This window comes from Idiotropiscis lumnitzeri, chromosome 4, assembly GCF_059441095.1.
Source record: "Idiotropiscis lumnitzeri isolate Australia: NSW breed Sydney's pygmy pipehorse chromosome 4, RoL_Ilum_1.0, whole genome shotgun sequence".
Lineage (NCBI taxonomy): Eukaryota > Metazoa > Chordata > Actinopteri > Syngnathiformes > Syngnathidae > Idiotropiscis > Idiotropiscis lumnitzeri.
Genome location: NC_142394.1, coordinates 8,283,804 through 8,353,623, shown reverse-complemented (window position 1 = coordinate 8,353,623; position 69,820 = coordinate 8,283,804). Strand labels below are relative to the sequence as shown.

The 69,820-nt window shown below is 42.0% G+C and overlaps 6 protein-coding genes across 14 annotated transcripts in view; 2 read left to right on the top strand and 4 right to left on the bottom strand.

The window, feature by feature from the left end:
• The window catches only part of fam13b (family with sequence similarity 13 member B), a 48,555-nt gene extending 35,042 nt beyond the window's left edge, over positions 1-13,513 (top strand). For 2 of the 5 annotated variants that reach the window (XM_088293060.1, XM_088293058.1), the window contains 16 exons: positions 2,740-2,838; positions 2,925-2,991; positions 3,073-3,155; positions 5,133-5,166; positions 5,725-5,818; positions 7,957-8,046; positions 8,269-8,542; positions 8,922-9,063; positions 9,281-9,362; positions 9,748-9,888; positions 10,491-10,696; positions 10,777-10,860; positions 10,939-11,034; positions 11,515-11,873; positions 11,950-12,051; positions 13,244-13,513. In XM_088293060.1, coding sequence (XP_088149186.1) covers positions 2,740-2,838; positions 2,925-2,991; positions 3,073-3,155; positions 5,133-5,166; positions 5,725-5,818; positions 7,957-8,046; positions 8,269-8,542; positions 8,922-9,063; positions 9,281-9,362; positions 9,748-9,888; positions 10,491-10,696; positions 10,777-10,860; positions 10,939-11,034; positions 11,515-11,873; positions 11,950-12,051; positions 13,244-13,367 — 2,077 coding nt within the window. In that variant the 3' untranslated portion in view covers positions 13,368-13,513. The remainder of the gene's footprint in view (positions 1-2,739; positions 2,839-2,924; positions 2,992-3,072; positions 3,156-5,132; positions 5,167-5,724; positions 5,819-7,956; positions 8,047-8,268; positions 8,543-8,921; positions 9,064-9,280; positions 9,363-9,747; positions 9,889-10,490; positions 10,697-10,776; positions 10,861-10,938; positions 11,035-11,514; positions 11,874-11,949; positions 12,052-13,243) is intronic. The other 3 variants (XM_088293059.1, XM_088293061.1, XM_088293062.1) reach the window with 3 other exon arrangements.
• A 2,416-nt stretch (positions 13,514-15,929) lies between these two features.
• Positions 15,930-29,976, bottom strand: klhl3 (kelch-like family member 3). 2 transcript variants are annotated; one of them, XM_088294469.1, is made up of 15 exons: positions 29,891-29,976; positions 26,752-26,889; positions 25,590-25,696; positions 25,382-25,503; positions 23,542-23,704; positions 23,065-23,174; positions 21,910-22,026; positions 21,541-21,690; positions 21,314-21,431; positions 18,999-19,196; positions 18,729-18,830; positions 18,505-18,633; positions 17,509-17,649; positions 17,275-17,418; positions 15,930-16,597 (listed from the first exon to the last, which is right to left on the bottom strand). In XM_088294469.1, exons 1-15 carry the CDS (start codon positions 29,908-29,910, stop codon positions 16,569-16,571), a joined length of 1,788 nt encoding a protein of 595 aa, XP_088150595.1. In that variant the 5' UTR covers positions 29,911-29,976; the 3' UTR covers positions 15,930-16,568. The 2 variants fall into 2 exon arrangements, with proteins under 2 accessions (XP_088150595.1, XP_088150596.1); XM_088294470.1 differs by having other exon boundaries at positions 26,752-26,940; positions 29,891-29,932.
• A 1,135-nt stretch (positions 29,977-31,111) lies between these two features.
• LOC148338010 (heterogeneous nuclear ribonucleoprotein A0-like) lies at positions 31,112-32,674 on the bottom strand. The gene has a single exon (XM_088294474.1). It carries the CDS (start codon positions 32,596-32,598, stop codon positions 31,663-31,665), a length of 936 nt encoding a protein of 311 aa, XP_088150600.1. The 5' UTR covers positions 32,599-32,674; the 3' UTR covers positions 31,112-31,662.
• Positions 32,675-34,980: 2,306 nt separating this feature from the next.
• LOC148338009 (heterogeneous nuclear ribonucleoprotein A0-like) lies at positions 34,981-36,128 on the bottom strand. Its single transcript, XM_088294476.1, has one exon. It carries the CDS (start codon positions 36,042-36,044, stop codon positions 35,139-35,141), a length of 906 nt encoding a protein of 301 aa, XP_088150602.1. The 5' UTR covers positions 36,045-36,128; the 3' UTR covers positions 34,981-35,138.
• Positions 36,129-37,086: 958 nt separating this feature from the next.
• On the bottom strand, positions 37,087-48,328 carry maea (macrophage erythroblast attacher, E3 ubiquitin ligase). Of its 3 annotated transcripts, none has more exons than XM_088294472.1 (9): positions 48,181-48,328; positions 43,597-43,779; positions 41,297-41,500; positions 41,103-41,225; positions 40,174-40,250; positions 39,992-40,100; positions 39,783-39,916; positions 39,020-39,215; positions 37,087-38,232 (listed from the first exon to the last, which is right to left on the bottom strand). In XM_088294472.1, the coding sequence occupies exons 1-9, from the start codon at positions 48,247-48,249 to the stop codon at positions 38,137-38,139; spliced, it is 1,191 nt and encodes a 396-aa protein (XP_088150598.1). In that variant the 5' UTR covers positions 48,250-48,328; the 3' UTR covers positions 37,087-38,136. The 3 variants fall into 3 exon arrangements, with proteins under 3 accessions (XP_088150598.1, XP_088150597.1, XP_088150599.1); XM_088294471.1 differs by lacking the exon at positions 48,181-48,328 and adding an exon at positions 47,499-48,089; XM_088294473.1 differs by lacking the exon at positions 48,181-48,328 and adding an exon at positions 47,051-47,071.
• Positions 48,329-51,394: 3,066 nt separating this feature from the next.
• LOC148338007 (C-terminal-binding protein 1) lies at positions 51,395-69,431 on the top strand. Of its 2 annotated transcripts, XM_088292921.1 has the most exons (12): positions 51,395-51,544; positions 55,916-56,070; positions 60,187-60,331; positions 60,704-60,807; positions 60,884-60,986; positions 61,675-61,799; positions 62,648-62,737; positions 62,814-62,944; positions 63,248-63,375; positions 63,447-63,561; positions 63,711-63,807; positions 65,316-65,448. In XM_088292921.1, exons 1-11 carry the CDS (start codon positions 51,505-51,507, stop codon positions 63,772-63,774), a joined length of 1,200 nt encoding a protein of 399 aa, XP_088149047.1. In that variant the 5' UTR covers positions 51,395-51,504; the 3' UTR covers positions 63,775-63,807; positions 65,316-65,448. The 2 variants fall into 2 exon arrangements, with proteins under 2 accessions (XP_088149047.1, XP_088149046.1); XM_088292920.1 differs by lacking the exon at positions 63,711-63,807 and having other exon boundaries at positions 65,316-69,431.
• The last annotated feature ends 389 nt before the right edge of the window (positions 69,432-69,820 follow it).

Here is a 69,820-nt window from a genome sequence, read left to right as displayed (position 1 = left end):
TTGATGTAGTCCAGTACACAGTGCGTGTAGACATCAAGGTCCTGATGATCAAAGAGGTCCCAGTTTGTGTCATGAAAGCAGTCCTGTAATTCACTCATGGCGTCGTCACGCCAGGTTTTTCACAGTCTTTGTGGTAGGCCTGAATCTGCGCCTGAGAGGGGTGTACGCAGGTGCGAGCTGCAAGGACAGGTGGTCTGACTGGCCGAGAGGGGCGAGTGGGAGGGCTCTGTATGCGTGCTTGATGTTCGAGTACACATGGTCGAGAGTGTTGTCTCCCCTCGTTGGGCACTTGACATGCTGGTGAAACTCTGGGAGTACAGTCTTTAAATTGGCCTTATTAAAGTCTCCCGCTACTACGTGAACGCCATCAGGGTGGGCCCGCTGATGTTTATTGATGACGCACGCGAGTAGCGAGAGCGCCGTGCTAGTGCTAGCGTCGGGAGGGATGTAAACAGCTGTGACAATCACTACCGTTAGCTCCCTCGGGAGAAAATAAGGCCGGCATTTAACGGACATGAACTCGATGTCGGGGGAAGAGTGCTTCTCGACGATCGTGCTATCGCCGCACCAGTTCTCATGCACGTAAACACAGAGCCCCCCGCCCCTCCTCTTACCGGTGTCCCTCGTCCGATCCGCGCGATGTAGCGAGCGCCCGGCCAGCTGGATGCTAGCGTCGGGGACGTCTGCGTGCAGCCAGGTTTCCGTGACGACGATCACACTGCTATCGCGCACATAGCGGTTTCCCAGGATTTGTAATCCCAGGTCGTCGATTTTGTGGACCACGGATCTGGCGTTGGTGAGGTGCAGACTCGGTAGTGGTTGCCTATGGGGCTGCCGTCGCAGCCGTTGCAAGACACCGGACCTGCAGCCTCGCTTCTGCTTCCTCTCTCTGCGTCGCCTGCGCCGCCTCCCGGCCCCGATGACCAGCCATGGTGAGCCGGGCAGCCTCGCCAGTTCGTTCGGAATTTTGCGATCATAGCAAAATTCCTCTGTGATGGTTATTTCGCATCGATATCCAATGTTCACGATGTCTTGGCGGGTATATCGATGTTGTGCCTCAGTTGATGCCAATAAGAGCAAGCAAACACTAATAAAAAGTATAGACATTATCTACGATGCGTTTTTGATGAGAATCATGTTTGAAGTTCCTATTACACTGCTTACAAGTTTTACTAGTCAAGTGACACTTGTAAATGCATCACAAGTAACAACGGTAGAAGATAACACAGCACAAGATGTCATATGGAGTGTTGAAGTAGAATCTCTCAAGCCCTTCCACTTTTTGCAGCAAAACTCTGACAGGAAAAAAAAAAGTTTCATGATGACATGTACGATGCGAAATAAATTGTCTAATGCTAAACATTATTGCTGCCTTGGTGCCGTTCAGTAGTAAATACACTTATAGGTGCGCTTTGCCAACTTCCTTGCTCACCATTCAGTTCTAGTATTGATAGCTGGCCATGTTGTAGCACTCCACATGACTACTGACCGTGAGAATAATCTTTTCCTCCATTGCTGCAGAAGCTCAACTCAAAAACCACTCGTACATGATGCTGTGTGTGACGTGGCATGTCCTGAAGCTGTTTGGCAGTCATGAAATGATATGTGACAAAAGTTACATTTTTCAGACTTGGCCAAATGTGGCCCCACTGCTCCAAACGTATCATGCGCTCCGCCCCACACGCATCTGTGCCTGACCGTGCAAACTACAAGGACTAATTATGGAATCGCACCGCCAGGAAAGCTCAGTCTTAGTCTGAATGTTGCATTAGGCCACTGGTGACATCATCGCTGGCTCAGCCCGGGCCGTCGTTGTTATGAAAGGCTTAGGATAAACACTATGGACAATCACGTTCCCCCATAAGCGGCCCTTATGTCAATCTTTATATAACATTTTATAAAATTACAAACACAAGCATGGAACGTAACAAACTGTAGTATAATAAATCTATGCACTTTTTTAGCCATTTAAGTAAGACATTTTATTAACAATGCACATTCCACTAAAAACAATTTTTATATCAAAAAAGTATTGAACCGTGACACTTAAATGTCAAACTTAACCGTGAATTGTTGTTGCAAACCTAGTAACAATCGCGTAATGTAAAACGTTACGACATGTAGCACACGTAATGTAACACTACAAATGTAACTGTAAAACATGTATCATGTAAGACATGTAACATGACTTGCGAAGGAGCACACATTCCACAACGCGTGTAAAACAACACATGCATCTAAAGGCCTCTACATGCCAATCCGAAAATGACGAAAGCGCACACCGCAAAAGCCGACGGAGTCGCAAACCGGACCTTTTGCACAGGCGTGAGAAGTAGTACGCCTCCATGACATCTGTGGCGACAGTCAATGCGTAGCCTTTGGCGGTGATGTTGAATAGCGGCGGTCTTTTGTGAATGAGAGTGATTACTTGGCCTTGGCATTCTTCTGTCCAGCCAGCCGTTATGGCCGTAATGAAAATTAGCAAAGTTTGTCTAGTTCTTGAGAAATGGCTTGAATTTTTGTCATTTTCCACTTTTGTCACTATCGGTTCTTGTCCAGTGCACTGATTTGCTAGCTGACAGCCGATCACAGTAATCATTTGTCCCGACAGCCCGTCCCGATTCTACTTGTTGGCCTCCGTCAGATTGGAGTGTCGAGACCCATAACATCGCTCTGTTGTTCTAAAACGCGTGTTGAGTGTCAATGGACTGGCATTGACCATGTGTTGTGTGTCTTCAGGATCATCGAACGAACCATCAGGGCAGCGGTAGAGCAGCATTTCTTTGATCTCAAGTCCTCCATTGACCAGGACCTTGGCAACTTTGACAGCCAACAAGAGTGAGAGACCAACATGACTTGACACAGCAAGCTTTGTATGACACATGTTCTCCTGATGCTCTTTACCCTCTTTCACCTTCTTTTAGTGACACAGTGCAGCCTGCTGGTTGCCGTGATGAGCGCCAGACAAATGCAGACCAGAAAGACACACAGGTGTGAATAGAAGAAGTCTTCGAAGGTTTGATTTGCAGTGAAGACATACTATTAATGGCTTCCGGTACTTGTTCCTCCCAGGATGCACTGGGGCCCCTGGAAGAGGGTTCGGGAATGGAGCTGGATGCTGTCCGAGATGCCGAGAACAACATTGGCGCCGACAGGTAGAGCGGTGCATTGTTGCATTTGGTTAAGTTTGTAAAGTGGCTCTCGCATGATGGAGGCAATAAAGGCTTCCTCCACCGGTTAACATCGACTACAACCTGACCTGGTCACCAGCCAGTCACAGGACGCACATAGGCACCATCACTGAGTGGGAACCGATCCCACAATTGTCTTTAATATGCCCCGACCCTCATGAGGATAAGCAGCTCTGAAAATGGATGGATGAATTTGATGTCAGCTTGAATCAACACCCCCCCCCCCCAAAAAAAAAAAAGAAAACATGCTGAAAATGAGCACAAATCACTATAAGCTGTTTTTGGGACTCACAAATCATTACCAGGGCAAATTCCTCTCTTCCCTTCACTGTGCAAATAAGAGGACCACATTTGGCATTGGTGCTCATCATTTTTAAACATAGTTGGTCAGAGAAGTCACTGAATACAGCGACAATATATTAAAGTTGGTAACACTGCTCTTGGTCGCTTGCACCCCTGACACACATGTACCTCAAAATGAAAGTGCATAGTTCAGACTTTAGTTAGATTTCCTAAAAGCTGCCGAGACTCTGAACTAGGCCTGTCACAAAAGACTATTTTGCCAGTCGATTAATCATCAACAGTAATTGCGATTAGTCGACTGCGCACCAGCAAGCAGCTGCTCTTATAACCATCCTTATCTTACAGCTTGAATCCTTTTAAGGTGTGTCCAAATTCAAAATAGACACCTTCAACTTTTATTAAAGTGTGCAGCTTGTACCAGCATTTCTGAGTTTATAAATGATGGCTCAACTTAAATTGAAGTGCATACTCAGGCCTTGACATTGGTACCTGTAATTGTTTAATGGATTTTGAAATTGATCCAAAATTTTACACTATGCAGAGTTGCAGTAATTCTATGAAACCATCTCTCAATACAAAAGAATTCCTTTAAACATATTGCATTACTATAGGGCACCAAGCCTTTTTTTTTTACATAAAAGGTAGTTAAATTAAAGGACTAAAATTTGTAAAATGCACTGTGCTAAAGAAAACTAAAATAAACACTTGTATTGGTTTTTAGTTTTGTTTTCATTCAACCTTTATCCAAAGCTTTTTGTTTAGTTTCACTAATATGCATAATTGAAAAGTATTAAACTGAACTACAAAATTAAAGTGTGGTATTCACCTGAAACAAACCATAATCCTTAAATATTAGGAGGAACTTTTTTTTTTTTAATCACTATAATGTAGTATATTGCAACAAACTAAATTGCGTTTATTGTTATGCGATGTAGATGGCACTTAAGGCAAATAAGTCATGTGTTACTTTGAGTGCTGGTATTTCCCCAGTTCATGCTCTCCATTCATGAGAGCGGGTGACGGGCGTAATACACACGTCCTTTTTAAATGATCGAACACCCCCGTTGTGCTGCCATGAAAGGCAGGTTTGCATCTTATGTATTTGTGGTTGAAATGTGCCCTAACTGTCGGCCTCTGTTGCTAAAACGGGTTAGCCATGACACAGCACTAAATACAATGTTTCCGTTTACATCACGGATGACCCGGATTACCACGATCGCGCATGTGCATATCAGACAGGCATACAGGCAGCGATAGAAGCAGGAGATGAGGCAGTTTGGAGACAAAACGGTGCACCAAATAAATAACTGTAAATAAACTACTCGTTGACCATTAAATTAATTGTTGATGATTTTGGTTGACATCGCCGTTATCATTATCAGTCGGCTAATCGTGTCAGCTGTATTGCAGACATGCGGGATATGGCCCACAGGTCCTACTTTGTTTGCTCAGTGCTGTGCGTGTGTGCTGTGAGTCTATGTTGCTTCATGAGGACGTGGGGGAAAAAATCAGAGAACCACACTATAATGTTCATGTATATCCCTGATTATGTATCATCCAATAATACTTTGTTCCCACAGATACAAAAGACATTTTAAAAAATATTTTGCTGTGACAATGTTTGTGTTGTGCTTTCAGTGCGGACGATCAGCCTGATGACGCCATCAATTGTGTAAGTTGACTCAATTGTGTTTCCACACAGAGTACGACTCTTAACATGTAATAAATGCGTTATAGTGTGACATAGGGCTGCCCGATTATGGGGAAAAAAATTAATCTAGATTTTTTTCGTATTAATTGAAATCATGATTATTCAAAGAATTATTTTTTGGGGTAACAAAACAAATGTATAAATGGAAACAATATTAAGACAAATCAAATGTATATTAAAATAACCTAGTGTAGCAATGAAATACCGCACATAATGCAGCACACGTAGCAAAGTGTATCACAGGTAAATGTAATGTATATCTTGCCAACCGCAACCCTGTGACCCTGCCTGTTTTAATGCATACGGGCAGGGTTCAAAGGTTGTAATATAAATGTCATAAAAATATAAAAATCAAGTCATTGCACACCTAATGTAAAGTAACTGTAATCCAGTGTAACACATGTAGCACTGTTTGAGGGAACAGAAAAAATTGTTAGACGCATAATGTATCATAAGTAACTTTATTTAACAGCATAAAACGTAAAGTAACGCCCATCCTCTCTTGTTCTCACCTTCCAGGACTCTTCATGTGACCAGAATGCCAACACCAGTCAAATGTCAAGCAGTGGCCACGCGCCCCAAATCCAGCTCTTCCCCGACCACCAATGGGATGGTGTGTGATACAAACAAACACACCACATGACTCATCTCAGCATCTCAGTGAACCCCTGCTTATCCAGCATTTGCAGTTTTTTTACTGTGTAACATAAAAACTCTTAGGTTGATGGCAAATGGCAGTGTGATGGAAGAATTCCAATAAAGTGCACACAGGGCAGCAGTAAAAAGCAGGGTGCTAAATATTCAAAATAATGCAGTGAAAGGGCCCTAATGCGAACAAACGGCAGTGGTCTAAGTTAAGAGCTGAACAGCTGATGATACATTCAGTACCCAACAAAAGACACAGTGGTGCTTTGAGATATGGGTGACCCGACGTACATGTTTTTGGACATACAAACCTTTTTTCAGCCAATTGATTTGACTTGCAAGCAAAAATTGAGATGCAAGCACTTTATGGCGGTGGTGAACTCAACTCACTTCACAAGTTGAGGTTATGCAGTTCTTGTTATGATGTTTTGATAAATTAGAATTAGAAATTAGAATTAGAAATCCCTTTATTGTCATTGTACTCAAGTGTGCAACGAGATTAGAGGGCTCCCCCCTCCAGTGCAATACAACAATAATACAGACAAATATATAAATTAGATAAATAAATTAAAAAAAAAAAAAAAAGTATAAAGTTCTAAAATGATAGCTATTTATTTAAGTTTAATTCTTATTTTTCTGTTGTCTCGTGATCAGCACTAGAACATAGGTTTCACTTTGCCCAAAATCTGGAGAATAATATATTTTTTTTTTTGGTGTAAACAATTATTAAGCACAATAGTGACTGATGCTTATATTTTTGCTTTCATGACACATCTGAACACTGGTTTCATTCGTTGGTATAAAGCAGCTAAAACAACATTTAGGAATGACTTGATTGCAAAATAATCTTTTTAGTGGCGGACACAAGCGCTGAGAGTGACGCCAACTCACCAGGGCGGCTCCATCAGCCGTTAGTGGCTGTCGTAACAACTTTGTTATAGTTCCAAGATCGTTGTTGTACTTTTTTCATTTCTGAAAACATATTTCTGCTATCTATCATAACACATACTCTAATAGAGGTGCTTATGCCTTCCCTGTTCGATTGTCTTGGTACTAGTCTGCAGCCGCCATGACTTTGGAGTGCCCCACTCGCAACTGTACACTGAGGGGATTCTGAATCTAAAACGGTGCACCGCTGCCCTCTGCTGGTGGTGTGGCTCATTACCACTGCTGAAGCATTTTTAATTTAAAAAGAACTCTGACTGCAATGACGTATTTGCTCTGATTTATTTGGTTGTTAGTAAGTTCAAATTTTCGGAAATAATTTTCAGTTGAATTTTGTTGTGTTTAAATTTATTAGTTTGTCCAATTAATTTTGGTCCATGAAAATGATGGTGCCACGTATAAAATGTGTTGAGATTCCTTTGCCGTTCACCTGGTTTGGATGAAAATATCATCAAATTAAAGCTCACTAAAAGCACCTCTTGATTGTTTCATTTCAAATCCAATGTAGGAACTCGAATTCTCAAAATGATTTCAATTTCCAACTATTTATGGACCTGACTGTAGAGCAAACGTCATTGGTCTAGAGTTTTTTAAAGGGGAGGAGCATCAGACCCAGATCAACACATTCCTCTCAAAAAATATATCAAACATAACTCCCCCTTGGCACAGAGTGTTTATAATTGACGACATAACACATTCTAGACATGTTAAGAGTTCAGAAAATATTCCATTTTTCTTTTAGGGGGAGCGCCGGAGCTGGAACAGACTAGTGGTATTCCCATTCATTTTTTTCTGAGGAAAGATGATTTGAGATTGTGTTTTGAGTTACGGACCACATTTTATTCGGATCTCAAGGCACCACTGTTATTGTTGGCAATAAGCACAATTGTTCACAGGTTTGGGGTCATTTGGAAAGGACAAAACATTGTCATTGAAGATGATACTAAACCAATTTCACTTCATTTATCTGAAAATGATTTCCTCCAATTATATCTATGCTGATAACTTATAGTGTCAGGCATGTCAATTAAATGCTCTCCTACGTGAGTTCGGTGTCAGAATTGCAGAGTGTGGTTTTACATTGCCCAAATGTTGCCTACCAATGGAGCTCACCACCCGTCTTCTCCTCCTCTTCCTCTCCTCTGCCTTCCATCCAAACAGCACCACCTCTTCCTCCTCCTCCTCATCGTCATCATCTCCACCTCCCTCCCATAGATTTCTCATGTATGCACCTGCAGAAAGAAGGCCAAGGTGAGTGGTTGTACATGCGAGACTCCACTTCTCACCCACCCACCCAACCGACCAATACGACTTCACCCGCCCACCCTCTCTCCGTCCCATTCTTTTGTCCTCCGGGAACATAGCGAAGGGGCTCCTTCCTGTTTCTTCTTCCAACGGCAGATTTTCCTCCCATGTTGTCTTAACACCAACAAAACGTCTTAAGAATTGTCCTCCGCTTGTGTCCTCCTGCAGATCCGGTTCCGGCCTTCAAGTCGTGGCAGGACGACAGCGAGAGCGGCGAGGCCCAGCTGTCCCCCCTGGCGGGCCGTATGGTTCCCCTCCCTCTCCTGCCCCTGGAGGAGGACGACGAGGGCGTTGGCGAGGGCGGGCGGGAGGACGCCTCACCCTCGTCCTCCCGCTCACACCCACACCTCCTGGCGCGACGCTTCCTGGACTTCGGCGTGCACGGCGCACAGCGCTTCTTGCAGCAGGATGCCGACGCCACCTCGCCCACCAAAGCACACAGGTGAAATACATGCCAAAGAAAAAGACTTACTCAATTGCAATTCCTTAACTCATTCACTACCAACTGAGTAAAAAAAAAAAAAGACGTATTTAGCCGTCAATGGTATTGAATGAGTTAAGTAACATTTTGGATACATTATTAGAATAGTAGTTTTAATTCAACATTACTTAAGGTAAGGGAAGAAACGCTACTTACTTTGCTCTACATTCCACTCACTACGTGTATTTCGCTGGCGTTGGGCCAAAACCTCTTAAGTCACAATTTGGTCAATTTCAAAAGCAAGATGTGAAGCGTTCCACCCCTACTGAGCAACATAGCGAATGATTTATTTCCCACCATTGCTCCTGGCTTCCTCTTCACCTCCTTTGGTCTTCTTCAGGCCGAGGCGAGCGTCGTTCGGCTCCAAGGAGGCGCTGAGAGGAGGCGATTCAGTGACACACCAGCTCACCAAAAAGCTTCAACACCTCAAGAAGAAGATCAAACAGTTTGAGGAGCAGTTTGAGAAGGAGAAGAACTACAAGGTACAAGAGAAAAAAAAATACGAACAATGAGCCAATTATTACACACAGCAATATTTGAAGACATTTTATTGGTTGTGAAGAACTGAAAATGGTCATTGGTTGAATTTTTTTATTTTTTGCTGTTGAGTCCCTATCCCCTGGAAATAGTGGATGATTTGACAGGAAATTTCATTTTGTCCTTCATCATTTGCATTTTGTTGTCGCATGGTGTGTGCAGCCTTCTCACGGCGACAAGGCGGCGAACACCAAAGTCCTCAAGTGGATGACCGACCTCACCAAGATCCGGCGGCAGATAAAAGGTAGACACGCCTCGCATGGATGTGTGTGCGTGCGTGGGTCGTATGAGCTGTGAATGTTTTGTGCCATGGCCACACATGCACACACACACACACACAAATACACCCCCACTCACACACACACACAGACTCACTGCATGACTGCAGCACTAACTAGTGGCTCTCACACATCCACCATTCAGTGGGACGTCTGTGAAATTGCAAACACATCAATTTATCCCGCACGTGAATTTGTACCGTGGACGTTATCGCACCCGACACGTGGCGCCCAGTCCCGTGGTCTCCCTCGGCGAGTCGACCGCTCTCTCCCGGGCGGAGGCCGCCGCATTTGTCTTGTGAATAACCCGAGAACCCGCTTTCCTCCCTCTCTCGCCCCCGACCGACCCAGGACGCCAGCACCACCTTTTCCCCAGGAGCACGTTGAGGCACCAGGCTGTGCTCCACTCACACAGGCGCCACCCCGCGCCGCCCACCCCCACGCCCCCCTCACATTGCTCACTCGCCCCTCACTCGGGCCCGTGTCACCTCAGTAAGTAGCAGCCGTGCCTGTAAGTAGACGCGTCCACTGTCAGGTGGCACTGTGAGAGCATCCCGCTTCCTTCATGTGGACACGTGCTCTGTGTGTGTGTGTGTGCGTGTGTGTGTGTGTGTCTCTCACATATGTGTGATGTCATTTAAGCTGTATAGGTTGTTCTTGAGGTTGTTTTTCACACAGCAATGATGTAATTCAACAGAATCACACACATTTGTCATATTTTCTGATGCCAAGCATGGGTTAGGGTTTCAAGACAGAATTTAGTGAGTTAAAAATGTTAATTTGTAGCCGGGTTAGGGCTTCAAAATAGGGTTTCAAGCACAGCTTAGGGTTGAAACCTGATTTTGAGTTTTCAAAGTAGGGTTTTAAGTCTGGGTCACAGTTTCAAGCCATCACAATTTCAATATTTGGATCCACCAACTTTGAATGTAACGTAGTCACGTGTGTGCGTGTGCGTGCGTGTGTCAATGTAGCGTGCTGCATGCGTGTCTGACATCATGTCCAAGTGTTGTTGCCCTCAACTCAAGTTCAGTCGTCGTTTTGTCTTTGGAACTTCTCCTACATGGTCTTGTCCTTCTTGTCGATTTGCGGCACAGATGCCAAACAGCGCGCCGAGAGCGAGCTGGGCCCTCAGACTCGCCCTCGCAGTAACACGCTGCCCAAAAGCTTCGGCTCCACGTTGGAGCAGACGGCGGCGCAACAGACCTCAGCGCCACACCCCACTCGCGAAGAGACAATGGAGCTCATCCAGAGACGCGTGACCGGCAAGCGACAAGAGGATGGCTGGCCCGACGACATCAAGGTGAGACGCTCGTTAGCCTTAACCTTAGCGTTCGCGTAGCAGCAGATGATGTTGACGCCATTGTTTGGCGCTTGCCACAGAAGATGACAAAAGAACAACTGTCCTGCGAGAAGACCGTCCTCCAGAAGAACCTGCTACACTATGAAGGCCTGCACGGGCGACCGGTCAGTTCACATAGCAACTTGCTGGTTGAGTTCTCAGGCGTGTACACTAATATGGGTCCTCTTCATGTGTGGCGCCAGGTGACTCGCGAGGAGCGTCTGGTGGTGAAGCCTCTCTACGAGCGTTACCGTCTGATCAAACAGATGCTCACCAGAGTCACCATCACGCCGGTCACCGTGAGTACACGCGCAAAAGCGCCATGTGCATCGTTTGCGTCTGTAGCAGCAATGTCTGCATCGTTTGTCGAATTAGCTTTAGCGTCCTTAGCGTTGTCAAGGCAATTAGCATTACATCGTTTAGTAGTTTTTAGTCTTGCTTTACCATAAAAAATTGGGTTCAAATAGGCTCTCAAGAAAGTTTTGTGGTTTCTTTTTGTTCAAATTTCAGTTTGAAGGCAGCACTGGTATTTCAAGTATGTGCTATGGTTGGTTTTGATATCAAGTCTAGGTTAGGATTTCAAATGTGGGTTTCAAGGCCTGTGTTATGGTTCAAACTAAGGTTTTAAACCAAATTCCAAGCGATGGTCATAATTGTGCGCATCAGTTGCATTCTTAACCTAAACTTTATTACCATGTTAGCCTTTGCATAATAAAGGTGAGAGACATCTAGCCATAGCATAATTAACATTAGCGACAATCTCATGTTGTCCGCCCCAGGTGTCGCCCTCCAGTAAGAGGCGGAGCCAAATCCTCCAACCCATCATAGAGGGAGAGACGGCTCACTTCTGGGAGGAGATCAAAGAGGAGGAGGAAGAGGAGCGAGCGACCAGGGAGAAAGACGATGGCAAGGATGAAGAAAAGAAGGAGGAGGACGACTACAACGAGGAGGACGACGAAGATGAGGAGGAGGAGGAGGAGGAAGGAGAGAGCAGCGGGGGAGAGATGCAGAGTTCTGAGGTCATCATGGCCATGGAGACCAACACCACCGCGGGGGGCTCCATGAGGACCAAGATGGAGGAAGGCTCCGGCAAGATGGCGCTCGACTTGAGACTGTCCAGCTCTAACGCCTCGTCCATGTGAGAACACGCATGGACACGAAGGACACGTGAGCCAAATGACGGTGACGTCACTTCCTGTGTATGTGCTTGTTAGGCCAGAGCTGCTGGAACAGCTGTGGAAAGCCAGAGCAGAGAAGAAGAAACTGAGGAAGACCATCAGAGAATTTGAAGAAGAGTTCTATCAGCGGAACGGCAGGTACGTGCGCACAGGGGTAGGGTTTCAAGGCGGTTTTCTAGTTTGAATTGAACATGTGATTTTATCCATTCGTAATTGGAGCCCTAATGATATAGTAATGAATAAAGTATCGAAAGGTTTCAAGACAGTGGTAGGGTTTCCACCAAAGGTTATGGTTACAAAACAGGACTACAGTTTCAACCCAGGATTATGGTTTCAAATGAGGGTGAGCATTTAAAAGTAAGGTCTCGAGCCAGAGTTTGGGTTTTCAAGTTAAGGTTTCTAGTAGGGATGGACGAGTACCGATATGCAACATAATTTCAAGATATCGATTATCGTGACGTCAACGTGGCCGTTTTACGATCGTGTACTAAAGGCATACAAGTCTGACAAATGACTATTCAGATGCAATTTCTGCATGTATATTTATGTTTACTAGTTAATGCTTTGTAAGATTTTTACATGCAACCTCAAGTCACAGACACTTCACACTTCATTCATTAAATGTCTTGTGCCATGGATTGCAATTCTGTGAACTGAGCTCCTTCACTGTTCTCACCTTGGATATGACCTTTCCAAAGATGCCACTAGCAACGTTCAAGCTCATACGGCCAAAGTGTTGCCGCATTGCATAATAGTGAACATGACAAAACTTGGATTAACTGTTGATTTAAAAGTTTATCAACTTCTTCTGCCAAAACTCTGGTTAAATGTTTCTTGATGCAATATTGTATTCAATTTAATTCTTTACACTTTACTGCAGTTCTTCAAAAGAAGTTGTACAACCACACATTTTGATCGTGTTTTATGGCCTCTGGATTTTTTGTTTCATTTTATTTATTTAAATTAATTTTGTGTGCTACAAAAAAGATGTATTTTATGAACAAATGCAAAATATTAAATAGAAATTGGCCATTAATTTCAAACTATTTCAAGGAAAATTGCTATATTATGGGAATATGTGTCTTTAAAACCGTATATTGAATGAAACATCCCAAGTTTCAAGCCTCGTGTAGGGTTTTTAGACAAGGTTCGAGATTTATTATCTTAACTTTAATAGTGATTCAATACGCTGATCCATCATCAAACTGTACAGCCGATGGTTTCATTCACTCGTAGATGTATGTCAAAAGATGTGAACCAGCATTAATAGTGACACTTAAAAATACTTCACTTTAGTGGTTTTATTATTTTTTTCCTTTCACCTTGTTAGGAACGTGCAGAAGGAGGACCGCGAGCCCATGCTGGACGAATACAGATCCTACAAGAGACTTAAGGCCAAGCTGCGCCTTCTGGAGGTGCTCATCAGCAAACAGGACTCCTCCAAGTCCATATAGGCACATGCACACTGCAACTCTCACCATTCGATCGACAATGCCCTCGACCAATCACTGCTCCCTGCGTGGCATCCATCCAACCCAAGCAGAGCTCAGTAGTCACTGGGGCCTCAAAGAGTTGTTGCTCTTGACGCCTTGGGACTTTTTAGTCATCCTTTTAACTAAAAAGTTCAAGATCATTTCACGTTTTTTTGGGTGAACAAAAAAATATCACTCCCCACACTTTTTTTTTTTGTTTTTAAATGTGATAAGCTCCTCCAACCTCGTTTTCGCAGTGGTGGTGGTTTCCTGCCGGCAGGTCCCGTGAGGATATTGTGAAAAGCTTGTAGAAGCCAGCCAGCATTTTGGAGGCAAAGGCACGTTTGTGATGTAAAATACAAAGTGAAGCAAAACTGTTATTTGCACAGCGTTCTTCAGAATGCAGCCGTTTGTGAGTGCGTTGTAAAGATGAAGCACTACATACTACATATATATATATATATATATATACACACACATATATATATATATATATATATATACATATATATATACATATATATATATATATATATACATATATATATACATAGATATATATATATATATACATATATATATATATATATATATATATATAAGGATGAATGTAAACTGTTTAAATTATTTCACGGTCACCCACCTCTGTCCCTTTTTGGTTTCATGATATTTGTGACGACCGAGGTTTGTTTATTTTATTTTTTTTTTATTGAGTTATTGCTGTGATTTCTCATATCTGACTTGTTGGTGTTGATGACAATGATTTTTTTTTTATCTACTCAAAGTGTACAAATCAGCTTTAGAATTTGTTAGTGTGTGTGCGTGATCCTGCTCGTCCTGTAATGTTTCAAAGATTTAAAAGGAGAAAAAAAGCTTGCATGCTACAACATAGTGACAATGACACAATGTTTTATTGTTTCTATTATTTGTGCCATAAAAAAGCAGCAATAATAAAAGTGTGTGGATGATCTACACATTGCATTTTGACTTTTTTCTACATGTGCACATAAACGTCTATTTCAGGCAAGGAATAGTTGCAATTTGCGCATCATCGCCTTCTAACGGCCACCATTGCTAGCGGCACAAACAACTGCTCTGTTATGATAAGGTATTTGCTTTTTTTGTAGCGTTTGCTCCACAGACGTCAGTCAACATAACCAATACATAAATACTTAATGTTTACAAATTCAGCCTTTACAAAAGACTTAGACTAGTCACTTAGCGCTCACTTGACTGGTTCGTAGCGTCATGAATACAATTCACGTGACCAATTATTAAACGTGGAGGCTATAATTTGGAACAAAGTAAAAAGTAACCGCCTCTCTTTTCATTTACCCACCTCGCTTCTGATGAGCAGGGGAAGAGCAGGTCATGAACTAGGATGACGTCACATTCACGCGACTATGGTCCGTTTGTTCGTTTGTTCAGGGGCTTTATTTTTATTTTACCCGATAAAATGCTATGAATTGCAAGCAATAATTAAATATCTGGAATGAAACGGTCCTTTAAATAGTTTTAATCTGTGCATAATTGCGTAATAAATAATTTAAAATCTGAAGCACAATATGACAGATACGGTACAAAGACCTCACTTTTGACAGTAAATACTAGTGATGGGTCCAGCGACACTGAGGCGTCGATGCGCGCGCCGAGTTTCCAGGGCAAACCCCGTGTCGGTGCGCGTACTGCTTTGAGAAAGTCACGTGACCACTACCAGAAGACACAGCGGTCGCGCGCCAAACTGTGTTCATAAGGAAGCGCATCTGTCAGCAGGATGGACGCTCAAAACAAGCATCGAGTTATTGGCGCGTTACTTTGCGTTAAATATCCGCAAGATGGAAGACGTCACTGTTGATGCGCACTCAGAGGTGCAGCGCTTTATGTCAGCAGGACACATTGCACGTACGGAAGACTCGCTCTTATACTGGAAGTCCATGGAGGCAACGTTCCCTCACCTATTTATATTAGCCACACAGGCGTTGTGCACACCGGCCTCTTCAGTGCCTTGTGAGAGGATCTTCTCAAAGGCGGGGGAAATTGCCTCAAAAAAAGAAATACACTGAATAACAAAACGCTGGAGAAACTAATTTTTTTTGAATAAAAATCTTTAATTACAATGAGTCCATTGTCATTCACAACACTTTTACTTGGGCATCCAGACAGATGTTCTCTTAATTTATCAACTGCGTCTCGAATATCAAAGATTTTTCTTATGAAATTGCGTGTATGTAAAAATAATGTGAAAGCAAATGCCTAATCAGAATCAGAAATCCCTTTGTCATTGTACTCAAGTGTGCAACGAGATTAGAGAGCTCCCCTCTCCAGTGCAATACAACAATAATTCAGTTAAATATATAAATTTGATAAATAAGAGAATAATTAGTGCGATGGAAAATAATACTGAATAGGATATATAAAAACACATCACATCGCTAATCAATGGAATTGGATAAAATTAGTTTGACAGATCAGTGTCAGATGACCCTGTCAAATGTTTCCTGCAAGTCCACCAGGTGTCAGTATTCAGCAACACAATGTCAACACAGTGTCAATACATTGTGTCACTGTGTCGAAACGATACAGGATGCCTCATCTACCCATCACTAGTAAATACAACATAAATGCTTGCCATGTAATAAATAAGCATAGCCTTTTCCAAATCTACAGTGCATTTTGACACGTAAGTACTTCACTTATTTTGTCAGTTGTCAAAAAAAGTACAATGTGGCACATATGAAACACGATGGAACGCCATTGTGTTCGTCAGTAGTGCATGACGTCAACAGTGCTTCAATTACACCTGATTTGCATACAAACATTTGTTAACATCTTTTTGAGTATTCAAAATTCATTTTTACAAGTTTTGTAAGTGTGGTCCACATGAATATGAGTCTTAAGTGTTGTTGCTGCTGGTGGTGGTCCAATTGGCACCTTGTGTTGTGTCGTCCATTCAGAGAGCCTGAGAATAAAAGTGTACTAGACACCAAAGTGCGTTGCTTTTCTTTTCTTTTTTATCTGGAGCATCCTCCACAGTGTAAACAGCAACTCAATCCAGGTCCAACACACGTCAGGATCAAATCTCAACTGGCCTTTGAAGCGGCAATGGCGGCGGCATTTAGGGTCCGTCGCTTATTACTGGCGCTGGTCCGGTGTCAAACGTCCGGCTTTTCACACTTTTGGCACTCAGAAAGGTTTGTCGATGACGGCAACGCCTGCACATGGACCACAATGAGGATAGTGGGGGTGAGGGAGTGCACACCAGACCAATTGCCAGATGCATTGCCTGCTTGAATAAATAAACACTGCAACTCCAATTAACACACTATGAGGTGGAATCAATTCTCACGTCGAATATAAACCTCATTATTCATCTGTGTGTGGGGGGGGGGGGCGGGGGGGGATTAATGTCAAGTTTTAAGTTTAATAAATTTATTGAGTTTTCTGTTTAACAAAACATTGAGTCAAGTATCTAACATGCTTTTTTCATCTTGCAAGGTTAAAAAGAAAAAAAAGACTTACTTTGTGATTTAGTATTGGTTTAAGGAACACCACTAACGGCTGTGCCAGACATGTCTCTAATAAACAAATTCTAGGTGGTTGTATCCTTCACTTCGAGTGACTTGAAAATGGCAGTGCCGTGCAAAGCTATCAGTCGTTCAATTATTAAGAGGATACATTCTGCTGAAGGTTTCAGTAATGAAACCTAAGACTGACTAAGATAAGATGTCATTCTTCATTTAATCGATGAGGTAGGTGCTTATCCGGAATTGAAATAGAAAGAGGTTACGTTATAAAAACGTATCATCTCACTTTTCCTACACGCTAGCATCTGTGATGTTGTCTAGCATATATATATATATATATGTTAAGACAGAAAAGTACGTCTCACCGGCATAGCTGCGTCCATTACTCATGTTGGTAGGGACGAGGCTCCACTTGTCCATGGCCGGGTCGTAGAACTCCACCGAGGAAAGGTTGCATGAACCGTCGTCGCCGCCGATCACGTAGAGCAGACCGTTGATTGTGCACACGCCTGACACACACGCACATACAACAGTGCTGCAATTTTATGATTATTCTTATTTATGATGATTTTCTTGTTGTGTGACTAGTGTCCTCTAACCGGCATTGCGGCGGCACATGTTCATGTCACATACGGGCCTCCACGTGTTGCTGGGTGGGTCGTAAACCTCCACACTCTTCCTCACTAGGGGTCCGTCGTGGCCACCGGCCGCATACAGCAGCCCGCCCAAGACCCCCACACCTGCAAAGTTTCGCGCTTGTGTTCAAATGTCAAATTTTGCATTCAAATAGGAAGCCATTTGAAGGGCCTGGTGATACACATGCGCTCGGTTTGTGTTCACTCATTTGGAAGGAGTGATTGTGTGAGTGAGTGTGCGTGTCCAAATACAAGCAAGCGAGTGAGTGAGTGATAGGGCAGAACAAGTCTGAAAAATAATGGAATCGGGAATGTCCCCCCAATCTTTTCCCATACTTTTTTTTTTGCAGTGAATTATTCAGAATTAAAATAAACATTACATAAATGATTTGGTTTTACAGGTTAGACTTATGCTAAAATAAAGACGAATGAACCATGAATTATTATGAACTTCTTCAATTAGTGCAATACTACAACAATAAATGTGAATTCACTTTTTTTTTCTTCCCAATATTGAATGATTGTAAAGCCTTTAAATTGCGGTTAGCCACCAAGTATGAGGCTCTCAAGGCCCTTACATTTGTTGACAAATCAGTCTTGAAGCCTTTATCGACTCACTGGAGAGCCGCTCACTCTTTCTATTTCGCAGTGCGGGCTTCATTTGCACATGGGACTCACCTGTTGCCGTAAATCTGCATTTCAAGTCGGTTTGCTGCTATTGTCTGTGAAATGCACTTTTCTTTTCCTTCTTGGGCATAGGCATTTGTGTGTGACTTTATATTTTACATAAAACTTTTTCACATGATGGCATATATATAAAAAAATAAAGACTACCAACCACAATGAAGCAGAGGTTGTTTTTTTTTCCTTATTGCAGCCTTTGCGATTTGAAAACTGCATTCTACTACACTGTGACTTTCCTGTTCACCGCTAGTGTGTAAGCGAATGTGCGCATTTTACCTGCTCCACTGCGCCGTGTACTCATATCAGCAACGTAAGCCCACTGATCCGAGACGGGGTCATATTCTTCCACAGTGCTGAGACACTGACGGGACGCCCCATCGTAGCCCCCGACAGAGTACAGCTTTCCTGAGACACACGCTTACATGTCAGTCATGTGATCTCTCTCTTTCTCACTCTCACACTCACTCTCTCACTGTGTGTGTGTGAGTGTGAGATCATACCGTCAATCACACCGACGCCAACGCTGCTACGCCGCGTGTTCATAGACGTCACATACGTCCATTCATTACTTTTGGGGTTGTACACTTCCACTGTGGCCAGACCTTTACGCAACACACAGGGACAAGAAGTTGAACATCAGTCACTGCAGTCGATAACTTTCGAAAAATTGTCTTCATCTATCATGCATGAGTCTTGATGTCGGAGATGTGCGTGAGTCACTACTTCAGGGAGCTGTTTAGCTACCCATTGAGCTAGTGACGTGTGTGTACCTATGCTGCCGTTAAAGCCCCCCACGGCGTACAGCAGCCCCCCCAACATGGCCGCCCCCAGCGTGCTGCGTCTCTCCTGCATGCTGGCCACCGGGCTCCACTGATCCCTGGAGCCATCGTACACGTCCACCGTCCTTTCGCGCAGAGAACTGTTGAAGCCGCCCACTGCGTACACTCGACCTGCTAGCGACACCACGCCTGCACGCCCATGTACGCACACATTCGCACACCAACACACACGCACACACAATAAATGTACAGTAGATCCTGAAATGATTCATAGCGCTTCTTTTTCTCCACATTTTGTTGTGTTGCAGCCCAGTGGTTTTCAAACTTTTTATACCAAGTGGAACTTCAAAAATTGTGACACGCCATACCAAAATGAGACTGAACTTGCACAGGAAAATTACTTGATTTTTTTCTTAACTTAAATTGCTTATGAAGAAAAAAACTTTGAAAAAATTCTGTCTCTCAGATTTGATGCTGAGCATCCAGGATATGCTTTCTTCAAGGAATTATTCGACTAAGGAAAAGATTTTTGCCACCATATATCGCTCATTTCGAAATATTCCTCACTCAATCAACGACTAATGAATCTCAAGTTCACAAAAATTAATATATAGTATATATATATATATATATATATATATATATAGTATAAAATTGTAAGTCGCGTCACTCATCTCAAGGCACCAATTTGATATTTAAAACTATTTTCCCTCTATCTTAATACACATTTTGAACATTAACACTGGCCTTAAATATTAGGAAATAAAAAATGCACTTATATAATGACTCTTTTAGATGTATTGCACATTAAATTTTAATAAAATTGTATATAAATAAATGTTGAAAATCAAACACTTCTTGAACGTTGAATTCAATAGTCTTGAACCTAAACGTTAAATACTCGTGACCTGGACTGCGCAAATAATTCATTTTGATTTTCCGACCACTAGAGTGAGCCTGTGTCCCAATTGCAGGACCACACTAAGACGATCAGCCTTCTCCCAAAATGAAAGAAATTAAAATTTTTCTCACCATTATACACACAGCAGTCCAAAATGACAACATTGGAATTTGATTTTATCTATAAATAAAAACTAAGAAAATTACACAGCTACATTCATTTGGAAAATATTCACAAGCTACAACCTAATATTACTTCCAACTCGTTTACATAACCATTTTACAAAGAAATTGCTTAAAGATGATTTAACCTTGTGAAAAAAAATTCACCTAAAATGTAATGTATACATGCAGCAAAGACTCTCCAAAATATTACAAATTCCCAGGGTGAACTTAGCTCCTCGACAACATACAAAATCCAAGTACAATTTAAAAACACAATATGGCACGACTGCGATTGGCAGGCAACCGGTCTAGGTTGTACCGCGCTGACTGCCCGAAGATAGCTGGGATAGACTCCAGCACTCCCGCCACCCTTGTGAGGAGAAGCGGTTTAGATAATGGATGGATGGATATATCAACTAATTCCTGCACACAGATTTCTATTTCGATACGGCTTTGGCATCATCATCTGAGAGCATTACACAAAGACAACAAAGAAAGCAAATAGGTAAATTCTCAAATCCAGGGCCTTGCGAAAGTATATATGTATATATATATATATATTAGGGCTGGGCGATATGACCTCAAATCAATATCGCGAGAAATTGAGCAATTTTACCTCGATAACGATAAATTCACGATAAATTCCCCCCTTCTCACTTTGAACTTTCAGCACAGCATAGTTGTGTTGTGGGTGGTGAAAAAGCTTCTGGATTTGAATCGCCAGCTACGACAGCGACGTCTGTTTTCTTTCTCGATCAGACGGGTGGAGTCACGTGACTAGAGGCGCTGTAGCGGTCTTAAAGGGGCATGAACATTGCCGCAGACAGAAAAGGCTTTTCTTTTTTTTTTTTTTTAAACACCGAATTTACCGACATGGGCAAAATGATTTCGGTCATTGTAATAAATTTCGGTAACGGTAAATTTTCGGTTTATCGCCCAGCCCCAATATATATATATATATATATATATATATATATATATATATATATATATGAACTTTTTGACACATATCACACTTCAAACATGAAAATATCACTGCACCCAACACACACATACACACTTATTTTTCCCCATTGTTATAATGTGGTACTGTGTGTAAAATTCCCAGTAAAAATTGGTTGATCTATTTTGGAATAAGGCTGTAACATAAGATGTAGTGACAAATACTTTGTGGACTGACTGTGCAGTCTATGTTGTGTGTCGCCATGGTGACCATAACAAACACGCACGCACGTATATACCTGCTCTGCAGCGTCTTGACGGAAGCTCAGCTACTTGGTACCACCGATCTTCTTGGATGTCGTAACATTCCACACTGCGGATGGCTTTGGGAGCCTGGCCGCCCACCACCATCATAACCTGACCAACACACACACACACACACACACGCATGCAAACACACATACACAAACACAGTAAGATAGAGAGACACACACATTCACGCACATAACGAAGCCTGTGGGAGCACCTTGGGGATGCTGACAGGTGTGCGCGGTCTCGTCCTGTCCGTCTTGATGAGGTGTTTCTGGTCGGCAGGAAGTAGGTGGTACTTCATGGCCTCGATGAGGAAATCCTTGCAGGTGTTGTTGTTCTTGATCAGCGCCTCTTCTTCTACTATCTGAAAGCGAATGTACTGGTCAGTGGAGGATGCACCCTGGTGAACACTTGAAAACATGCCCATATTTTCATAAAACAGTTGTGGTTAAGTTCAGCAGATCAAAAACACAAACATGCAGGGAATTGCTGGACAAAAATATCAACTAACAGGACTTCAAAGCAGCACTTAATAACTTCCTGTTCACGTGTTTGAGCGTGTGTGGACACTGCCTTGACGTACCTGAACCAGGTAGTCTCTGGACAGCAGTGGCAGACGTACGTGCTCCATCAGTTTGGGCATGTGCTCCACACGGGAGCCTTTGTCTTGTTTGATCCACCAAATCATCGCCTCAAACACCTACGGGAGGCAGCAGGGGGAGACCAAGAGGAGCACAGTTAAGAGTCAATTCAGATCACAGTACAATCACAAGTTGAGATATCCAAGTCGGTTTCAAGCATGGGCCCATTTGGGGGGGCTCTCATGCACTCCTAAACTGAATCCTCGCAGCCCGGAAATGTAAAGGAATGCTTCATTAATTTTACATACGTGGCCTGATAGGTAGCAATTACCGTATTTTCCGGACCCTAAGGCGCACTTGTATAGAAGCCGCAACAACTCTTTTTGGGGAAAAAACAAAACAAAAAACCTGATATACAAGCCGCACCAGGCTATACGCCGCAGTATTCTGTTGAAAAAAATGTGTTGTTCACTGCATGTGCAGAACGATTTTGTACTGTGAATGCACATAAAGGTACATAAACAGATTGTTAAAACTGTGCCTTTTAACACGGCAACAACTTTGCTAATTAAAACTAAACAGACCCAAGAGGGAAAAAAATATCAAGATATATTTTGTGTAATTTGTGAACTATAGCGTGCCCCTACCGCTGAAAGAAAAATCCACAGAAAAGCCGGTTTGAACTAATGTTGAGAAGTATTAAACCCAGTTGTAGTGTACTATTTTCTATGTAATTACTGTACAGATTTCTTTCCTTACATGTGCACCAAAAAAGGTACCTAGAGTTGTATTTTGAGCTCAGTTGAATGTCAAAAGCAGGTAAGCCATTCGAGCCAAAGCCAAAAGTAAACTCGTCTCCGAGGAGCGACGTCATTAAGAGGACTACAACTCACAGAGGACTGTTCGACCTCTTCTGTTCAACCCCAAAGACTCGTGGATTCAACTAATTGCCAAAGACGGACACAAAGGACATTTTCACTATAATTATAATTAGTTTTAGTTATTTTTGTAAATGTAAAATATAGTTTCAGTTAGTTTTTGTTTTTTTAAATCATTTTTGTTTTACATTTAATTTCATTAACAAAAATGTTATTTCACTCTGAGATGTAGTTAATTCATTAGTTTTTGTTAACTAAAAAAAAAATGTTGGTCCTCACCTTTTCCTCTGTGGACACAGTGAGCTTGTCGCTGGAGAACAGGCTGCAGACCTGCTGCAGGGATAAAGACGCAAACTCCTCACACTGGACCACCTCTGAGAAATGCTGCTCTGTGAAGCACAAAAACAAACACAATTAAGCAGATTTACAAGAAAACGGAACGTAGCGGAACCTCCAAAGAGGAACAAAATCCACTCTGTGACACCAGATAAATAAATGAAAGATAATGAAATACCTACAGCTACTCCACCACTTTTGAAGAGTGGGCTGGAAAGTAAGCATGCGTAAAGTATGCAATTCATAATTAATGGGTGCGGACGCAAAAAAGAAAAAGTTCAAGAAAAAAGAAAAAGTCTACGCAGATTTCTGGTTCCGTGTTTAAATGCATGTGTTTTTGAGGCGCATTTTCTAGACATTTGGAGTTAAGATTCCTACTTCAACGGTTCCATTTGTACGCATGTAATCCAAGCATCTTACCGGCATATGCGTGCGCCTGTCCAACGAGCTGCGTGCATGTGTGCACGTCTGCGAAGGCTCGGATACCCAAGCAGTTGGAAGGATGGAGCTGAGACTGCAGGAAGTCACAGCATGCTTGGCGCACATCCATCAGCTGGAGAAGACTGGCAGCTGGCAGCAGAACCTGAAAAAGAAACACAAAAAAAAATCTCTCATTACATGTGATGCAGAAAAAGTTGCAGAATTTGGAGGGCTTTTGTGGTGCTTTTTGATTTTGTTGTGCAGCACGCAGTTGTCCCACTGGGCTTCCTTTTCAGAGTTTTGTATAGCACACTGCTGTGACTCTGTGCTGCTTTTTCAGGCTGTTGTGGCGGTGGCACAAGACGGTGAATAGAATCCAAGGAGCAAGCAGGCGTCAGAAACAACTGGAGCGGGGCACACTGATTGCAGGTTAAACAGAGCAATCCACTAAACATATTAGTGATGGTCTCATGATTGAGGATTGCAGCTAAGAGTGGGAGGATTTCCTGCCTCTCTCTATGTGCACACTTCCTGGACTAATAATGACAGGAAGTGTACAGGCTGTGAAAATGTGATTGCACGTGTGTACACTGTTGGAATTAAATGAGAAGAGAAAACTTAAATGGTGTGTTTTCAAGGTGGGATGGACTCTCTTTCACGGAGAGCCAGCAATATTCTAAAAAATAAAATCATGGGCTACCTGGACTGTTCCAATACTAGGGGAAAAAATATATGCAACGTTAAGTAACATGTCCGGCATCATCTAAGATAAGATAATGATAAAGCTAAAAGTTTCCACTCCTTATGTTGACAGTGTTACCGATTCAAATTAATTCCTTATTTTAATTTAGTAGTCTTTTGCAGTTCTGTCAACTGCTACAAGCTTGCGGTTCAACCTCCAAGGATTCACATATTCACAGTTTTTTTCAGTTTTGGGAGGAATATTTTTGAAAATATTTTTTAAGGTTTCCCCCCACCATTTCATCGAAAGCGTACAATGAATGCTTATCAGAGTTTTCTTTTTTTTGTTGTTGTTTTTGGTTTGAAAGAAAAAAAAGGGTTTTCTCTCTCAATGAACTTCAGTGGGCGTCAAATATACACAGATTTTCACTATTCGCAGACCAGCCCTGCAAATAGCCAGAGTCGACTGTAATCACATTTTGGGCATTGTATGGATTTGTGTTCATGAAAAGCATATCAACAATCTTATTTCATATATTGGCCCGTATATCAGACAGCTTTTTTCCCAATATCGGTCGGGCTGTATTCCCACGTGGAAAATAGTCAATAAGGGACAGGAAATGTGATCATCTTGCATTTTGTCACAAATGTACTGCTGCATAAACAAATACAGCGCTGCTCAGCCTATGGCTAGAGAATCAGGACAAGGCACAGGGCTTGCAAATAACGAAAAACCACAAGTACCGTAACTTCCAGACTATAAAACGCAGCTGATTAGAAGCCACAGCAGCAAAATGTAGCCATAAAAACTCATTTTTTGATACATTGGCTGCTTTATTGAAATAGCAGCAAAGAAAGAGGTACCACAGATATATTTTTTGCTGATATTGTTAATTGGCTAAATACTAAATCTTAATCAAGTCACTTCTTACGATTTCTACTAAAAAAATTGATTACAGCATGTATCATTCCTGCTGATGTCCTATCGAACGATATCGGAATCGGACATTACTCTTAGCCGCAATATCGGAACGGAAATGAAAAGTCCTCACCTGTGGTAAAGTTTGTAAAAAGAGTCATTGGTAACTTAAGGTTCCACTGTGACTTAAATTTGTGAATGGTGAACTGAGAATAGGCAACGATTCACTGTACCACTTACTTGTACATTGTCCTCAGTGACTTCTATCTGAGCCGTGTAGATGTAGTCCACCAGCCTGGTGAGCGTGGGGCCGTCCACTTCGCCGATCTCCACCTGCTGGGCCTTGCTCTCACTCATGTCGCCTTCACATGAAGAGAAACACGCATTTGAATACACGCACACACATCAGCATTGAATTGCACTCCCACAAATAAAATGGGGTGACTACCTGTGAACATGGCGCAGAAGTAAGGGCTGGAAGCCGCCAGGACCACCCGGTGCGCCGCCACGATCACGCTTCCTGCTACCAGCTGGACATCACACAGCATCTTCTTCCTGGTGTGAGCATCACCCAAAATGAAAGTTGTTCGAGTTTGGTGTTTTAAGGTGAAGCTAGGCATACCTTTTAGTATGGTTGTTTGAGACTATTTTTGCAACTGACTTTGGGGGCTGAATTTTTTTGAAAGCTCTCTCCTATTTAGGCTAAAAGGGCAATTTTGAACCAAAATACCTTCCCATGTCTTTTCAAGCATGGATGCTGTTAGTGAATAGTTGATCAGTGAAATGTCCATACTCTGATCCTGTACTTATTAAAGTTTTTAGTGTTATATGATGGCCCATCAAATTTTCTGCCATGTTCCAACCACGCACAATGATTGAAAACCGGAATATTTCTCAATTTAGCGTCACCCATCTGTCTGTACACAACTTTTAAATTTGGTACCACTCCAAAAAAAAAATCTCGAGGATGAATTAGATCTTGAATAAGACTAAAATAGCTGCCACAAATGAAAATGGCAGAATTCTGTTTTAGGGCACGGCTTCTCGAGACTTTTTTGTGGGTCACCTCATGATAGAAATGCCTACCATATTTCATGTAGTTAAATTCATCAGCGAAAATGGCCAACTGTGTGTTCATGGGCATGTTTTTTGTGAGTTTAGTCATAATGGACATGCATAGCAAATTTCTTGTTGTGAAGTAAAACTGAATTCAGGGGCAACATTTCTTAAATATCCGTGGATGGTCCAACAAACCAAAATAGTAGACTTTTTGTGTCTTTTCAGGCATCTTCAGACGTTTTGTGGATCTACTCATAATAGACATGTCGAAGATGTCTACCGAATTTCATGTTTCTGAGTGGAATTGGCTTGTGGGGCTACATTTTCACATTCACATGAACCGACAAGATGCCCAAAATGTAGACTTTGTGTGTCTTTTTGAGACTTTTTTTGTTGGTATCCTTGTGACTGACATGCATTACAAATTCCATGCGTCCTAGTGAAACTTACCTCATTTGCAAATGAGTTTGAACGTGCAAAATGATCCTAAAATGTCCGCTTTACAATAAAAAAGCTGCTACACCACGTAGGAGATGAACACAAGAGCATACCCTCGGAGGTCATTCATGAGCTGGAAGGCTTTCCTCATGTGCATGTGGTTGAAGGTGAGCATTCCACCATTTGCTGCCATGGACTCTTCCTCTCCTTCCGGCTCGGCGTGGCACATGGGACGCAATGGGACCTCCACACTGGCGATACATGACAAGACAAGTCTGCAACCAGGTCATAGAATCTCTGGACTGCAGAGAATGTTTTTTTTTTAAAACTAGACTCAAGACCCACCTTTTTAAATGAGCTTTTAACTAATATTTATTTACTTCCTGCTACCTATTTTATAGGACTTTCAGTCTTTTATTACCATTTATTTTCTACGACAGTTATATCTCAATCTGTCATTTACATTTTATTTAAAAAATATTTTAGTCTATGGAGTTTTATATTTTTTTTAATCTATTGTTGCATTGTAGTCATTTATTTTCTAGTGTTTCCTCAAAGGGAGCCGCTCACGGACCTGTTGTGGGCCATGGCGGGACCCCGAGTTGCTGGCATCGACGACATCATAGTAGTGGGGGCTCAGTACTGGCGGCCTGTGTTTTGGTCCTGGCACAGGGGGCTCCAAGAAATTGTGTTTTCCCTCACAGGTTGCTCTGCACATTTTCTTCTTCTACTCTTTTACTTTTTATCTTTTGATCTTGTCTACGTGCATATGTGCGCTTCGGTCTTTGTGGTCATTGGAGGTGAGTGAGGGTAGGAGCTGGGAGGCGTTTTGTTTCTTTTTTTTTAATATTGTGAAGCACCGCCAGTTGCATTTTGATGTATGAAAAGTGCTTTACAAATTAAGTTTGATTGATTGATTGATTGATTATATTTCCACTAATAGTGACCATATGTGTTAATTTACTCAAATGCAGAAGGGAAAGGTATTTTCAGAATAGTATTAAATACAGTATATCGGTGCCTACAACCAGGTGACAGAAGAGTTTAAGACAGAATATTAAGGAAAATGTTAAAAGTTAGAAAGCTGAAAAGAAAGAAAACATGGATGCAAACAATTCAATTGTGGTGTGACCATACTTTCTGTCTATTTTTGGACGTGCATTTTTTTTACTTTTTGTAGGTCTACTAATAGACAAGCCTACCAAATGCTATGTTGCTAAGCAGAGCTGGGCAGTCCTTCCCGGGGACGGAACGCTCCAGCCCACCGCACGCCCATTTTTGGGGTGAGCAGTGGGGGCTGAAAACTTTTAGAAAAGTGTTTGATTAAGGCCGGAAGTAGATTTTAGTCCGGCCCACGAATCACATCTCGTATGTGTGATTTGTTCTCGAGGTGGCTAAAATTTAATCTGCGAAAAATTCCTCAGAACGTGTCAAAAGCGCCACTATCAACTGTTTGTGTATGAAGAGACGTGAGACAGCAATGTGCCACTCAGGGGCCGACAATTTTTATGAATAAGGCTAGCCAGACCGTGGCTGGAGGGCGGGAGACTGACCAGCAAAAAAAGGTCAAATGCCCAGCTCTGTTACTAAGTGACAGTGCTATCAGCAGCTACATTTTCAAATTGGAATTAGAGTGAATGGGCAAAATCCGCCTGAAAACAAATGCTTCAAACCAAAATGGCAGACTTCCTCTTGTCTTTTCAAGAGTTGCTTCTTGAGACTCCGTTGTGTATCTTTTACTCATGGTAGAAATGCCTGTCAGTAAGTGAAACTGGAGTCTTGAGCGGATTTTTTTTTTTATTTGCGTATGCCCCATCAAACCAAAATGGCTAACTTCCTGTTTCTTTTCATGTACGATTGCTTGCTTGACACTTTTTCTATCCATTGTACTACTTCAAATTTCATGTTATTTGTTAAATTGGCTTGCAGAACTGATTTTTTTTTTAAAACTGTGTGAATGGGTAAAAAATGTTAGAAAATTACTTAGCAACTATGCTATTAGGTTATATTTTAGTGGCGTGCTGATCCATTGGCCGCTGATCATGATCAGCCGATTTCTGTGCAGAAGTATATAATCAGCTTCAGTCAATAATTACGTTTCAAAGAGGATCACAAAATAAAGATCACCCACTGCTCGTACTTTTCAGTCCGCAGCCAATTCGAGACCAGAGCGCGAGTAGTGTAGCGTCCCTCCACCTTTCATTAACAATGCATGTTATAGACCAAACCAATTATTGAATCATGTTTGTGCATTTTGTGCACCGTCAATTGGAATAGATTGAATGGGTCTTATTCATAAATTGATTGGAAAGACTGGTTTATTACGAATACAACATTAAGTGAGCAGCTCTGAAATTTAAAAATGTGCAGCGTATCAATTTATTTGATCGGTATTGGAATGTGTATCGGCCGATGTCAGTCACGGATGATCTAACCAAATTAACATCTTAAAACCCTGATTGGAACACCCCTACTTTGTTGAATTAAACAACCAAGTGTTTCATAATTTTATTTTCACACAGCATAATATTGGATTTAGAAAAAAGACTATGTTTAAAATAAAGGACAAAGTGCATATGAATGCATCACAGAAAAAGAGTGTTTGGCTTAGAGAGGGCACATCTTATGCACGACTATAAGTGGTCAGAATGATACCACCTCTGCCTCAATTTGAGGAACGAGAATGCCTGTTTGTTACCTTTGAAATATCCAGCAACCTAAAAACTGCCTTCCATTCACCATTAGAGCATTTGTCAACACGAATGCGAATGACAGAGGTGCTTCTTGATGTGATCCGAAGCCTCTTAAGACACTTGCCGTAGTAATATTTTGGTTGGAAAAACGAAATGCGTTGCGGTGGGGGCACGGGGGGGGGGGGGTTCAAGTTGAGCAACGTTAGCAGTTAGCATATTTAACTTTACAACAAGCACCACGTAATAGCTATTGTTTCTGTGCTTTTTATGGCTGGATCGTGTCTAGAAAGCAACGTTATGTGGCAACATGAGTCCAAAAATTAGTGAAGTTAAAGAGAAACTTAGCCGTTAGCCCCCATCATCATCATCATCATCATCATCATCAACAACACGCTAGCTTATTAATGGAAAGATGGGGGCTCGCACGTCAAACAGGAAGCACGTTTCCTTAGAAACGATTGACCTTTGATCTGTCGAAAGATTACTAAAATGACGTGATGAAGGTGTTACCTTAAAAGATACAAAATATACAGAGAGGGGAATTGTGGTAAAAACTCACCCCGGCGACACATCGTCCATCCTGGCGGAGTCATACAAACGCACCACCACGGGCGCCCACGGACACAAAGATCGTCTATTCGTAAATTCGAATCACTTTGGGCACTTTTTTCCCTTTCCGGATGGATATATCCAACTAAATTAAACATAATCTAATAAATTAGCTAAAATACCTTCTCATTCAAGGGATGGGGTTGAGACACTGAGTGGCTAATTTCCTGTGTCAAAAAAGAACGACCTAAAACTCCTTCGCGGAATTTACGATATTTTAATTGTTTGCTGTTCAAATGTTTGTGAAAATTGAGTACCAATAGAACAACAAAAATCTAAATACGTACCTGGGATAGCATGTCGCGTTTCTCAAATGGTGAAAACATCATTGAGCTAATTCGAAATGTAATATTTTCTGGATCCCCTTTCAATTATTTTCGGACAGATATGTAATTCCATTTGAATTATTGAACCCCACTGATAATTAAATAATGGAATTTTAGTCATTTTGATGTTTCTACTTTTATTACAACCTAATGGCCATCATATAGGCCAACGGTGGCTTTTGATTATTGAATGACAAAAGTCAGATATTTGTCTGATGACATTTTTAAATGTTTGTATTTTGAGACTGCAGCACAATGAAAAGTTCAATTTTCTTCCAATTCAAATATCCTGCTTTAGAATACCGTACAGCTAATACATTTTTAAGGATCTTTTCGTAAGACTGACGGTACTTCATGTTCATGGCATGATGTAAGCTGCACTTACTTTCGAGGCTGCAGGCCACCGATTATAAAGTACAACGCCTTTAAATTTAGCTACCAACTTAAGCAAGCATGTTTTAAAATACTGAGTGTAGCTTGGATTTTACACTTTTTAGAACATTAAACGACATTATTTAACTTGTTTTTTTTTAAACAATCAGGTCGCAGGGGCTTTTTTAAAATCCAAGTCCAGTATATGCCAAAACAGAACTGCAACACCTATCATTCTTCCAAATAGGGAACGCGTCTTGCTCTCAACTCAAGAAAATAGTTGCCTCCTTTAACACAGACTCGTCAACCCAAATAAATACTTAGTAACTTGTCCGTGAGGGTTTTATTGAAATCAACCTTTATTGGTACCAGTGTGTCCGTCTCAAAATGGCGACCGGCAAAGGGGCAGAGGCTGCCCCCTGGGCGGCACTTGTGGAGCTGCACCCTCTAAAAAACGGTGTAAAATTAAAACATTTAGAAGACAGATCTGTTTATTTTCCGAACACTAAAAACTTTAATAAAACCAAACGTATGGGTGTGATAAACAGGATTTCAGAACAATTTTAATCTAAACAAACATGAAATCAAAGCAGAGAGATAGGGGGGAAAAAAGGTTCGTCTGCTTTCGGTGGGGTAGAGGAGAAAAAAAATTAAGGAGATTCCATTCCCGCGCTGTCAAAAAGTCGACTTAAAACCCTGAGAGAACTCAGGACCGCAACAAATAAACCAATCATCGACGCAAGAAAAGCAATAAACGTGTCCATAAGCACACTGAGCGAATGACATTTTTTCATCAATAATTCACAAATCTGTTGTAGTAGTAGTAGCGTCCATGAAGAGGAATACGAGGGACAGATCATGGAGGGGGGGCAGACTCATTCATTCGGCAGGGGGAGGTGGACGCTTCTCCCATACTCAGAGCACAGGAGACCCCCACCCCCTCCGTGGTTGTGTGTATTAAGTTCTCTGGAAGCCTGGACCCCCACACCCCCCTCCCGTGGCCGTATCAAAAGTGGAGGGAACTCTAATAACCACCTCCGTAGCTTCCCCCGCGGCCGTAACCGCCTCTGCTATACGGGGCCCCGCTCCGGAATGAGGAGTAGTTGCCCCCTTTCATGGCGCCGTAGCTGGAGTGCTGCTGTCCGTAGCCCTCCCCGAAGTCCCCGTTGCTATACCCGCCACCCATGCCGCTATCGTACTCTTCGTAGCCGCCGCCGTAGCTTCCAGCACCATAGCTGCCACCGCCGCCGTAGCTGCCACCGCCGTAACCTCCTCCACCATAACTGCCGCCGCCACCACCTCCATAGCTCCCGCCGTAGCCACCTGACCCGTAGCCGCCGCCGCTGCCTCCTCTTCCTCCACTGTAACTTGACATGCCTCTACCGCGACCACGACCGCCGCCTCCGCCACCTCTACCTCCGCCGGACATCTCCTGCTTGCTCATGGCCTTCTTCACCTCCACCTTGGTGCCGCTGATTGTGTGGAACTTGGTGAGCGCCGCTTTGGAGGCAGAGTCGTTATCCTCGAAGAAGACAAAGCCGAAGCCGCGCTTCCTGCCGGTCTGTTTGTCGGTGATGATTTCGGCCTTCTCCACCGGGCCGTACTGGGAGAAGTAGTCGCTAAGGTTCTCGGGCTCCAGGTGGTCCTTGACGCCGCCGACAAAGATCTTCTTCACGTTGGACGACGCGTCCGTGATGCTGGCCTCCTCCCGGGCCACGGCCCACTTGAGCTCCACGTTGCGGCCGTCAACGACATGTGGCTTGGACGCCATTGCTGCGTCGGCCTCCTCCGCCGTCGTGTAGGTTATGAAGCCAAAGCAGCGGGAGCGGCCTAGCATCTGGTTCATAACCACCACGCAGTCGCTGAGCGCGCCGAATTGCTCGAAATGACCGCGGAGGCCATCGTCCGTTGTCTCCACGTTCAGGCCTCCGACAAAAAGCTTTGTGAGTTTGGACGACATGACTGGGCTTGAGCTGAGGAAGGTGCGACACACCGTCCCTCTCCTTCTTCAATGAGCAACGAGTAGGGCGGGCCGCTAAACACGCTGCCTTTCATAAAACGTTGCAGGCGCTGATTTGCTAGTTTGAAAACTGGCAACGCCTCCGCCGCGGTGGCCAGCCAATCGCATTAATCGCCACTTGGCTTGCCGTCGGAAAACACACTCAAGGACAGAGAATCAGTCTAGATTGCTGATTCCAATTAGTTTCGATTGTTGAAATGACTTTCGGCATGTTTTTGCTTAACAAATGTTGCTCTTGTAGACTGACCATCTTTCATTGTACTTTTCCCACAGCTTTTTATATTCCATTAAGTATCCACCTGCGCATTTTACATCAATACATTCAACACAAGCGCTGAGTCTATTCTTAGGTCAAAGGTGTTCGAACACATTTCATTATCTATCAAATCAAATTTAACTGAATGAACACAAGTTGATGCAATTATTGCACAGCACATTTACTGCACTGATTTTATTCTTAGGTCATGTGAACAAAGCCACTTCATTGTATAGTGTCTCTAATGCAATTACTGCACTGTACATTATTTCCTCCTGTTGGCATACCTTTATTTCATTCCCCCAATAAAATTGTGTATTGACTTCATTTCCAAGCAGTAGTTAGACATCATGAATGGTATAATTGCATGACATGCTATGCAAAGAAGATAAAAGCATGCAACAAAGACTTGTTTGTATGCATATTGCACATACCACTTAAAACTTTACAGACATGCATTCATTTTAAGACTTACTGACCTCCAGCAAAAATAATAGAAACCTCGCCCACAACCCCAAATAAATAACTGACATAAAGGCATCATGGTATTGGTCATAATTTATTCACAGAAAAAAAATGTCAATAAACAAGCATGTCTGTTAAGTCGTCGAATCGCCTTGAGCACCATAATCTGTAATAAAAATGATGACAATATGACATGATTAAAGCTTTCAGCCTAACTGTTGTCTTTGATCTGCTAAAACACCACCAGTAGACAAGAGTCCCAAGTGGAAAACTGACTTCACCTGAGGAGAAGGCACCAAGCACCAGCCAGCCCATCCTTGCACCAGCACATTTGGGGCATCTCTCGCCTTTGCACAAGTTGCCGTTGCCACCTGGAGGGGGAAAAAAACGAAAGAGAAAGCGGGTGAGATTGTGTGCAAATGACAATTTCAGAGGAATCACCAGAACGCCACCACTTTTGTTGCCATAGTTAATTTTAAATGGTGGAACAACACTTGGACCCCCTCCTCCCAAGTCATTTGGAACCTAATTAATTAAAGTCCCCCCCTGATGGCTTTTTACATAAGGATTAGCTCGGATTAAAGATAAAATGTTTCCATACATGGTTGACCAACACAGAGATAAGACAGGTTGATTTTACATACCTAGTTGGCTGGATGTTGATATCCTAAAGAGATATTTCAGACTCCTATCACAACCGACCCCAGGTAATCAACAGGGTCCTGATGTAGCCTACCAACAAACTGCTACGGCTATTTTGGCTGGGATAGCCTACTGGAATACGTGTAAGAACACCTAAATATAGGAATAATCAACAGGAATGAGCAAAAATGATAAGATGCGTCCACAAAAGATATAAGTATATGTATTCATAAATGCGAGACTTCATAATCACATTTAAGAAATAACATGGTCAAAAACCCTACATAGCCTACATGCATTGGCTGTGGGCAGACGTGTACTTTTTTATACACCCACCTGACTTTATAAGTGTGAAAGAGGCCCGTGTAACTACAAAGCTGACCTGTGGATAAACTTGATTAATAAGTAAAGTAAAACTAAGCTATGTGGTGTAACCTTTTATTTAAGAATGAACATACAGAATAAGTGTCTTCAAACAGTAATTTCTTTTTCTCAGGAACATGAAAGTACACAGCATACATTTAGATATTGCTCTACAGGCTAAATGGAGGAGGAATTACAAATTGGCGCTAATTTGCCAAGACGCCAGCTAAAAATCAAAGCGTGGTTGGTTTTGGGGCACAAGGAGGAAGAAACAAAAGCAGTGCGTCTCCCGCCATCTTTACTTGGGGCAAACGTGAGTAGTAACAAAATGGCCTCGTGACAACAGCTACAAAAACAAATTCCAACAAATCAGATATTACTCCCGCTCGTACACTGAAAAAAAAATCTAAAATATTAAAATAAGCATATATAAAAAATAAATCAAGCCTACATTCAACTTTTTAACAATGGGAGAACGCAAGAGGGTCTAATTAGTTAAACGTCAACTAAACGCGTGGGCTGTGATACATAAAACGTTTCTAATCTGCAATTGTTATAATTGTACTTTAAGTGTTCTAATTTGTTTGAATCGGGTTCTTTGTGGGAAGCGACCTTCCTACCTGTTTGGGGGCTTTGAGGTCTTCATTTTGTTTGTGGGGGGCGACCCCCGTTACTGAGTTTTGACTTTTGACGTCCAAATCCGGGGCTGGAGGTGTTATCTGCAGCGTTGGTAAGCGATGTCCGGTCGTCTGGTCTAGTAGCCGCCGTACCCACCCCTGGGGTAGCCACCACCGCCGCCGCCGCCTCCGCGTGAGTAGGGGGACGGGTTCCGCTGGCCGCCGAAAGGCCCCTTCATAGGACCGTAGCCAGAGGAATGTTGGCCGTAGCCGGAGCCGAAGTCGCTGTAGCCGTTGCCACCACCATAGCCGCCGCCTTGGTCGCCGTAGCCACCCCCGTAATGTCCGCCGTAACCCCCGTAGCCTCCGCCGCTGCTGTAGCCTCCGCCACCATTTCCGTAACTGTAGCTTCCGCCATAGTCTCTGCTGCCGTAGCCATTTTGATTTCCCCCCCTCATGCCTCGACCGGACCTTCCTCTCGGAGACATGGCGCTCCTGTTGGCCGCCTGCATCTCCTGCTTGGTCAGGGCCTTCTTCACCTCCACTTTGTGTCCGTTGATGGAGTGGAATTTAATCACAACGGCTTTGTCGGCGGCGTCGTGGTCAGTAAAGTACACGAAGCCGAAGCCCCTCTTCTTCCCGGTGTCCTTCTCGGAGATCACCTCAGACTTCTCGATTTGGCCATACTGGGAGAAATAGTCGCTGAGGTGTTCCTCTTCGATGTCGTCTTTTAGGCCTCCCACGAAGATTTTCTTCACCTTGGCAAGAGCCTCGGGTTTGTTGGCGTCCTCACGCGACATGGCCCGCTTCACCTCGACTGTGTTGCCGTCGACGGTGTGCGGCCTAGCGCTCATGGCGGCATCGGCCTCCTCCGGCGTCGAGTAGGTGACGAAGCCGAAGCAGCGGGAGCGTTGAATCTGCTTGTTGACCACCACCACGCAGTCAGTGAGAGAGCCGTATTGCTCGAAGTGCTTGCGGAGGCCGTCGTCATCTGTGTCTACGTTGAGGCCGCCAACAAAGAGTTTACAAAGCTGGTCGGACATGTTTCAAATCGAGATTACTGATAGCACAGGGACCCGCTCACCACAGTGAGTTAAATCTCAAAATGGTGGCTCGGGGTACCGTCGCAGTTTTATTTATACTGCGGCATCAGTAACGTCACATTCGGTTCGGTGTGGGCACCGCCCATTTTCCAGTTCAATTTTTTTAAAGACAACGCGTCCTTTAAAATGTTGAAAGCTACCTCGATGAATTGCTTTTATGACGGAAAAAAGAACTAAAACATCACATTCTCAAAAGTCAACCATAACAATGATAGCTTTTAGAACATAAAAAAGAGAAATTTAACCATTATTCATTTTGACATCCGAGCATTGCTCGACTTGGTGTAGAAACTCTTATTTGAAACTTTCACCAAGACTTAAAAAACAACCTCAGGCCCTAAGGCTTGGTTTTACTCAAAATTTGAAACCCTAACTCTGTCTTGTCCCTAAGTTTTAACACTAACACTGGCTTGTAACCCTAATTTGACACCCCATCGCTGCAAACCTTAATTTAAAACCCCAATCCTGCCTTTAAATCATAATTTGAAACCTCAGCCCTTTTTCATAACGCTAGGTTGAAAAGATACCCAGGCGGAGACAATACACCTTAGCGACCTTAATTTGCCACAGTAAGGCTAGCCTTGAAACCCAAATTTGAAACATTAACCCCACTTTGAATTCCTAATTTAACCCCATACATCACTTTGGGGTGCACATGGTAGTTATGTTCAACCAGTGTCAGAATAACTTCGGAAGAAAATTCTCTCCTGAAGCCAAATCTTATGAGAAGCCACTGGTTTAAATAATTCATTTGCATCTTCAAAACTGCTGTTAAACATCCCCAAAGTAGTTCGAACGTGACGTTAAAGTGAATTCAATCGACTTTATTAGCATGATGCAGTCTTGAGGTTTAAACTGTATTACCATCTCTATGGCTTGCGTTGTCACTTCTCAAGCCGAAGTTTCAGGTGAGAGACGCAGCAGACATGGTTGCCTTGTAAACAGAGCGAAGTGATGCGCGAGACACAAAGAAAGCAGTCAATTCAAAGAAGACTGGTCAAATCTTTATGAGGCATATCGATGACAAACAATCCTCTTCAGCTAAATCTAACAACAGAAACACACGACGACGGTCCAGAGTCATGAAACGGGTCCAAAGCAGCAACTCCTGTTATGTCACAGTCCTTCAGTCAGAAGTCTTGAAATTAAAAGTCAGGTCAACTATGTGGTGGAGATTTAAAATTTGTTTTAAATTTCATGCTCAATTTTGTGCTTTGTGTTTATCATCATCAATCTAAATGACAAGGAGGGAGAAAGGTGTCACATGTCAAATTCATTCATTTGTTGGGCACAGTCCTTTTTCATTAAAAATAACACATACACGATATGAACAAAAGTATTGGAACAGCTAAACAATTACTTAAATCAGTCAGAATTTTGACCGGGAGTCCTTTTTGTTCAAGATATGTTGAAACTTGTATGCTTCCCAGTGCCCAAAACAATGCCCCATGCGCATCCTATGGAAGAATGAGCCCGCCAAAATAAATCCAAGGATTAACCACAGATGACAAGATCATGTCCCCAAAACAGGGCGTCCACTAAGTGACAAGTTCCTACCCACTGTTCAGTGTGGAAAATAATGGTGCCCCAATACAGATGTTTGAAAACACCCCAATAGCTTCTCATTTTGTATAAATTTGCACAGATTTGTCTGTTCTTTGCTTATCGTAACTCAGTGGTTAAACTGTAAGGAAACATTATGGACATCCATCATACAACTCCCATCGCAAGTGGATTAAGTTAACCAGATGGTGAAAATGAATGAAATACAACCTCGACCAAGGCCAAAAAACAAAAAAGGAAGGCCAGCCTCATTGTCAAAAGACACTCGTCATGAGTTAGTATGTGAGCGTAGAAAATAAATGAGCGTTTTAGTGAGAACGGAAAGGAGTGAAACGAGTGGAGAAAAGACTTCTTCAGTACCCCACCCTCCACGATGATGAGTCATCAGGAGCAGTGAACAACCCCCATCTACTATTTACATCTCTAATGCAGGGATCTCCTGGTGTTTTTGTTGTGTTACAGCGCATGATCACATGATGTAGACCTTTTCAGCCTGAGAGAAGCTGAAGACTTCTTTGGTTCTGGGGCAAACAACTTTGTCGTCTTGGCGGATGGACAGCAAGGACTGCAGGAGAAAGACAACCAAAAAAAGCAACATTTAAAATCATGTTTGTAATTCAACTTACTTTTAATATAAGGCAATATCAACATGTTTAATATAAGTGACTTATGTACTTAGCGGCTAAACGGTTTTGGAAAATACTGTATAATCTTTTTGTGTTTTTTTTTCTTAAAATTGCGATTGCAATTTAATTTGTGGTTTGTTTTTATTAAAGGTCATTTTCTAATGAGTTTGTTCCAAAAACAATCTTTATTACACAAAAATCCTTCACGTACAAAAAAAAACAATTCAACTACAAAAAAGTCATGTGACAATTAGCACTAATTTACCACCTTGCAGAGAACCACACACAAATGCCAGTGCCAGTGCCAGAGTTTAATTAAGTTCTAAACAGAATGAAGTTAAATTAGCCTAATTTTAGAGAGCGAGAGAGACCTTTAAATGTATACATTTAATGCCAGCACACCATTTAAAATCTGAATACATCACATGTACCTAAATAACTTATTTCATATTTAGTGGTCTATACGCCTCAAATTTAATGTCTATTCATCTCTAATGTACCATACCTACTGATATTATATTTACTGACCACCTTACTATTTTATATTCTATTTTTAATATGAATCTATTTGTCTGTTAAAAAGCGTACCTCTAATGTACCAAACATATTTAATGTACATAAATGTAATCTACCATATTGACATCATATTTAATGTTCTATACACCTTTAATGTAGCATTTTGACCAAATAATCTATTGCCCACATTGCGGGTGTGTATGCACTCACGTTGTATCCATAGACGTATCCGTTAGGCAGCATCATGGGGGGGTTGTTCTCATTCATGACCTCACCGGAGATCTTGCACACAAGTCTGGAGTTGGCACAGTGGGCCATAGGCAGAGGCCGCGCCAGCTTGTTTAAGGACTTGCTGCACACGGGGCAGTCGGGATTCTTGGAGGTGCCATCCTCCTTGTAACACTGACTGGAAGGGACGGTTAAGGTTTACACTTCTCAAGGTACTTTGCGATTAAAGTCAGCAATAGCCCAAAAGTTATTTAGAGTGATTATTCTGTGGTGTGTATGTGTATTTTACCTCCCAAATCTGCTCAGGGAAAGTCAAGATGTGCGAAAGGTGTACATTTTAAACCTGTTCAATTTAAAGTTTTTGTGCGCCTGTTGGTTGGTAGTATGTAAGTGTATGTTGGAGTGTTTTACCTCCTTCGTTTTATTGTCAACTATAGGTTTTGCTAGTGCAAGCCATGCATGTACCAGACCGTGGTTGAATTTAATATTTATCTTCTGTAGCTGAATTCTCTGCTATTAACTATAAACAGACACTCTGCAGTTGAACAATTTGTCAACTTTGTTTTGTCACAAAGAAACGCATTTGACTTTTTGACTCGTAACTTTACCACGCTAGCGACATCAGTGGTGGTGTCATGTGCTGTGTTGGTCATCTCCAGTAAACTGCTCACAATAAGAGCAGTAAGTACAAAAAAAGTGTTCAAACCCGCCATGCGTCTAGTCCGCTTAAGCAGCAGAAGGATACGGCGTCTTGATGGCTGACAGCCCGGCCTGCAGGGTGATAGTGAACACGGAGTTGTTGCCGAGCTGGTGCAGTCGGTAATTGTCGTACCGGAACTGCTGGATCAGCATCTTCCAGCGGGCTGGATCTAACAGATCCTGAGAGTGGCACAAGATTCTCACATGAAACACGACCAAATCACATGACTCTTCTGTCCTTCGTAAGAGTGTTACCTTGTACGGGGAGATGTGTGTGTCAGAAGGGAAGGCAAGCATGCCCATCACTTGCCGTACTTCATCTAACTGTCCCCCTTCGGCTTGGCTGAAGTGTTTCCTGGCATGTCTGGCACGTAATCAGCATGTGTTATGAATGAAAGTGATTTGGACTTGATACCAATATAGCAGTGTTGAAGTACCTGACGGCATCCATTCGTTTGTTCTGTCGTATGAGTTCAATGAACTCCTGGATTCTCAGACTGAACTCCAGACAACTCTGCACAATCAAATAAAATCAAATCACAGCTGTAGGAAACCCTCACATAGTCATGAAACCCCAAATTAAATCCCAAACACCATAATTAAAACTAACACCACCTTAAAACCTCGAACCCATGAACCAATGAAATCCCATTTTGAAAGCCCACCCTAAATCTGGCATGAACCCAAAACTTGAAAACCGTACACTTTCTTGATGACCTTCCTTTGAAACACTAACCCTGGGTCGAAAACAAAACTTTTCAACCTAACTTCATCTTTTAACCTCAACTTGAACGGTAACCTCGGCCAATAAAAAAATATAGAAGTGGTTCCCCTTATCATCATGATAGTTAAGTGAGGCTAACTTGCATCACGTTGATTTGACTATGGGAGTATGATTAATTTTGAATTATTAATCATGAACAGTATGATAGGACACAGTCCAACTAACTGACTTCTAAGGCCGGACTATTCATTGAAATTTAATTCTCTCCATTTTTAAAATGTTATAATCAAAGAAAAACAACATGCAGAACGGCGCTTAGTTTTTAAGTTTCCAACGTTGTGATAGCACTCTGAATGCACCATGAATGAAGAACCAAAATGCAGGAGGCTTGAACTGCACATATTTACTAGGTCATTTTTGTACTTGACAAAATGAATAGTGTTAAAAAATGAAGTGTTCAACGTGCAGGGATGAACAGGCATGAGGCTATGATGATAGTTTTGAGTAATTGAGTTTTAGAAGTTGTCTAGATACCAAGTTTCTAAATTAATTAATAATTGTTTTCTGAATCATGATCTGAATCTCAATCGAAATAATTCTGATTGTTGTTTTTTCCATAATCACAGAGCCATTTACCATTACCTTCATCTTGCGAAGGCGGGACTTGTTGTCATGGCACCAGGCTAAGCAGGTGGCTGTCTCCTGCCTCTCCAATGACTCCTCCACCTCCTTTGCGGTGAGGAACATCTCGATGTTTACCAGATCCTGAAAAGTTAAACACTTGGTTACGCATGGGCCAAGAATGACAAGCAGTGCTTCAAAACAAAATGGCTGACCTCGATGCCGCTCTGTCTCGCCAGCTTGACGGCTGTGTTGTAGTATCCGCAGCGCAGCAGGTGCTCCACCATCATGCGGTCCATGCGTTTCTTCTTCCACAGATTGACCGAGGCCGGCTGATCGTTGCTGTGCTCCTTCAGATGCTCGATGCGCCGCTTGCACAACTTGGCGCTCTCATCCTCCGCCTGGATGGACTCGGCGGCCTAAAAAAAGATAACATTCGATTGAGATGGTGAATCCAGGTGGGAACATCTTTTCAGGTATTTGCTATAGTGGTATCTCACATTACGAGTGGCCCGATTTTTGAGATTCAAGTCATCACTTGTCTGATTTTTTTGCCATGATTTGCAAGCAGTGACTTAAGTTAAGTGTGCTTCAGATCCTTCACTGCTACAGTGAAGTTAAAAAAAACGGAACAATTAAAGTACCGGTCCAGCCAAGATGGCCCATTTTTCACTAACAAGGTCAGTTTATATATTTTGTGATCAGGAAACTGAAATTAGCTATATTATTTTCTTTTTTTTACCAATTATTTTTGTTGAAATAAGGGACAACTTGAAAAACGAAGGAATATAGCCACGCCCCCTCTGTTCTCTCCATGTCTCTGGGAGAGTCACAAAAGGAAAAGATTACAAACTCACCATTGGAAAACATACTTTCATTGCTTATAGCGTCCTAAAACGGTGATCAATTGGCACCAAAATGCATGTGGACATCCCTACCTATGACCACTTCAACATATCAAAAGGACTAACCTCTCCGTGGCTGATTTATATGAGAATGAGGAAGTGTGGACATACGCAGAGCTCCATAGATGCTTTCTGGGATGAGCACTACTCCTTTGAACATTGACACTCCCGAAGCGGCCCCGACTAAAAACACATCCCGCTCCACAATGCGCACTGTTCAAGAAGAGGTCTTTATCTGAAACCGACACCCACTTACTCTCACAGAGAGGCTGGCGGGTGCAAACGGTGTCGGACATGAACACGACTACATGAGAGGACAAAGCCAGCCGCGACATTAAATTGCAGGAAGAGTATGGAGCTAATTTACGGCCTGAAGCTAATTGTTGCTATTTGCCCTGCCGTTATCCCACTGTTAGCCAAGGAGGGAATTTTTCGTAAAGCTCATCACAAAAAACAACTTAAAATCGTTAGTTTTTTTTTTTTATTTAGTACTGATGTAATTTTAAGATACAAACCTATTTTATAAGTGCCAACATTAAGTTCATAAAAGTGTCCCTTTAAGGTAGACCCTATAAGGTGGAAGCTTGTTTCACTAATCTGTTTACAAACTGTTTCCTCACAAACATTGCTTAGGTTCACAAACAATGTTTTCCGCAAACCATGCAGAACGTTCAGTTGTGCTAACTCTCATAGTGTAAATGTCATTTCCTACAGAGTCATGTAAGTATCTTTGTTTTGGGGGGGGGCTGTACTTAATCCCTCAGTTTGGCTCGAAAAAAAGTTATAAGTACAAGTAATTGTGCTATTAAGAAGTTTGACTTTTTGGACTGTAAGACTGTAAGCCAAGGCGAAAAGAGAGAGCAGAATGAAGGCACTCACTCGACAACACCATTTAAAGGCATCCATTTCCTATGTACTAGAGACTGGGCTTAATTACACTTTATTAAATGGGTTTGTTTCTTCACATTCTTTTTATTTTTATTCTTTATGATTTATTGCTCCTTTACTTCATCACGTCTCCATCCGGAAGTGTGAAATCTGGTTCACGGGCATTGTATCATCGTATTGTACAGAGTCGACTGGTCATTTGGACATTTGTACATCAAGCAAGAATGGGAAAAATTTCAACCTAGAAACCTTGAACAATCACTTACTTTCTTCAGTTCCCAAACACTTATTAAGCGGTGTTAAAAGTAAGCGTAGGGTAACGCAGCGTAACACAGCTTTTGGGAAAGTATTGCACATATCAAATTAAAATGAGTAAATATTTGCCCCCTAAATAGAACATGAAATATTGTGTCTTTGTAGTGTATTCAAGTTAATATCGGTTGAAAAACATTCATAAACCATTGTATTAATTTTACACAAAAAGCCAACTCCATTGGAACTGGGGTTTGTGTGCAGAGATGCTATTTTTTTTCCCTCTCGCGCCAAGTTATCAAAATGGGTACTGTACAAATTGAACAGTACAAACTCAATCATAGTTTTTTTTTTTTTTTACAAACCGTAAAGACACCTGTCTGTACTTGATGGAGCTCAATGAGAACTTTATTAGCAAAAGAAGTTGAATGGGCTGACCTAATGTGTCCAAATATACGTGTGCGCATTACCTTTCGTTTCAGTGCGCTGAGCTTCTCTACAACACCGTCTAGCAGGGACACCACGGAGTCTACCACCGGGAAGCTGCTGAGCGTCTTCTCCAGCTCGGCCACCACCATGGTCACGTGACTGGTTTCCCTGTCTATGTTCTTCTGGGCTGCACGGAAGCGCTTGTTAAGTGTCTCGTAGGGGACCTGAAGGATGACAAACGGGGAGATGATTGAGCATCTTGATCCTGAAAATTTGCTGTGATCCTGGATTGGGCGTGTTTTTTTTTGTTCTGTGGGAGTGGAATGGGACAGGAGTGAAAATACACTTGTGACACCCTCTTGCCTCTAGTTCATTTAAAGTGTGATATATTCAATTGGAATCTGGTGAGGTTATCTCTCAGTATGATGGACATGTGGACAACGACCAAAAGTATACTGCAAAAGAAACCGGATGTTTTTTTAAAGGCAAACACGTGACTGAACGTGCATTTCACTTGCTGAAGACTTCACTGAAAATAAAATTCCCAAAAAACAAGCAGGAAATAAAGACAGATGCACAGAGGCCTGGCAGAGAATGAACAGAGATGATAGCCGGCATCTGGTGATGTGCATGGGCTCGAGACTTCAGGCTGTTCTTGATTGCAGAGGATTTGCAACAAAGTATTGAAAAGTGATAATCTGACATACGATTATGTGCATTTGTCTACTGACTTTGTATCCCTGAAAAAGGTGGAGGCATCTATTAAATGTGTTGTAATTCCTACACCGTTCACCTGATCACATTTCTGATTAAAGCTCAGAATCTGCACTTTAAGCACATCTTGATTGTTTCATTTCAAATCCATTGTTGGTGTTGTACAGTGCTGAAAATTCTGCCAATGTCCAATTTACCGGTCTGACTATAGTATGGCCTTACTTTGGAAATGTAAAATTAAATAAGCATAAATACATTTGCAAGTTCAGATTTACATGACAATTGATTTTACACTTACATTTGAAAGTTTATTTTGTATATGTAAATCTTGATTGCTCTTGTTAAATTCGATTTTCTTTTCTTGATAAATAAAAACATACGAAATTCTTCGAAATGTCACTGCAACAAATCACCCATGTTCCCGACACACTTACCCAGCTCGCACAAAGAAATTGCCTTCCATGAAACCAGTCCCAAGTACAATAAAGGTTGGGACTAGGGCTACACAGTATATCAAAAAAAAATTTATAGCGATAATGGCTCATGAAATATGTATGTCACAAAGAAATCTTTTTCACAGTTTGCTTTCATCTGAATTCGACCAGTCCAATGCAACGTTAAATATGTATCGCTATCCAATTGAACATTATCTAGGGTCATTACAATTACTAAGTGAAGAATACAACGAGCTTGCATATTTTGCCATAAGGAAAAGAAAACATTACCCAAGAAAATAAAAATGTCATATCCTTATACACACTCTAAACTCCCCTTAGTCTTCATGTGACTGTAAAATGGCTCCCATGTCAACTAGCTGCTTCATGCACTTTCCTCAGCACAGTATAAAGCCGGCCCAGCGAAAACCAAACGGAAAACGCTCTAATGGCTACTAGGGACTAACAAACCATCGATTAAATAACCTTACAATATTTCACAAAACAGTAAAGACTTCCTGATTGGTGTAAAAGCCACGGGCTTTTTTCCCCTTCCAAGCTGTCATCATGCTTTACATTTTGATGACACATGCAGCTGTGCAAGTCTCTGTGGCAGGGGGTTGCCAAATACGGTGTTTATCCCCCTAAACCTGAACCATTTGCCAAGTGTTTAGCCGTTGTCTCCTGCAAGTCGAACTAAACGTGCCACTCTTCAAGGAAAATTAACTGCCTTTCAAAAACTGTTCACAAATGCCTTAACAGGTGTTGACTAGGCAGACATATACATTGTGTTCATGTTGGCCAAAAATATGAACAAGTTCATGACCTTTCGTTCAGGCACAAAACAGCTGCCCATCTAGTGGAAAGACGTTTACGTACTTGTTCTGCCGGTCACAGTTTGCACTGGTAGATAGCTGAATAATACATAACATAGAACAAAAAATATCTAGGGACACAGGGAAAAAGTGCAACTGACGCCCACCCAAAAAGGTTTGCAATTACCTTTTGATGCCACAAGTGGTGGCAAGTACTTTTTTCTATCGGAAAATACTCCACTAAATGAACCTCCTCCCCTCAGGTAAACAAAGTTGTTTTGAAGCAAGATGCCACCAGATTTCAACAAAGCAGTATTTTTCATATGAGACTGATTTAGACTGAGCACAAAAACAGCGAATAGTTGAGTTTATCATGCAAATAACAGAGAATAGCCCCCCCGCCCCCCCCCCTACAAAATCTGTGAATAAGCGAATTTGCTAAATCCAAACCATGCTTATGGGCTTTCAGGTGTTTCACTATGCTACCTTATTTGTAGTGGTTAATATTCAGACCAAATAAATAAAATTGGATAATCCTCCATGGCACACCTGATGATTTCTCACACTGGTTGGGAATCAGTTAAATGTGGGCTATTAATCAAGCCTCCGTTACTCGCTGAAAAACTCATCTGTTCCCTTTTTTATGCTTAGGCAAAGGTCACGCTGGCCGTGGCCAACAAATATTTGTTTGATTTATTCATTCTAATGGTTATCCCATCAATTAAATGGGCAATGCACATAAAATGGCATTTTGAAATTGCAATTCTATTATGAACCAATACCCATGCAAAATATGCATTTGTGGTAAAAGATATTATTTGTGTCCACTTGGAGTTGCAATTCTCACGCTCTACACTGGATTATCTGTGACTTTGAATAGAATAGAATAGGTGTGTCGATCACTCATCAGTTACTATGTTTACCTGCAGTCAATATTTGGGTGGAGGTCATAATTCCGATTACTGAGTCATTTGGAATAACCCGTTTACATGGCTTAAGCAGACAGAGCTAAAAGTCTACTGGAAGCCGTGTACATCCTTAACCACCGGTGGGGCCATTACAGTACATTTTAACTATCTGTGATAGGCAATATTAAATTAGCGTAATTGTCATAGACAATTGTAGACAGTAGACATGCGATTGTGCAAGTCAGTTCTGCTTTGCAGGACACAGTAAACGATATCTCCTTTTTTAGCATTAAAATCCCACACTTTGGTCATTCTGTTTTTTATGCATTCATTCCTCCTGGTTCGACACATCACTCCCAACTCATTTTTACCAGACTGTACTGTTACATCAGTCATGTGGAAACTGATCAGTCTCTACAAAGCTTTGGGGCAGATATTTTGCCTCAAGTTTTTGTAAACACATTAATTAAATAATTTGAATAGTCGTTGCAGCTCTACAAGGAACCGTGTTGACCTGAGAGGAGGGACTTCATTTAGTCAAGCCATAACCTTGTCCAACAGGAAAAAATGCTTGAGGCATCAAAAGGCAATTACAAACCTTTCGGGTGGGCGACAATTACTCACTGAGTTTCACGGCAGGGTTTGGTCCCTATCCTCTTCCACATGCAGCGAGCTCCATTCTTTAATCTGGCAAATAGCAGCTAGGAACACTGTAACAGCATTAGGCTTCATTTAAATGTCTTCAAACATGAATCAGCATGTTAACAGGCAAACTGTAACAAAGCCAAAAATAAAAAAACACAGTATTTCAGATGGGGTTTGTTGGGCTATTTGTAGCAATAAAGATTAGCAGCTGTGACGACAATTTTTTCCTGCAACATGCCTGCAGACGTGGACCCCATGCCCCCATTTGCTGCCACTTCTACACTTAAAATGGATCCCATCATCACCAACCCCTCCTGACTGCAGTATCGAAGCACAAGCACCGTGCATACGTCCCTCAGCCAACATAACACATACAAAGGCTCATTTAACATGTGATGCATGAGGTTGTTCATGTATAGCTACTCACGACGACAGATCCAGACGTGTGTGCGGAGGGCGAGGATGGGAGGAGGAAGATGATGATGGGGGAGGTAATCCGGGCTTGGTGTCGCAGCGAGAGAGAAGAGCGCCTGCTTTCATTTCCTCTCGCTGGCCATTTTGTGGGGAACATTCGCGGAGGACGGGGCTCACGCTAGCCCCCCTAAAAGGGAGCTCTTTAGCCCCACTCGCCCCCCCTAACCGATCAACACTCGTGATTTCAACAGATCTCCCCTTTCAGCCGGCGCGATGTGTATGCTTCGCACTGGCTTGCCTTTTCGGTCCTTTTAGATGGTTCGATCGCGTTATGGTTCGACTACCAGCTGACTGTCAAAACGTTTCAGCGTGACGCCATTTTATGACAAGAAACACATTCCACCGCCGTCGTCCATGTTGAATAAAGGGGGACGCCATGTTACACTGGCATGACATTTTAAAGGCTTTATTGTACAAGTTAGTGAACAAAAAGTACCTAGAAGCCTGTCATGCTACATCGCGACAGCTGTTATGTAGGGGAAATACGAGCGTTTGATAGCTGGGCTAAGCTATCTTGGCTAACGTTGAAATTCGATCAAGTTGAGTGTCAAATTCGACTGGAATCAGCGTCTCTCTCCACCCCCACGGCCACGTCGCGATAGGCACCGAGTGGTCACTCGGTATCGTCTGTTTACCTTGAGCGTGGGGTATTCTTGTACTTTAAGAGCCATGGAGAGTTGAGACGCTGTCTCCTGCACCGCCATCTTGGTTTTGTGCGTGGAGCTTTTAACTGAGGGCTTGTTTGTGTTGGGGTTTTTTTCTTCTCGTTTTTTCAAGCGGCGGCATGGCCTCGCTCACTTGCTACTGCCATCTGCGGGAATGGTGGCATCATGAACACTTGCGCACCAATAAATAGTTTTAATTAAATTTTAATTAAAATTATATTTTACTAATGGGGAAAACTCAAATGTTGATGCAGACAAAAAATATATTTTCGTTTTGAAATAAGTTTGCACTCTATTTTTCAAATTTTCTATTTTTGGTACTGCTTGAAATCCTGATTTAAAACTCTCGACATCATAACGCTGCCTTGAACCCTGGCTTGATACCATCACCTAGGTTTGAAACCTTACTTTAACAGTCAAACCCTGCGTTGAAACCCTTGCCCTTAATTAAAATTAATTTGAAACCCTAATCGTACCTTCAAATCCAACTTTGAAACAGTACTGGCAGTACTCAGTCTCATAAAAATCACACACGGAGGTTAATCCTTTTAATGTGTGAAAGTGACCATAGGTAGTGATGTCAAAATTAATTTTGGTGTCAATTGATCACCGATTTTGGATGTGCTATAAAATAAATTTGTATTGTATTCTTATAAAAAATGAAAGTACAATGATTTCCAATAAAGAGTTTGTAATCGGTCCCTTGAATGATTCGCCGAAACCTGGAGAGAACGGAGGGGGCGTGGCTATATTTATCATTAAAAGTAAGCGGTTTTCAAGTCGTCACGTGTTTCCCAATTACTCCATAATTAAAGGATAAAAAAAGTTAATAACTAATTTCAGTTTCCTGATTAAAAAATATAAATTGAGCTTCTTAGTAAAAAATGGCCTTCTTGGCTGGGCAGATACTTTAACCTTGTCTTGAAACCATATCCTGTCTTAACGTAGCGAAAGGAGAAATTTACAATATCTACCTCCGTATGATTTACTGGTAGCTAGTACTATACTTCATTAGAGCATTTAACATCTAATTAAAATGTGTGTGTGTGTGCGCGTGTGTGTAAGCGTGTGCGTGTATGTGTGCTTGCGTTATTAAGCGTAATTAAGCTGTAAGTGTTCCTTTCAGCTGCTTGCCTCAGCAGCACTTGAAAGGAGGAGGACAGAGGATCTTCAGATTGAAAGCGACTAAAGTGGCGGGTAGTGTTTGCCTGCAGGTGGGCACGACTGCAGCGGGTATGCACGCACAAACACACGCACACACGCACACACGTGCACAACAATTCAGAATGAATGACAAGGTGTGTGTTTAAAACAGCGTGATGCATCCTTCTTGGGCATGTCTTCCCCCCCCCCATGTGTTATATGTTACAATTCTAGCCTCTGTGCATCTTCAGCCCTTTTCACACTACTTGTAAAAGCTGAAAAAATGTAGGTGGTTTTTTGGTTGGTTTCACTGACGCAAATTTAAACACATGTTTTCAGAGACAATAAAAAAAAAAACAATTGAAAATGTGGAGACAAGTGAGAGTTTTTGTACGCCGAACCTTGCTGCTGTGAGCTCCACCACGCTACCAAGGCAACGAGCAAACAAGTCTGAAAACAAACGCAAGCAATTAACCTGGATTTGTCACATTTTATGTAGCAATGTCACATGGCTTTTTGGGGTTCTCATATACGTGATTGTTTACTGTGTATAAACTGTCTGCACTGTTTCTGTTTATTAATTATTATTTATTATGTAATTAATGGACTAGTAATGTCATCACGATTTATGACTTTTTTATGTTTTAGATTTGATGGTTTTAGATGGTACACTGGCCTTTGTTCTTGCATTAGAGCATATTTGTGCCAGGTTGGGTATTTTTTTTCTGATGTAGTTTTGCCGGTTTGGTTATGTAAACACAAAAATAACATACTTTTGTGACTGTATATGCATACAGTTTTCAACATTTAATGGAAAGTTCTTACAAGACTTTGCTTTCAATATTAAAAGAAACAACCACTTTGAACAACATCCAGGAATGTGCCCTGGTCTCCTATTGGCCTTATTTTTGTGATGTATTTTCTTTCATGGCACTGTTTTAAGCGCTCATGTTATATTGCAATTTGTAATAACATGCTAACCAGTCGTACACCATGCCACCCCTTCACTTTTTCCAGGATATCTCTCTCTCAAATACTAATTTCAATAAATTTGGGACATTGTGTAAAAAGAAAAAAGAAAACAATACAATGATTTGGAAATCTTTTCCCACCCATATTCAATTGAATACATAACAAAGACAAGATGTTAAATGTTGAAACTGATACATTTTATTAGTTTAATTTGTATTTTTTTTTTGCAAATATTCACACTCATTTTGAATTTGACACCTTGAATGTGTTCCAAAAAAAACTCACTTAATAAGCGCTGGGGAACTGACGTCACTAATTGCTGATGCTTTGTTGGTGGAATTCTTTCCCATTCTTGCTTGATGTACAACTTAACTTGCTCAGCAGTCCGGGGTCTCCATTGTCATATTTTATGCTTCATAATGCGCCACCCATTTTTAACATTTTCAATAGTTTTCCACAACTAGTCTGTTGTCCCCCGCTCACTAATTAAGCATCGTCTAAGCCAAAAATGTCAAGGCCGATTTTTTTGTCCATGTGCAGCCTTGCTATAGTAGTAATAACACTTTATAAAACCAGATTATTTCTTGGAATGTGGAATGATTTGACACAATACAATAATACAATAGAACTAGATTTCCAATTGGTCGCAGAACAAGTTAAAGTAATACCGATTTTTTTAATGTATTTCAAATTATTTTACGGATCTCCATGTCACGGTTATTTCACAAAGATTTTAATGGATTTAACAGGAGAGATTGCTTTTCTGTCAAAGTCTTGTTGCTCATAAAGTAACACTCCATGAGAGTTTAATGAGGTTTCAATCGGGAACAAGTTGATCTTCTCTTGCAAATACCTTGACATTGCGTAACTCGGTGTTTTTTTCAGCTTCACGAGACAAAAGATGAGTTTTGGCTCTGCCCCTTTTCTACTGGTTCCGACACACGCGCGCGCGCGCATACACGCACACGCACACACATTCTTACTGCCACAAACAGAAAGGGAGGGATTTGCTGTAATGGAGAGAAAAAGGGGAGGGAGGGGGTGAGGAGGGAGAACGGAAGGGTTGAGAAAGAGAGAGAGAGAGAAAGGGAGCTAGGGGGAGCACATGTGTATGCGTTTGTGAGAGAGGGAGGCGAGGAAGCCGCCGCCATATGCACAGTGGATTCTACATGTGAAACCATGGGAAGCTCGCATCTCCTCAACAAAGGCATGCCTCTAGGTAAATGTGTGTGTGTGCGTGTGTGTGGGGGTGCGCGCGTGTGTGTATGAACGCCTCCCTTCCCGCTTCTGTTTTTTCTCCTCTTCATTCTCTTACACTACATTATCTTGCGTTGGCCTCACAAGAATGCGGCGAGTGTGCGCGCGCGCGTGTGTGTGCGTGCGTGGTGTCGGGACGACAGAAAACCAAGGCTAGCGAGAACAAGCACGCACACTCGCACGCGCGCGCGCCCACACACACACACACACAGGTGGCCGCGAAAGACTGTTCTAGAAAACAAAAAGGGTAATGAAGGTAACGCCTGTAGCTGAATGTGAAGGCCCAGCGCCTTCTTCTGGAGACCACCGCGTACGCCCCCCCTTTTCTCCCCTGGGGAGGCAGAGAGTCCAAGGTCGTGGGATATGGCATCCATCACTTTTGGCTCAGGGAGAAGCAATCGATAAATGAGTTATCAAGCCTCTCAGATTTAATTGAGTGGGAAATAGATGATCCGGAGCGCAATCCTCTTAGCATTAGCTATGTGACTTGAAACCCTAACCCTGACTTAAAACCCTAACAAGCTGACGAAACCCAGATTTGAAACACTTAGCTTGTCTTGAGATTACAATTTGGGATTTTAGCCATTGTTAGCCTACTTTGTACTTTCAAATATTATTCCAGGTTTGAAACCGTAATTTGAAATCCTGATCCTGAACCGAAACTTCAATTTGAAGCCCTAACCGTACATTGAAACCCTCATTTAGAACCTGAAACCCTGACCCCACATTGAAACTCACACTTAATACCCTAATATTGACTTGGAACGCTAACCACATGTTAAAAATTCTGAGTAAATTTTACAAAAATAGTTTTTGAGTAAATTTCACAATTTTATGGAATTAAATAAAAAAATACCAGAGGGAAGTTAGCTTTTACTTTCTCACATAGCTCATTACATATACAAGGTTAATCAATGCGATTGAGGATTGAACTGACAACCTCCAGATTTGGAGATGGCTGCTCCACACCTGATCTATGGTTTGGTGACACAGATTGAACATATTGTTGGTATCTCCAAAAAGAGGCCAAAAATGTCGCTTTGGAGGGAGGATTCCAAGGTTTGCACCTGACACCAATAATATACCAACAGACCGAGCAGTGGCATGGCTCTGGAATTCAGTGGTCGTCTCCCAACCTTGGTGTTATGGGATCGATCCTCTACCGCATTGAGCTCCTTTTTGTCTGAAATGTGTGTACAAAAACATAAAGTGGAATAAGATAAGATAAGACAAGATCCTTTATTAGTCCCACAATGGGGAAATTTGAGGTGTTACAGCAGCAAAGATATAGATCAACCTTATCAACCTTGGAGTGACTTTTAAAATTAATGAACTTGTAAAATGTACTTAAACTTTCTGAATGAAAAATTTTACTCAGATTTTTTTTAAGTGAATATCACTCCCATTTTTTGAGAAGGGGCCGGCTACAGCCAGGGTTTTACTGTTAGGACACATGAACTCCCACTGGTCGTTCCTGTCAGCTTTTAGTCAACTATTGAGAAGGATCCAGTTAGAACCGGGGTGTTCCCAATACGACACAGTGTCCCGCAGTGGGCCTTGGTTGGTTATGCCAAGTATGTAAGTGTAATGTAATACTGCGTATGAAAACATGTTTTGTGCGTACAAAAAATGTGTTTCGCATTGCAAAAGACCCTCTAAGTGTACGCACACAATCGGTTTTACGCTTACAGCTTCTCTCTCCTCAAGGCATACAAAACGCTGATTCACGCTTGCGATGCAGGCGTCACAATTGTAATTAATTAATTAACCAATCAGGAGTCGGGCACTAGAGCTGATTCTGATCGTCCGTTTACTGTTCGTAACTCAGAGGTGGGGTAAAAAATTTAATATAATTGCGCAGCTCTATTGTAAAACAAATACCATGGCGACATCTAATGATGAAGACGCCAATCCACAACTCTGAGAGGTGATGTTTGATCATTAAAAAAAAAAACTAATAAAACAAACAGAAAAACGTTTATAGAAGCACAAAGGGACAATAATGTTCAGCCAATCAAAGATATTTGAAAAAAAATATGACTAAAACAGCAAGTACAGTGTTTGTGTTTGCTGTATTTGACATTACGCGTACGTAATTGTGTCAAAAATCTAACACCACAGAGAACAGGCGACACAGGACATGGCCCTTGGTGTGAGGGCGCATTCCTGTTAAAAAACGGGAACGCCCATTTGTGGCTGCAGCTGGACCATATAACATTTTTTAGTGCACAAACCTGAATTTTAAAACCCAAATTCTGCCTTGAAACGCCAAATCAGTCTTACACCCCATTTTGGAACATTAATTAGGAACCCTGAACCTATTTTCTTTTTTTTTGGGGGGGGGGTATATGTCAAGACAATGTTCCTGCAATGTGTTTGTTTGCTTGTATTATGTGCATGAAGTACAGTTGTTCCTCTCAGCCTTAATGTATCACAGATTCTTAAAATGTAGAGGTCATTTTTTTGTGGATTTTTCACTATATTGCAGGATTTTTCCAGCCTCATTTACCCCACACGTTTACTTATTTGAGAAATTGCAGCTTCTTGCAAAGTGAGAATCAACTGACACCCACCAGCACACTTATATCCAGTGATGATGGATAATTTGTTTTTAACATAAACAAAGGAATATTTTTTTCCCAATAAAATAACCTGTAGGGCCAGGTCTGGTTCACATGCATTAAATGTGATACCTATGCGCTTACTGCATTAGGGTGGTTTAGTCATTCTCCCAGCGTCGCTCTGTTGATTCTCCTCTGAGCGCGTTATACAGCATGTGAATGTTGCTCAACACGGCAGCAGAGTTGAACCTGAGCAGTTTGATCAGTAGATCAGGTTTCACACTGGAATCCGATGTCCCGATAAGAAAGCGACAGCAGGCTGAGATTTTGCTGAGCTGGTGCTCTGCTGCGAGAAGACAACAACAACATGTTTTTTGGGGCTCATTACTTGCAGAAAGTCACGTCAAAATGTGACCCAGTGCGCTGGGACCACAAGTGACAAGCGTAGGAGTGGATAACTTCTTCACTCATTGCTACTTTCTGTCACACAGCCCGATTCACTGAATTTGAAATCTGGCTTTAGATTATACTTTGAAACACTGACCCAGGATTGAAACCCTACTCTGAAACCCTAACCTGTTTTGAAACCCTAATTAAGAATTTAACCCAATGTTGCAACTAACCCTTTGAACACTTACCCTGCCATGAAACCTTGAGGTCTTGAAACTAGAATTCCTATTTGAAACCCTAACTCTGTCATGAAATCCTTACTTAAAAAACCCTTTGATGCCCTGACCGGAAATCCTAAGAATGGCTTGTAACTTTAATCCTTGTTTGAAACCCTCATGTCAAAACACACACTTGTTTGAAAAAAGCAACTCTGACGTTAAAACCTAATTTGAAAGCCTTACCTCATCTTGAAACCCTAACTTGAAACTTTAACACTCTCATCAACCCCTAACCTTGCCATGAAACCATAATTTAAAACCTTAATTCTTATTTAAAAACCTAACCCTGTCTTAGAAACTTTTTTGGACCCTTTACTCTGTCTTGAAATCCTAATTTGAAAAACTGCAATGAAACAGTCTGATCCACAAACGGATCGATTATCTCCTAGGACTGCTCGTTACAACGAATGCCTGGCCTTCAGGAAAAGGAGTCACTCAGTCGGAGTTTTGAGCAGTAAAACCACCACAGTAGTGGAAAAGCAGTGATATTTCAGCTGTTTGTCACTCAAGGATATCAAACCACAAGAATGAAGGAAGTCATCACTTCTACATTTGAAATCTTCTGCAGACGTTTTTGATCCCTCATAATATATCTCAGGATGTGAGGTCATTAAGACAGAGAAACTGAGCCGTCCGCTTGAACGCAGAAAAAGTTGCCACTTGTGTGTCGTCCATCTGAAGGATATAAGACATTTTAGACTCTACGGGAAGGAGTCCAGCGGAAAGATGGAGGAAAGTTGTTTACGTCTGGTGAAGCAGATGCCACGGTGTCAGGAAAATATGATGGCGGCTTCAGCAGAGTCTTGAGTCCTGGAATTATCTCTGATTGAGAAAATCCACGAGGTTCACTTGCACTGGAATGGGGCAGACTAGTGTAGGGAAAATTGATAAAAAGAAGTGTGAAAGGAGTTATTGAAGTTGCTCTTGAGCAAGCTTTTCCTGTATTTTTGGTGGGAAGTTTCTGTACTTTGCTTTGGCGTGCACCTAATTAACCGAATGTGGAATGCTGTGTGGACAGCGTGAGACAGTTTAAGTACGAAGTAGTATTATGCGTTCCATCTCTTGATAACGGCTAACTTTTACAATTTGCGTTATGTGTTGTAGGCATCAGGCCACCAATTATGAACGGACCCATGCACCCGCGCCCTCTGGTGGCTTTGCTGGACGGGCGAGACTGCACCGTGGAGATGCCGGTGCTGAAGGACGTCGCCACCGTGGCCTTCTGCGATGCTCAGTCCACGCAGGAGATCCATGAGAAGGTGGGTCACTCCACAAGAGAAACGATAGCACATTATTATAGATTACTGACTTTTAAAGAAACATGTTTATTTTTAAAAGCTTCTTCGTAAAAGTTCTCATCATTGAGTAGTCAAAATTAAAAAAGGATATCGAATGTTCCACCCACTTGTCATTCAGCTTGAAATGACGTTTTTTGTGTGTGGGGGGGTGCCATTTCATTCTCATGCAAATGAGAGGATGGCTTTCGTTACCATGACAACCGAGGGTAGAGAGAGCTCCGGCACTGCGATGAAGTGACGGCTACTTGCTGCACTCGTAGCCATTCTGCTATTGCGACTTTTCAGAGCCATCAAGCACCCACATTGCAACAAATGTAGAACAAATTAAAATAAAGTGAACGACTCAAAATGGACCACCTCAGGATTAATAAATACGTCTTAAAATGTAAATAATAGATAAAAGATGAGATTGGGCTTTAAATCATTTTTATTCATGATTACGGCATCAGCATCAGTGCTACTTGCAAATGTGCATGACCAAAAGATGAACGAATTATCGCTGCTTCAGTCCGGTGGCTGCACGGCCAGTTAGTAGCGGCACAAGTTTACCGCATATATATATATATATATATATATATATATAAATATATATATTTATTTTTTTTATGAAGCGGGGTCTATCCCAGCAAGTTTTCGGAGTTGCCACTGAGCCATTGCTGGGTTGGTGATCAAAGAACTCCCTTTGAAAGAGCCATTTTTGAGTTGGAAAAAGATTTAATTCCGGTTAAGTGCTATGGTCAAAGTCACTGCAGTCTTTCAAGAATTGTGTGGCACCCAAAAAAAACCACCTCCCCTCCCCCCCAAAAAAATCCTTTGTTATGTGAACCGCCCACATGAGGCATGAGTATCTAATATTACTTCTTGCATACTGTATGTATGTCTACGTGCAAAACACTTTGTCTTTGATCACCCCCAACCTGCAGGAGACAAAGATTCACTCCTCTTTATTTCCTTCAGGCCTATTTATTTTCACCTTGATGTGTGAGAAGGAATCAAGTACATATCTTGTGTTCCCAGGCTGTCACACCGCCAGCGTAAAAGTTTTATTGCACTATCTAGCTGGCCCTTCGTTCACGTTCCGTTTAAACGTAAGCAGTTGAGTGATCACAGCAGGTCACGCTGAGGATACAGCCGGGTCAACCAGAACTAAACTCATGTCAGAGTTAAAGAAAACTAACAAAATGTTGAAGTTGTTCTACTGTCGTAGACCGCAACTGCTAATGCTAAGGATGCACTCTGCACATTTTTATGCTTTCCACATCATCACCTGGATGTTACTTTTTGAGTTAGATTAAAACGACCACGAATAGGAATGACTAAAGGTGACGAAAACGAAAATTAATATAGACTGTGTGGTACAGTCATTGCTTGAAAATGAGGGATCTTCAGACAGCACAGCTCCCAAATCATGGGATGAGATGCAACTATTTGCATACAAACATGCAAAACTACATTTTACATGAAATGCGAAGTAGTAATGCTAGATTGTGCGTCTACCACTGCGACTACTGACGACAACAGGTGTGACAATGTCTTGCGAAGAAGTTACGTCTCGTTCTGGATGAGTGCCAGATATGCTCTCTCTCTCTCTCTCTCTCTCGCCCTCTCGTTCTCTGTGAGCGTGCTCAGTAGGTCACAACACGGCACAAACAGATGGTGCTCTCGTAAACTCGGTGAGAAGCTGCTGCTTTGACATGCTAATTGCAACGTGTGTCGCTGACATGCTGGCAACGCCGGAGGTGAAGACGGCAGAAGCCTGGGGAAGTCAATGAACATGAGACATTTTCATTGTCTACCATTTCCTTGTCTTGATAAAGCCACTTCGATGAGCAGGCCCTCGCAGCGCCTTTTATCGGGACAAAAATTGTAAATACAACATAATTATCACATTTTTTACGCTATGCTAGGCCCACTTAAGATGGGACAAGTAAAAAGAAGTTTAAATTGATCTTGTTTAGGATAGAAATGTTTCAGTGACATGACCAGGATGACACAACATTCCACTGAGGAGTGGCCATTAGCGCATGCACACTTAAGCGCGCACACGTGTACATTCACATGGTCTCTAACTGAGAAGTCATTGTTGGATGTATATGTGTCCTTACTACACTACAATGACGGCTGAACATTGATATTCTATGTTACAGTTAAAAAAAAGGATCGGGGCCAGTGAACTTTTGTCCTGAGAGGAGTATTTCCCTATAGTGATGGAACTTGCGGTTGTAGTGCGGATCACAAACAATACAGTTGTTGTAATAATGAACCATAAATTATAGAGTGCATTGCTTGGCAACCTGGTCCACTCTCAATTTGTACTGTCTCCGAAGCTTTCTGTTATGAGCATGGCATGTTAATTACATTTCTTTTGTTGTATTTGTTAGAAAGTGAATGCAAAAGCGTACACTCGTTCAAAGTGGCCTGTAGTTGAGCCACATTCACGTCACTGGCTATAACTTCCACGACATTAGCTAATTTCACATTCAAACTGTGCCATATTTTCAAAATGAATCTCGATGAAAATCTCATGTCTCATGAAAACTCAACGATCCTGAATTTCGGGACACCCTCAGACTTTGACAAATTACGCCTTTTTGATGGTTGAATCCCAGCATTTTGAAATTGTGCAAGAAATGCACTTAAGGCTTTGACTTAAGCGCCAACGGGAGAATATGCCCCTAAATATGCAGTTACTATGAATGTATTGAGACAGAGTATGTAGTGGTCAATAATATTGCATTCATGTGAAAATGAACAGGTTAAAAGATTTTTCCCTAGATATGGGGTGGGCAGACAGGTGGCCAGAGAGTGATATGGCCACCCCTGGCCGCCCCTGTTCCAAGTAACCTGCACCTGATTGGGACTCATTGAAAGAATTTGCTGGCTGGAATATCTTCAAATTGTGGATTAAAAAAATGGCCAACTTCCTGTTCAGTTTTAGGCCATGAATTTCATGATAGAGATGCCCAATCAATTTTGTGTTGGGCAGCAACGAGCTGAGTGATGACACATAAACGACCCCCTGACAAGTAGCGTTTTAAACAAGGAGGTGAAGGAGGCGCCGTTAAGCGTGCTAATTGCTAAAATGAAATACAGCGTCGGGAAGGACCCAAAATAAGTGCTTAGGTGTACAGTCGACTTTTAACAGAAGTCGAGAACCGCATTCGGGTGGAGAGCCAGCAACTATAAACAGAAATGTTGTATTTCAATCAGTATGTAGCTAGACGCAAAATAAGACAACGGCTACATTAGCAATTTGGCTGACGCTCTTAGACCAGAACACGGAAACGTCATGATGAAGAGGTTCGATGTCAAACTTCTATTAAATATTTATCAACAATATTTGCACCAGAGTACCGAGTTTTGAGATCTACACAATACTAAGTCTCACAATGATATATTTTGAATCGATTTAACTTTGCAAAGGGTCAATGATTTTATTGACATATAATCTGACATTTATGTACAAAGAACATGTACATTAGTACGAAATGCTACATTTTGGGGTTTAAAAATCAATTTTCAGATACACAATTGCACATAAATACAAGATTATACTTGACAGAAAATAGATTTTCAAAACTTGAGAAAGAACTGCCCACCTCACAAAATGTCTTTTGTGTCTTTGCATTATTACGGTAATAGCTTTTATAGTTTTTAATGGTATAGTGGCATTTTCTGTCATGTTTGTAAATGTACATCGTGAAGAAAATTGCAAAAGAAATCGAAATTGCAATATCTTTCAGAAAAATCGCAATACAATTTTTTCCTAAAATCGTTCAGCCCTATATGAAAGACACATCTACCCAATTTTATGTTGCTCAGTGAAAATGGTGTCAGGTACAAATATTTTTCTAACTTCCCCCAAGTACTACTGAATGAGTGGCTGCCATCATTAAGGCAGGGGAGCAGTATCTGCTTGCGGTTGACAATAACAACCGTTTCCGTGGCATTATTCAGGCACTGCAACCAACCAATACAGGCAGGTCTATGTAACCACAGCATATTAAGAGGGCACAAACAACACTTCCCAGACAAAGCTGTTAGTGATCTAAGAAGATTGCATTCATGTGTGTGCAGGTGCTGAATGAAGCAGTGGCGGCGTTGATGTATCACACCATCACTCTGATGAGAGAAGACCTGGAGAAGTTCAAAGCTCTCCGCATCATTGTGCGCATCGGTAGCGGCTATGACAATATTGACATCAAGTCGGCGGGGGAACTTGGTGAGCCTTTAGCCCACTTTCATACTTCCTGTTTTCCCTGCCACGGGACCAGCACAGAAAGGGGGGCAACTTCAACGCGACAATCTTCTGTTTTCGGAGGCAGTATCAGAGGTGTGCTGAGACAGGGGTGTAACGTTTAACACCTGGCAGTCATTTCTTGTGGTTGTGGGTGCTAACTTTAGGATAGCTCACCTTAAAAATGACTTTCAGGTGAAAATATATTTCCAAACATAATGTGTGGACTGCAGAAACAGCCGAAATCCTGGCTCCAACATTTAACCATACCGTTTTGTGGACCACCGACATAACCTAAACCTGGCTCAGGATGCCATGGAGGTGTTACCAAAATGTTCCCATCTTCTATTCCAACAGGAATTGTCGTGTGTAACATGCCAGCTGCCTCGGTGGAAGAGACAGCGGACTCCACGCTGTGTCACATCCTCACCTTGTACCGGCGCACCACATGGCTCCATCAGGTTTGTGTTTTTTTTTACTTAAAAAAAACAAAACATTGTAACGTTAGTCACGCACTGCTACACACTACAACGCCAGGCTCTCCGGGAGGGCACGCGGGTCCAGAGCGTGGAGCAGATACGAGAGGTGGCTTCAGGAGCGGCGAGGATCAGAGGGGAGACGCTGGGACTCATCGGACTAGGTCAGTCATTCAACTCCCTGCCATTAACGGGAGATACGGACAAAGTCCAGCTGCGAATGGTGAAAATGTGCAAATAATCGACGATCCCCAAAAACCTTAGATAATATGTCTATAGATGCCACCACAATGGCGGCAAAGCATGCAACATGCACACATGGTCTAACCCTGTTCTATATAAAAAATTGAGTAATTTAATTATTTAGCACAAACAAACCCTTCATATGGCGCTCAGCAAGAGAATTAAAAATGACACTCAAACACAATCGAACGTGACGTCATACATGGGCAAAACACATTTGCACAGTAGCTCTTTACACAAACAGTATGAAATGATTAACCTCACCTTGCCACATTTACTCACAATGGAGTCCAACTGTAACGCTAACATAGATTACAGTGGCTTTTTGTAGCTGCATCAGTAGCAAAGCTTAAAGATACTTTTCTGTTCCAATGTGAATGTGTACATGTAGGTGCATTCAAGGACCGCCAACAAAACAGGACATCTGAAACACAAACGAAAAAAAAAACAATATCATTGGATTCAATCTAAGAAGACCCAGGTTGCATTTCAGATCAAAATGTCTATTTCATTCTGACTCGGGTGAAGTCATTTTATTCCTACTCCAGTAACTTCCGCCATGTTGGCGTGCATTTGTGTGCGTGCGTGTGCGTGTGTGTGTATATGTAGGTCGAGTGGGCCAGGCCGTAGCCCTGCGAGCCAAGACATTTGGCTTCAATGTCATTTTTTATGATCCCTATTTGGCGGACGGTGTGGAAAGATCCCTGGGCCTCCAAAGGGTTACCACGCTACAGGTATTGACATTGAGCTCACGGTTAATTTTGACAAATTTGCTCACCTGAAGGTGTACATGATTCCATCCTCACTGTTAAATATGTATCACAGTTGTATGGTAATTACTGTCAATTGTATTACGCCCTATAGTGTCTTATAACTGGAGTGAATCATTTTGTGTCAGTGTGTGTGATGTCATAATTGGATTGAATTATTTAATTATTATATGATTTGGGGACGTCTCAAATACACGCAACATGCAACAGCTTCCGTCTTGGGCCACAGAAGAATATCACTGGTTATCAGATCACAGCAATGCGTTATGCACGTTGCCAGTGATGGTTAAACAGCGTGAGAAGAACTACAACATGCTGTAGATCCATCCACTCGTCCATGCCAAGAAACCTGTGCCCGTAGCGCGAATTGTATGGAAAAAGAACATTTCTAGCGAACACACAATAACCTACTGCACCTTACTATTTGCTGTTTAACAATATTGATTTCCCAAGTGAGGTGATTGCCACAGCCTCTTTTTTTCCCCTCCAAGCTGCCATCTTGCTTTTTAATGGCGCATGCGGCCATTCTTGGAAAACTCACGAAACCTGGCATGAACTGAAAAAAATATGAACTGCCGTTCAAAAGCCGTTCACATGCGAAATACAGTACGTTCCATTCATGTTGGCCCAAAATATGAATGAGTTCATGAACTTTTGTTCACTTAACTTGTTTTGGTACCACACTGCCTAATGCTAACCTTGGTTGGACAATTTTAAGCGTAGAAAGAGGACACTGCTCTCCATAGGGCAGCAGTGGAAACACAAGGCGTTATTTGACTCAATTTTTTTTGTCTCTTGGTTATCCCCCACAGGATCTGCTCTTTCACTCCGACTGCGTGTCTCTGCACTGCAGCCTGAACGAACACAACCACCACCTCATCAACGACTTCACCGTCAAGCAGGTTCTGAACCAGACCTTGATCTGATTTCAGTTTCATTTGAACAAATCTTTGAGTGGACATGGTTTGTGTTTTTCAGATGCGTCAGGGGGCGTTCCTGGTCAACACAGCGAGAGGGGGCCTGGTGGATGAGAAGGCCCTGGCCCAGGCCCTGAAGGATGGAAGAATACGCGGAGCTGCCCTGGACGTTCACGAGACGGAACCTTTCAGGTAATGTCAACTAGGGCTGCCAAGATTAGTCGACTAATCGCGATGACGTTGACGATCCAAATCGTCAACAATTAATTTAAGTCGCAGACGAGTGGTTTATTTCTATAATTATTTGCCGCATTGCTTTTCTCTTGAAACAGTCTTACCTCGCGCTTTTCCTCGCTGGCTGCATATGCCTATCTCTTTTTGCTTCTTTGTCTGCCCCTTGTTTTTCATGGAAAACAAATTCAATGTTAAGCAGTGTTTTTTTTTAGCAATATTTGGGGTTTCTAACAATCAACCAGAGTCTGTTTCCCTTTGTAGTTTCAGCCAGGGTCCCTTGAAGGATGCCCCCAACCTGGTCTGCACCCCTCATGCCGCCTGGTACAGTGAACAGGCCTCGCTGGAGATGAGGGAGGAGGCGGCCAGGGAGATCAGAAGAGCCATCACAGGTCAGAACCGCCTTGATCGCCCACAATTAATTCCACACATTCCATCCTAAAAGGATTCCCTCTGTGTTCAGGTCGTATTCCGGACAGTCTGAAGAACTGCGTCAACAAGGAGTTCCTGACTCAGAACAACCACTGGACGGCAGTCGAACCGGCCAATGTCCACCCAGAACTCAATGGCGCTTACAGGTAATGAATGACACACTATTGAGTAGAACGGAGAGACATAGACTTCATAGCAACAATATAGATTCGACATGCCACTAGCACCTAACCTACCGTATTTTCACAATCTTAAAGCGCACCTAAAAGTCCAGAATTTTCTCCAAATCAAATAGGGCACCGATTAATGCGGAGCACCTTGTAAACAGAGTGAGTTCCATCGATCTCCATGCGTTATGAGCACTCCGCCTGAGCAACTTGGGGCATTTTACGGTGAGTTAGCACCCTCTGTTGGTTAAAACCGAGACTACAAAACGCTGCATAATTGACTCGTGTCAGCGGTCCTGTTTGTTGCGGTTTTCGACAGTCAGTTACAACAGACCAGTATTCGTCTTAAACTGTATGCTTTAGGTCAAGGCTGTAGTCTGTACCTAATATTTCATGATGTGGAGATTGAAAAAAATGATAGTTTGTTCACATACAACCAGCTGAAGTCGCGCTGCTGGCTAGGTCCCATTCACATGGATGAGAGCCCTCGGCGGTCTGCTGGCCAGACGGTCGCAACCCCGTGTGGCCACAAGAAGTGGACTTAATCGTCATTGGAATTGTGAGTTCTGGCAGGGGCCTGAGTCGACTGAGGGAGCGTAAACAAAAGTGTGGCTGCCGAGCCGGGCTTTCGCTAAATTAATGGTTAATCATTCAAACCTCCTCCGCCAAGGGTCTCTACTCCTCCGACGCCAGATACACAACACACAAAGCGAGCGATCTGGAACTACAACTAACAGGAAATCGCTACGTTTGGGACTGCTGCATTTTATTAATCCCAGAAACCTGGTGACACAGTCACATTCCCCACGCGTCAGTGCAATTAGAAAAATGGCAGCGGCTCAAAGTGAAGTTTCACTGCTGGATTATCATGTCCAATAATGCGTAGGCAACAACGAACGACAACTTTATTGAACTCTCCCGACCCAAGTTAGGATAAATTGTTCAGAAAATCGATTGATGTATAACAAACGCTATGATACTGCACTGTGTCGTTACTCTCATAATAATAATAAACACTTGCAATATAAACGGCCACGACTCGTTAAAGGGCAGCTGGTGAGTGATTTTTTTTCTATTAGTTTTTATCTTGGTCCTTGAAAATGTCTTCACATGAAAATGGCCATTCGCACTAAAATGATTGGGGTCTTGCCTTTATTTAATAATATTTGTGCATGCATATTTGCGTGCGCAATGTGCATTGTTGAACAGCCACTGCTATGTAAATAATTTCAAGAGTGATTTATTTTTTGAAGCCTTTATATTGAATATATATATAAAACACAAAACCTTTGGTTTGCATCTATCTATCTCAACATGATGCATTCTTTTATCGTGCACAGATCCTTGAAACTGTAATTGTGGTTCGAAACACTGTTTTGAAAATCAGACACGAACACTGGCCCCCAAATTTGAAACCCTAATCCTGGTTTTGACCCTACTTTGAGACACCTCCACCAACTTGAAACCTTAAACCCGGTTTTGAAATCATAATTCCAAATGCTGACAAACCCTTGTTTGGAAACCCAAAACAGACTTGAAACCCTAATTCAAAGCCTAAACTTGAAACCCTCGTCTTGTCTTAAAGCCCTGATTTGAAACATTAAACAAGGCTTGAAACCCTGTCTTAAAACCCTATCCCTTGTCATATGATAAGAACATGATTCAACAAAACAGGAGTAATAAGTTCAAGTGGAGCACAAAGCGGAACCCTAAGTCGTCTCTTCCCCTGTCAGGTACCCGCCAGGAGTTGTGAGCATGACCGCCGGCGGCCTTCCGCCCCCCGTGGAGGGCATCGTGCCCAGTGCGGTGCCCATCGTACACCCCCTCCCGCCGGCTATCGCACACCCGCCGCACACGCCGTCGCCCGGACAGAACACAGTCAAGCCACCAGAGGGCGACAGAGAACAGCATCCAAATGAGCAGCTGTAGTCCAAAAGCACAGCGGGAAGACAAAAGTCCAGTAAATAACTACTGATTCCAAAATGTACAAGAAATTGGCACCCCATCGCTTGTTGACACTCCAAAGAGGGCCAAGAAGACGGCGGTGATTGTCAGGAGAAGGAAACAAGGTTGGATGCTCATCTGTGTGTTAAGACTGAGAGAAAAATCATATTTTTGACTGTCGTGTGTCCAAAATTTCACGTCAGTCTCTATTTTTTTCCGTCATTTCTTGAACGTAGAAAAAAAAAAAGTTGTGGGCTCTGAAATGATTGTAAATTGTTCAAGTGGACAATTTTTAGACCAGTGTTTCCCAACCTATAAAGTGCCACTGCTCATTATTAACATGAGAAAAATCTTACAGCATACCAAAGAAAAATGTCACAAAAAGTAGATACTTGACGATTTACAAGTTTGATTTTTTACTTATTTATTTTTTTACCTTGTGTTGCAAGTCAATATTTGAGTTACCGCCTCTCAAAATAAAATACTGCTGTGAATGTATTCCTAGCATGTCAGCAAGGAGAGCCACAGTCGCTGATGTGCTTTACATTTTTAGAAAATTAAACGTAGTTAAATTGAACAGTTTTAAAATTTAGAATTTCCTTTAAACATTGTCAGGTGGCCCTTTTCTGACTTCAAAATTACATTTGAAAAAAAATGCAGTGTATTATCCTATGGGGTGATATAACCATAAAATTAACAGGTTTGAAAGTTTACTTTGAAAATATATTACAGTCAAAGTTAAGTTACAAAAACAAACAAAAAAAATGCACTTCATTTTTTTAATTTGGTTTTGAAATTTGAATTTGCATACAATGGACCCCTGCTCCTTATGGTTCAGCACCCAAAGATTCAACTATTTGTGGATTACTGAAGCACATTGTATTATTATTAGAATGTTTTATTTTTCCTTTTTTACATATTTTTATTTATTTGGTTCTCATTATTAACTTTTTAAAATCACATTTGGGGTTATTTTCTTCGCCAATGCATTCATAATGGCGATCAATTATACAGGAATTTTGTTATTTGTGGCTGGCCTGGTCCCTATCCTTAAGTCCAAATCAGTTTGTGTAGTTTTAAGTTTACAGATAGGGTAGTACCTTAATTTACGTGTGCCCCCCAATATGCCAGTTTTTGGAATTATGAGCCTTCACTAAACTTACAGTTTATTTGAGAGAGTTTCACATACAGTATGTTGAGGGGAAAAAACAAAACAAAGCAATTAGTCTACTGTAAGAAGCGCCACGGTCCCGATGCAATTTTAGACATTAATTAAATGGAACTACAAACTTCACCCACATAGAGGTACACATTCAATAAAATGAATACCAGTTTGTACAGTAAAACCACTTTATGAAACCAGTTTATTTCTTTACATTCAATCCAGACCATCATTAGTGTTCTAAGTAAATAATTTGGCAAAAAATTAAATGGGGGTGGGAGGTATATAATTTCCACACCTGATGAACTCTCACAGCATATCAGGCACAGAGGTTGGGAAACACGGTTTCAAACTGGAGGCCAGAAGATGCCGGAAAACAACTACAAGTAGATTAATGTGCGTGAGATTTGTCCTTAACAAGCCACCCTGAAACAGAGGCAGCTTCTTTTGCACACCATCTCAGGAACTTCAGTTTCTGTAGTTGGTCTACTGTTGACTTCATTCCCTGCCGTTTAGTGCTTCTCTTTGTCGTTCTTCGGAAATGCTCGCCTTTCGTTATAACTTGAAGTGCTTGGGTTGTTTGCTGTAGTTTGTATGTACAGAGCGTGTGCTTCTGAGAGATTGTACAGGTGGCGAAATGCTATGCTTGGCATTGATTTTTTTTTTTTTTTTAAATGATGTTGTTGGGAAGATGTGAGCTGATGCACTGAGACTCTTTACTGTAGCAGACTTACATGTGTACAGTTAAACGTGTACGGTGTGCCCCCACGTATCGCATTCCCCTGCCACAGCCGCGCTACATCGCACATTTTTCGTGTGGAAAGTATCAACTTGTCTATCGCAGAAATCTGTGCTTGAAACTCTATCCCCAAACTGTATTCCGTGTTTGAATCTTGAAACCTAAGGTTGAACCACCAACGCTGTCTTAAAATTCCCATTTGAAATCCTAAAACGTGTATGCAACGCAAGCGTAGCCACTAAGTCCTCTCTCCCTGTCCCAGGTGACTCACGCAATTAGCGCACTCACTCTTATTAAAAGTGTGTTTTAACAAATGTGTTAAGTGCGTTGGAGGGGTAAAATCAGATTTGAACGTACAGTGAGTAGGTGTGCAATGTATAAATGGGGGTTCACTGTACTATATCTTTTTCGTGATCCTGAGCTTCCACTGCGAATACAACAGCTGTGGACATCAGCACAAGGTTTGCTTCCTTCAAAAATCATCCAAATCCTCTTCTTCCGAACTTGGTTCCTTACTTTGAAGCGTTTTTATCAAGCACCAGAGTGAACAGCACAACGCTCACTTTAACATTTCATGATGGGTCCTTACTAAGTGTACCGTTCGGCCACCGCTGTGCTCTCCGTGTCCGTATGTGTACATACTGTGGTGGTGTTTTCCTGCCTGCCTGCGTCAATGTGACTTGGTTTGTATCTGTGTCTAAAAAGCAATGCTGTGAGCAGGAGTGCTGGCTTCCTCAAGGTATCGTCACTGAGGGTGCAATTGAAACAAGCTTCGTGCGTTTGTTTGGTCAAGTGTTAAAATACAAAGGCAATTGTAAATATGGCCCAAGACTTCCATCGGGATTTAAAACTACACCATAGCAGTGTTTTGCTGTTATTAAAAAAATGCACAGGAAGTATGCCATTTTAGTGACATTTTGGCCAATTTCAAAATTCACACCCAAAAATGCTTCCATTTAGGAACATGAAATTGGGTTCATAGTGTCCTTTTTGGGTTTAAGTGGCTCAGTGGCACGCAACCAAATAAAAAAAATAAATAAATCATTCAGCCCTCCAACCAGTTTCACTTAACAGCATGCAATATAGCTGGCATGTTTATCATGAGTAGACCCACAAAAAAGCCTCTTGAAGCAATGCCTGAAACGAAAGGAAGTCTTCCATTTTGGATTTTAAAGGACATTTCCAGAGCTTCTTCTGTAAGATATCTCCAACCGAGAGAGGAAAATGTATTTGACATGTTCGACAAATGGGCCACACTAAATTGTTAATAATATATACCAGAGCGGCTAAGTTTGATGAGTCGACCAAATGTGTGATGACAAGGTCACCCAAAGAGGATTAGGTGCCTCCCATTGGCCGAAATGTCGAGATGCAATAACTATGCAAAAAAAGTCTAAGACTAAAGTAAAAAAAAAAAATTTGCATTTACGAATCAGAAAGTTTGTCCAAGTGACGGTGCTTTCAGGATCCCACTCCAGATCCAGTATTTGGAGTAGTTAACAGTTCACTGTTGCCTCCCTGTTCTCCTTCATGTTGAGGTAGCGAGCGCAGCGACCAGGGATGGACATTTCACTCGACACTACCAATTTTGATTCCGTGCCACAACCTGAGCTGAGTGCCAAGTTCTTGCTGGGCCCTAATCTGAAATGTGTACATTCTTGAGCCTTGGGAATTCTGCAAGGAATTCATGTGGACTATACATTCCTCACAAGATGCCTGTCACCTTTACTGTTTCCATGGTAACCTTCATAGAACCTGTTCATCATCAAGAACAAAAACAGCCCTTTGAAATTCCTTCCCTGGTAGTGACACACAGTCCACTGTTGCCTACCTGTTTGTTCTCTTTATGGTTAAGTAGTAGGTGTAGCAATATATAGTACATATATATATTCTATATTCAACAGTAAATAATATTTTTGGTTAAAAACCCTGATGAAAGATATGTTTGTGACTGTATGCATTTGTATGAATTATTTTAAAAAGAAATAAAACAGTGGATGATGATGTGGGTTGATTGGTCTCTGCTATCAATTGGTTGACGATTGACAAGATTACTGCAGGAGTGTCGATGATATTGGCCATTCTAAAGTTACAAGCAAGAAGACGTGCAAGCGTACAAAGTAGAGTGGAAATGTTTTAGTCTTTAAGGCTGCTTACCTTGTCTCCGCGCTGAGCTGTGCTTCAACAGTTAAAATCTGCAATGAATGCGCCACCATTTTTACAGGATTTCACTTTTTCCCCACTCTATTTATTCCACAGGAATGGAATCATAAGACTGGATCACCCCTTGAAAAAACAGTGCTTCATATGCTTCAAAACCGTCGCATTAATCAAAAGTGACTACTATGAAACAAGCGCAAAGTGTTTTTGCGCAAAGTTACCCCCTAAAGTCT

What these genes read in the sequence shown, in the direction of transcription:
- klhl3 (XM_088294469.1), bottom strand. Translation starts at nt 29,910, where the DNA reads ATGGACGATGTGTCGCCGGG. An exon ending in CTTCTGCGCCATGTTCACAG is followed by an intron (nt 25,504 to 25,589) that starts GTAGTCACCCCA and finishes CTTCATGTGAAG; the next exon opens with GCGACATGAGTGAGAGCAAG. An exon ending in ACAGGCGCACGCATATGCCG is followed by an intron (nt 23,175 to 23,541) that starts GTAAGATGCTTG and finishes TGTGCTTCACAG; the next exon opens with AGCAGCATTTCTCAGAGGTG.
- LOC148338010 (XM_088294474.1), bottom strand. Translation starts at nt 32,598, where the DNA reads ATGTCGTCCAAACTCACAAAGCTTTTTGTCGGAGGCCTGAACGTGGAG.
- LOC148338009 (XM_088294476.1), bottom strand. Translation starts at nt 36,044, where the DNA reads ATGTCCGACCAGCTTTGTAAACTCTTTGTTGGCGGCCTCAACGTAGAC.
- maea (XM_088294471.1), bottom strand. Translation starts at nt 47,642, where the DNA reads ATGTTCCCCACAAAATGGCCAGCGAGAGGAAATGAAAGCAGGCGCTCT. An exon ending in CCCGCCTTCGCAAGATGAAG is followed by an intron (nt 40,251 to 41,102) that starts GTAATGGTAAAT and finishes TTGATTGTGCAG; the next exon opens with AGTTGTCTGGAGTTCAGTCT. An exon ending in CTGTCAGCCATCAAGACGCC is followed by an intron (nt 39,216 to 39,782) that starts GTATCCTTCTGC and finishes CGTCCCTTCCAG; the next exon opens with TCAGTGTTACAAGGAGGATG.
- LOC148338007 (XM_088292920.1), top strand. Translation starts at nt 51,505, where the DNA reads ATGGGAAGCTCGCATCTCCTCAACAAAGGCATGCCTCTAG. An exon ending in GCACCACATGGCTCCATCAG is followed by an intron (nt 60,808 to 60,883) that starts GTTTGTGTTTTT and finishes CTACAACGCCAG; the next exon opens with GCTCTCCGGGAGGGCACGCG. An exon ending in GATCAGAAGAGCCATCACAG is followed by an intron (nt 63,376 to 63,446) that starts GTCAGAACCGCC and finishes CTCTGTGTTCAG; the next exon opens with GTCGTATTCCGGACAGTCTG.